The following is a 72,089-nucleotide window of genomic DNA, read 5'->3' as shown; positions in this document are numbered from 1 at the left end:
AGTACTGAGCCTATTCTAATGGTCTCTGAGGAGGACTATGTATCATTTAACTACTACATTCGAGTTCCTGGAGAGCGGAGACTGTCTTGTTCATTTTTGAACCCGCAGTGCCCATTAACATTGTGCCTAATAAATATTAGCAGTATTTATTGACTAAATGTTTATGCACAGCACCATTAACTCTGAATAATTTGCTTCTAAGTTTAAAGTAAAACTCTCCATCTTTCAGTACTTAAAAGGGCCTTCCAGAACATTTTTTGAGTCAGTCACTGTTGTATTGTTTTGTAGTGCTCATATTCTAGGGATGAGACCTATTTTTAAAGATGCAAGTGATTCATCCTCCACTACAGATTAATTTCTTTTGGAAGATGATGATGGATGGGTGTTTGTTGTCAGAGAGAGGGGCGACACTGGGAGGAGTGTCAGAGGAGAATATATTTATTAAGATAAATAAACATCAAATTTTACAGGCACTCAAAACATGCTTTCTGAAAAGGACCTTGCTGGGATTGTTTCTCCATTCATTTTTCAGCTTCTGTACTTCAATTTATAGAAAATTTTGCTAGCCCAAATCTGCTTCTACCCACTGGAAAAACATTGGCTTTATAATGAAGTAAATTTATTGCTAACTGTGCCCTTTGAATTTTATGCATGCTGTTCATTTTGATGGCCAGCGTTGAATTGGTTTTTAGCTCTTATCTGAGTTTGTACTGTTGTATAATTTCTGTTTTTAAAAAAGTTATAATTTTTTTTCCCTGAGAAAGCCACTAGTGGGAGGGAAGCCACTTTGTAAGTATTTTGATGTGAGTGTAGGTTTTGTAAACAGCTTGTCTGAAGAAAAATGTATGTTATTAGTCCTTTTTCCTTCTTTGTTTAAACGATCATTTGTATTCTGTATTATCTGTATACTTTTTACCTAATGTTGAAAAGCAGTGGTTCACAAAAACCAGACTGTAACAAAGTTTCCATTGGCTGTCAGTAAAATTTAGCAATTACAGATAATATTGCTTCTTCCCCTTAAGGCTAAATTTTGTCAGTTTAAAGGACTATCCTTCATTCTATGATTCTGATTAAATATATTTTCTTTCACAAGATATAGTGACAGAATGGCAGCTATTTAAAAATTGTTCTTATTTAACAAAATGACAAGTTGGAAACCCTATAGAAGATACAGTTTTGTTTGTTTGTGGTCTAGGCCAGGAGAACTCATGGAAACTACTGTAAAGAGTGGCAAAGACTACTTCTGATTCCCAAATTAGCAGTTGCCGTGTACAAACTGATTGTTCTCTGAAAGAAATGTTTCAACTGATCGCATTACCTTTGGACAAGCTGAAAGAATGGGTGGCAGTTTACTTCTTCCTATATGCCAGAAATCTCCCCGAAGAGAATTAGACCCTTAAGGACATAAGCCTGGGCCCAGGCTGATGGAAAGCTCAGATCCAGCTGGAAACATGCACAGGATTACCTGGTGCTGGGAAAGCAGAAAAATGGGCTCATATGTGCCACACAGGATCCCCTACTGGGGAAAGATGAGAATCTCCTTGGGGGGTAAATCAAGTTATTGGCAGTAGAGTAACATCAGAGAGGACAAACTGCAACTTTGTGAGCTGGATCTAGTTTCATGTTGGCCCAGGACCTGGGCTGATGAATTCCTTCCATGTGACACTTCTAGGGGCAGCCCACTGGCCTCAACAGTAAACAGAACAGTGGTGGGCCCAATCAGCATTATCCATGGAGGACAATCTCCTGCAGCCAATTCATTTTCCACTGCAATTTAATTCCCCCCTGGGGGCTGATAGCCAAGTCGGTGAGTAAGAGCGTAGAAACATTCCATCAATAAGAAATCATGCAGGCTTTTAACATTTCTGGTAAGGACTTCGTTAGCATTATTAATTTTCTTGCTTCTTCCGGACTTGTGGCTAACTCTTAGCACAAAGCCTGCTCCCACAGAAGGAACAGGCGTCTTAGCAAGCACATGCCAAGACTATCACCCTCATCAGGCACTCACAGAAGCCCATTGTTGCTTGACAACAGTAGTGAGTAGTAGTCAAAGGGCAGCCCAGTTGGGGTTAATGTAGAGCATGAAATCAACCATAATACCTGGCTTGCTAAAATGTGACACAAAGGCCACTGAGGGGAGGGAAGGTTTCAGAGAAGGGCGTAGGCCCTTGGAATGCTGAGGCCTGCTTGACCACTTTACAGTTGGAAGGTGGGGGGAGCTCTTCCTGAAGCTTTTGAAGCCCAAACAGCCGCCCTGTGATCTGATCGTTGTGCGCATTGTCCCTTAGGCTGTGTTTAGTAGATAAGGATTTGTGATTATCCTGAAGGACCAATAAAACAGGGAGCAAAGAGCAAAGGGTCCTTGTCTCTGAGAGTTGACCCCTTTGCCTTCTCCTCTCTTTCACAGCAAAGTTTGGAGTCATCTTTCATCCATTGGTACAGGGATTGCTGGCCCTTCCTGGCACAGCGCCTGAGAAAAAGCCACCAGTTAACGTCTGGTTGATGTCATTCTGGGGTGGGGATGACAGGGGACAGGGAGGATGTTTGGTGCTTCTGTGGTTCCTCTTTTCACTTTTCAAATGTTCCCCTTGTAGACCTATTCATAAAATATCAGCTGTTCCAGTGGCCTAAGGTTGTCTAGGAAGCCTTTCGTATCATAAATACACTCCCCTTTGGGTCCACTTCTGATTTTCTCTTAGTCAATTACCCATTTATGATACAGACTAATGCACTGAAATAAACATGGTTTCTTCCCTCTCTTAAGAAGCTTTGTCAGTTGGCCAACCATTTGCTTATGCTAACTCTTGGTAAAATGAAATCCAGCTAATTATGTTGACAACAAAATCCTGGCCAGGAAGCCATGTTATTATTCTCTGTAAGGATCTGACTTTGAACTTTTCCATATTGTAGGAACCGGGCCTTCCCCACCAACACCCTTCCATGTCAGAACAGTTAACAGAGGAGTAGTCACGTAAACTCCATTGTCAAAAGGAACATTCTATAGCTTCCTCATCTGTTCCTTTCTGAGTCAGGGTGAGGGACTTAATCTGATTGGTGAGTCTAGGGGAAGAAGTGGAAATCACTTCCTTTAAACCTCCTGAGCCCTCTCAAAACTACTGAGCTGCATAGAGGGTATATTTGGGCTTTTCCCGTGAATATGGAAAGATTACTGGGCAGGCTTTGCCTTTAAAGGGGTGGTCTGTGGTTTCCAGTTCAATGTATGGTGGGGCAGGTAGGAATATTTCTGAAGTTGATTCAGGATGCCCACAAAAACCAGCAATTTAAATTTATTTATTTATTTGAGAGAGAGAGAGAGAGAGTCAGAGTTCACACAAGCAGTGTGAGGGGAAGACGGAGAAGCAGGCTTTCTGCTGAGCAGGGAGCCTGTTGTAGGGCTCGATTCCAGGACTCTGGGATCATAACCTGAGCTGAGGCAGATGCTTAACTGACTGAGCTACCCAGGAACCCCTAGTGGGTTTATAATTGTTCACAGTAGTCTCATCATCCTTTTTTCCCCTTGTGATAGCAGTTGTAATGTCTCCCCTTTCATTTCTGACCTTATTTATTTGAGTTTTCTCTCTTTTTTTCTTAGTCAATTTTGTTGATCTTTGCAAGAAACCAACTCCGAGGTTCATTGATTTGTTTCTATTTTTCTATTCTTTATTTAATTTGTTTCTGCTATAACTTTATTATTTTCTTCTGCTATCTGTGAGATTATATCTTTTCCCAGTTATTTGAGGTATGAAGTTATGTTGTTTATTTGTGGTCTTTCTTTTTTTTTAAATGCGGGCATATATCCCATGAACTTCCCTCTTAGTACTGGTTTTGTGCATTTCATTAATTTGGTATGCTCAGTTTTTGCTTTCATTTGTTTTGAGATATTTTCTATTTTACCTTTTTAGTTGTCCCAAAGTGTGTTGCTTAATTCCCACATATTCGTGAATTTTCCAGTTTTTTTTCTGCTATTGATTTCAAGTGTTGTTCCATTGTGGTTGGGTAAGAGTCTTGGTATGATGATGGTCTTCCCAAGTTTAGAACTTATTTTGTGACCTAATGTGATATATTCTGGTAAATGTTACACATACACTTGGGAAGAATATATATATCCTTCTGCTTTCAGGTGGAATGTTCTGGGTAAATCTGTTATGTCCATTTGTTCTATAGTGTTGCTCAAATTTGCTGTTTCTTTGTTGATTTTCTGTCTGGTTATTCTATCCATTATTGAAAGTGGGGTATTGAAGTCTCCTACTATTATTATACTGCTGTCTGTTTCTCCTTTCAGTTCTGTCAATGTTTGCTTCCTATATTTAGGTGCTCTGAACTTGGGTGCATAGGTATTTATAATTGTTATATTTTCCTGGTGAATTGACCCTTTTATCATATTGTTCTTCTTTGTCTTTTGTCACAGTTTTTGACTCCAAGTCTATATTTTGTCAGGTATAAGTGTACTCTCTCCTGCTGTCTTTTTGTTGCCATTTGCATGGAACATCTTTTTCCATCTTTCACTTTCAGCTGGCATGTGACCTTAAATCTAAAGTCAGTCTCTTATAGAAAACATATAATTGGACTTAAAAAAAAACCCATATAGCCACTTTATGTCTTTTCCTACCGTTTTAACTTTACTTCCAGTTAGTTAACATACAGTGTTACACTAGTTTCAGTTATACAAATTTAGTGATTCATCACTTCCATACATCACCCAGGGTTCATCCCAAGTGCACTCCTTCATCCCCATCATCTATTTCCCCCATCCCCCACCCGCTTCCCCTCTGGTAACCATCACTCTATGTCTTTTGATTGTGGAGTTTAATCCACTTACATTTAAACTAGTTATTTATATGGAAGGATTTATAGTGGCCATTTTGTTAATTGTTTTTCTGTATGTATTATAGTTCCTTTTCCCCCTTTTTTCTTTCTTACTACCTTCCTTTGTGTTTCACTGATTTTTGGTATTGATATGCTTTGATTCCTCTCTCTCTCTCTTTCTTTGTGTAACTGTACAAAGGTTTTCTTTGTGGTTACTATGGGCATAAAATATCTTGCAGTTACAAAAGTCTATTTTAAGCTGATAAAAATATAACTTCAATTGTATATAATAACTCTCCACTTTTACTTCTTCCACCTATACTTTACATCTATTTACATTTAAAAAATTATAGTTATTTTTAATTCTTTTACCTTTTAACTTTTAAAAAAATATTTTATTTATTTATTTGACAGAGAGAGAGAGATCACAAGTAGGCAGAGAGGCAGGCAGAGAGAGGGGGAAGCAGGCTCCCCGCTGAGCAGAGAGCCTGATTCGGGGCCTGATCCCAGGACCCTGGGATCATGACCTGAGCGGGAGGCAGAGGCTTAACCCACTGAACCACCCAGGTGCCCCTTGCCTTTTAACTTTTTAAAAAAGATTTATTTATTTATTTATTTGAGAGAGAGAGTGTGTGTGCACATGAGAAAGCATGAGTGGGGGAGGCAGAGGAAGAGAGAGACAAGCAGGCTTGTCTCCCAAGACACCCCACCCACACCATATCTTGACTTGAGCTGAAACCAAGAGCCAGAGGCTTAACCTACTGAGCCACCCAGGTGCCCTGCCTTTTAACTTTTAGACTAAATTTAACTTTTAGACTAAAATTCAGAGTAATTTACCCACCACTGTTATTACAATATGGTATTCTGTATTGTATACATATCTTTTACCAGCTTTATATTTTGCTATATGCTATTGGGTTGCTGCTCAGGGTCCCTTCATTTCAAGATGGAAAATCTCTCTTTAGCATTTTTTGTGGGTGGATATATTAGTGGTTAATTTCCCTAGCTTTTATTTATCAGAGAAAGCCTCTATCTTCCTTTTTTCTTTCTTTCTTTTTTTTTTTTAAGGGCAGTTTTGCCAGATATAATCTTGGTTAGCAGGGGTTTTGTTTTTTGTCTTTGTTTTTCAGCACTTTGAATATCATCTCACTCTCTTTTGAACTGAAAGCCTTCTGCTGAAAGTCCACTGAGGGTTTTATGTGGATTCCTTTGTATATGAGGAGTTGCTTTTCTTTTGGTGATTTTAAAACTCTCCATCTTCAACTTTCGATAATCTGATTATGGTGTGTCATAGTACAAAGCACCATCTTTGTTCTTCGTTGCCCCTAAGAATCTAGAGTATGACTGATTCCAGAAGTACTCTGAGATATGCAAGAAAGAAGTCAATCTTTTGGGCACCCCCTAGAACATTGGGCATGTTATGTGTGGTCCAACTCATTCCCCCTGCATGGTGATGTTGGAAGCTGTTTTTTCCTTTCCCCACTTGTGCTGCACTGAGCAGATGGGGAGAAGCTGTGGTGAGTGCTCACATCCTAGTTCAAACTGTTGCTTCTGTATGTACAGTTGCCAGGGTCTGGCATATGCTAGGTCCTATGAGGGTCCTAGGTGCTCTGAGATAGGTGAAATAGAAGCCAGTCCCTTGGACAGTACTCAGAAAAGTTGGAATGTTGGATGTGTGGTCTAAACTTTTCGCTCCTCAGTGGGAAACTGGGAACTGAAGTTCTTCTCCTGATCATGTGCTGTGCTGGGAAGGGGGATTATGGAAAGAGGGCATCTCCCCTTTTTCTACCAGTTTCAGTGTGGCTGATTTTGTACTTGTACAGGATGTAGTGACCTCCTAATTAGTTCCTGGCTTTCTCACAAAGGAAATGAATCCATTTTTGATGTTGAACTTGTGTGCCCATTGGGTAAAGAAGAGTCCAGTGCTTCCTATTCCACCATCTTGCTGACATCTCTCTGCCTCATGTTTTATTTTTTGAGTGTCCTTGAAGACATTGATGATTTCCCCCCAGATATTCTAGAATATTCTAGTATTTCTGTAACTGTTTTGTATTTGTTGTACTTGTTGTTTGTTTTCTTTTATGGGATGTCTTCCTCTCTTTCCCTGCATTGTCTGCTTTTAATTGACAATTTTATATGATTCCTTTTTCTCCTCTTTTAACATATTAATTATACTCCTTTAAAACTATTCTTTTAGTGGTTGCTCTAGAGCTTGCACTATACATTTTTCAGTAATTCTAAGTTGACTTTCAAATAACTCTTATTCCTCATGGGTAGGAAATGTACCTTAAAACAAAAGATTCCCAATTTCTTCATCATATATATATATATATATATGTATATATATATATATATATAACATCGCTGCATTCATCTCATTATATAATGGTTGTTATTACTTTGAAAAAATATTTATTAGATCAGGAAGGAAGAAGAAAAATAAAAATTTATTTTACTTTCACTTACATCTTTGGTACTCTTCCTTTATTTATGTAGATCTGATTTTTAAAACTATGCCATTTTTCTTTTCTCTGAAGAACTACTTTTAAGGTTTTTTTTCAAGACAGGTCAACTTTGTACAGAATTTTGTTTTTTTTTTTTCTTTTTCTATTAACACTTTGAATATTTCACTTTAGTCTTTTCTTACTTGCATGCATTTTGACAAGAAGTCCTGTGTAATTTCTATCCTTATTTCTATAAAGTTAAGGTGTTTTTCTCCTATGGCTTCTTTTAAGATTTTCTCTTTACCTTTGATTTTCTGCATTTTGAATACTGTATGTCTAAGTGTAGATTTTATGGATATCAATCCTGTGTAGTGTTCTCTGTGCTTCCTCTGGGATCTGTGATTTGGTATCTGCCTTTATTATGGAAAATTCTCAGCCATAATTACTTCAATGTTTCTTCTGCTTCCTTCTCTGCTTCTACTGCTTCTGGTAGTGCCATTATACTACGTTATACTTCCTTGTAGTTGTCCCACAGTTTTGGATATTTAGTTCTCTCCTTTTCCATCCCTTTTCTCTTTGCATTTCAGTTTGGGAGGTTTCTATTGTCGTAGCGTCAAGATCACTGATTCTTTCCTTGTTTATGTCCAATTTACTGATGAGCCAACAAAAGTATTTTTTCATTTCTGTTACAATGGATTTCTAGCATTTCTTTTTGATTTGTTCTTAGAGTTTCTAGCTCTGCCCATCTGTTCTTGTGTTTTACCATTAGATCTCTTGGCATATTAATCATGGTTATTTTAAATTAATGGTTTGATAATTCCAAAATCACTAACATATCTGAGTCTGGTTTTGATGTTTGTCCCTTCAGATTATGTTTTTTCTTTGTATTATTAAACATGTCTTGGATTTTTGTTTTTGTTTTTGTTTTGCATTTTACCATGGCTTGCCTTTTTTTTTTTTTCTTTCACTGAAAACTGGACATGATGTAGTGTGTGATAGGAGCTGAGATAGGACTTTAGTGCAATGTTTTATGTCTATTTGGCTAGGAGGCTATGTTTATGGTTTGCTTTAGCTGTTAAGTTAGTCTCCTCTGGTGTCCTAATTTTTGTCTCTTCTCTTCTTTTTGGTTTTCCCTAGAGACTCCTTAGGAAGAATCCTGATTGATATGCTGGCAAGATATAGGAGGAAGGGGAAACATTCTATATTTGTGATTAAGTCACAGGTTTTTAGTGGGCCTGTACCTCTGGGATGGGACTTTCACAATATTTTTCAGCTTTTACTACCTCCTCCTGCCTTAGATGAGACAGAAAGCCTCGAGGGGGCTAGAGTTGGGTAATTTCCCTTATCCAAGTCTGATAAAGCTCTGATGAAATATATTCCCTGCCAAGTAGGCCTTTGTTGTGGAGAATGCTCACGGTTTATTTCAAAATGGTTACTTTTCCATTCCCAGGTAAATATGGGATTTTTCTCTGCTCTTCACCATAGGAACCTGGTGAAGCTCCTGGAGGTAAAACCCATGTAAGTGTGGCTCCTAGTAATTTAAAACTCTCAAACCAGTCTATTCTTAGCTCCCAGCATTCACTGAAGTTACCATTTAAGTGTTTGAATGGCTTCTGGTACTGGTGGCTCCTGCCTTAGGTAAACCAGTCTATATTCTCTGTAATCACTTCTCTCTCCAGTTTTGGGGGTGGTGGTTTGTCCTATGATTTCGATTTTCTGAATGATCTAAGAAAAGTAATTGATTTTCAAATTTTCCTTGTTGTAAGGGTGGGAGTGATGACTGCTAAGCTTTTTACATGTCCTATTATAGAATGTCTTGTACTACTATTTTCTATGTGTTCAAATACATCTAGTAATCCATCAATAATAATAATAGTGATTATTATTATTAATTAATTTATTTATTTTTTCCCTGGAGACCTCCTTCTTGGAATCCTCCATTATCTAGACTGAAACAGTCTAAGGTCTACCTCAGTGTTGTTGTCTATTGTCTTTACCATAGTCAAAGGAGATTTCCTTTGCCCCTCCTTCATTAGATGTTTTTCTTTCGGTTCCTATGTCTTATTTTTTCTTGATTTACTCTCTCAATTTTTGTAAAGTAGATTCTTCAAAATCTTCCTGGGAAATGGTACATAGGAGATAAAATTTCTGGTTCACTGCAAGTTTTAAAATGTCTTTTATTTTATTCTTCTTTCATACTTGATTTGTGATTAGGTACAAGATTATGAATTAAAAATATTTTTTCCTTAACTTTTAGGATACATTGTTATATATTAAAAATTAAAAAAAAATAATACCAGTATGATTCCTCATCTTTTTCCTCTCTAATTTGGAATCTGTTGGGATTTTTCTTTATCTCTAATACTGTGAAAATTCACGATGATATGCCCTGGTGTAGGTCTTTATTCATTTATTGTACTGGGCCTTTGGAGGTCCTTTCAGTTTAGAAATTCATGTACATCAGTTTTGAGAAATAAGTTTTGTAATTCTTTTGATAATTTACTTCCTTTTGTTTTTTTTCCCCCCAGAAACAGCTATTCCTCAGATATTGGATCTCTTAGATTGATCCTCTGATTCTTATTTTTTTCCATTTTCCCTTAAAAAAATCTTTTTTGGAGATTTTTGACTTTTATCATTCAATATCAATTCTTTTGAATTTTAGCTGGAGCATCATCATTTTAATTTCTAAGAGGTCTTTCTCATTTGTTGATCTGTTTTTATATTAATAGTCTATTTTTGTTTAAAAATGCAATATTTTCACTTTTCAATTTATCTGAGAATAGTATTTGTAGATATTTACATTTTTTTTCTTTTTCTTGTATTGTCTCTCTCTCTCTCTTTTTTTTTTTTTTTTTGGTCATTTTTGTCCGTGTAGTCACATTGTCTCTGTTTTCCATGTTGGAAGATTTTCCTGGACATTGTTTTAAAAGGTACCCATGATTTTGTTTTTATTCAGATATGGTGAGTTCTAACAGAGCAGAAGATAATTACCAGTGATAAGATAGTTGGTTATTCATAATTTCCAAGAGGAGGGGGCATGCCATAGCATGTAGGGCCACATGAAGAATCACCAGTATCAGCCAGGAGGCAGAATTAATGAGAGGGAAGTGTGGGCAAAAGCCTTTATTGTGGTCCTTGGATGTTGTGTCATAGAGAATCTATGATTAGACACAATATAGAGAAAAACAAGTTGGCATGTTTCAGAAAGTGATGAGTGAGAAATACACTTTAAAGTATTTATTAATTATGGCAGCAAGGTTTACCCTTTCCTGATTAACATAGACCCAATATCTCCAGCAAATAATTGTCTAGTTCCCTAAGATGAATATGCCTGGTTGCTAGCATTTGATAACAAGAGCGTGGGGGAATAGGTAAGAGATCTTCTCTTGCTGCAAAGGTGACAAAGGGGGTTTAGAGGTGTGTAATTATGTAGTGTAAAGATGCACATCACCTCTTTTATTCAGTCTCATGCTTCATATTACCCCCAGTATTTGGCCTTCTCTGTGTTCTGCTGGGTTTGCTTCTCTTTGTCATCTCTCTGTATAAGCACTTAGATTTCAACTTCTACTCTTCCACCAGTTACCACTTTTCTCTTCTCTTTCCATTTTCCTATTTGGGTATTGCTCACTTACATTTGTATTCTCTTTGCCTTTATGGATTACACTTTTTCCCCCTTTTACTGACTTTTGGGTACAAGTACAGAAGACAGAGACCATAAAAATGCATGCTGAATTAATCATATTTATCTGGAAGTTTGCTTTCATTTTCAATACCCGGGTTACCATTTTTGGTTTCAGATGGGACTTCTTGCTCTATATATCGTATTTCTGGTGATCTTTGTGGCTATTACTGACCCTCATGATAACTTTCAGGTCTTCGACAAATTCCGACGCTTGAACGTATGTATCTCTTGCCAATCAGATGTGTCTGTGGGAAAGGCTATCCTGTTGAGTGTGATGGCCTAACCTATGAGATTTGTATCGCCCAACATCCCAACATATGCCTATTGGTCCAGCATCTATCTGAACTCTCTCTAACTTTTCTAGTCCATGAGCCCCTTCTGGTCCATGTTCCAGTAAATCTGACACAAAATACTTTCCAAAACTTCTGTGGGCATGAAATACCCTCTGCCTGGCATGTCTTGCCCTATTTTATATACCTGGCGAGCTTTTACTCAGCTATCAAGACTAACGCAAGTGTTCACCCTTGTTCTGTTTTGCTGATGGCTTTCCTGCTCTTACCCTTAGGTAGAGGCAGAATTTATTTTCTATGCCCCAAATCACCTTGCACTTATTTCCAGTATGTAGCACTGACTGACTGATTAATTTTTACTGGTCTGTTTTGACTTTAAGGGCAGTGAGTTATTTATCTTTGCATCCCAGTGGTTAGAATTGTCCTTGCCACACAATAAGCACTCAGAACATCTTTGCTGAAAATACTCAGGACACATTTTTCCCCCATTCTTCTGCTGCTTTAGAAAGTCTGAAACATCCAGAACCCAGGTCTCTTGGCATTTCTCTTGGAGAGTTCTGGGAGAGGAGAAATTGTGATTCTCATTAGAAGCCATTTATTCTCAACCCGCAAATTTTCCCTAATTAACTAAATTCTCTCAAGCTGAAAGGAATATATATTCCAACCCTAAAATATTCTCCTGAAGCACATTTCCCCTTCTCCATGCTTCTTCCTCCTCTTCCTTTTTTCCTTTCTTTTCTTTATTTTCCGAACCCTATAAAATAGCACTGTTCAGGTGAGTTTAAAAAAATAAAAAAAAGCAAACCTGATCCTCTCTCTTGTTGGAGAAATGGCTGTGTCTAACACTGGGTTCAATCCTCTGAGCTTTATGCAGGATAAGGGGATTACCCAGTCTCTCGACTAGCATAGAGAATAGTGGATGGCACTTTTTCCCAGAGTAAATACTCCAAATGAGTGCAGAGGGGACGTTGTCTCAGCAGGATGCTAACGGCTTCAGCATACCTGCTATGTCTTCTTCTTTGCTTTGGGAGAACAATGTCTGATAGTTCAAGCCAGAGAGATTTAATATTGCAGAGGTAAACTCAGCTACTTTAAACCTGAGTCAAGGTGAAATCAGGATCTTGGGCCTGTCAGCTTGCTTTTGGTGTTTAAGTGAATGTCAGTGAATACATTAGAGAGGGCCACTCTTTAAAAAACAAAACAAAACAAAACAAATCAAAACAAAGCAAAAAACAAAACAAAAAACCCTCCTTGAATGCTAAATGTATTGCAAAAAGAGAAGATTCTATTTTATCTATTCTACTTAATCTTTTTTATCCCTAATTTTTAATAACATAAAGTATAAAACAAACACTTTAACCCTACTAAGAGCATATGATTATAAATTTATTATAACCATATACACAAAATGCACTTGAAACTTGAATGGATAACTTTCAGTTTATACTTTTAAATAACATGAGAAAGTAAATCAGAATAATATACTTTGTGTTGATAATAATACCTAAAAATGGGCCTTAAAATAATATACAAACCTTTTTAAGGGCTTTTTAAATTTATTTTTTAAACTGAAGTATAGTTGACACTCAATGTCACATTATTTTCAGGTGTACAGTATAGTGACTGGACAATTGTATATATTGTGCTGTGCTCACCACAAGTGTAGCTGCTGTCTGTCACTGTACAACCCTATTACAATGCCATTAACTGTATTCCTATGCTGTTCCTTTCATCCCCATGACTTATTTATTCCATAACCAGAAGTCTATAACTCCCACTCCATTTCACCTATTTTGCCCACCATCCTCCTTCTGGCAACCACCAGTTTGTTCTCTGTATTTATGGGTCTTTTTCTGTTTATTTGTTTTGTGTTTTTGATTCTATATATAAGTGAAATCATATGGTATCTGTCTTTGTCTGACTTACTTTGCTTAGCATAATACCCTCAGGCCCATCCATATTGTTGCAAATGACAAAAATATCGTTCCTTTTTATGGCTGAGTAATATTCCTCTGTGTGTGTGTGTGTGTGTGTGTGTGTGTGTGTGTGTGTACATGTGTATCTCACATCTTCTTTTTTTTTTTTTAAGATTTTATTTATTTATTTGACAGAGATCACGAGTAGGCAGAGAAACCCACAGAGAGAGAGGAAGGGAAGCAGGCTCCCTGCTGAGCAGACAGCCCAATGTGGGGATTGATCCCAGGACCCTGAGATCATGACCTGAGCTGAAGGCAGAGGCTTTAACCCACTGAACCACCCAGGCACCCCTATCTCACATCTTCTTTATTCATTCATCTATTGATGGACACAGGTTGCTTCCATATCTTCACTATTGTAAATAATGCTGCAGTAAACACAGGGGTGCATATATCATTTTGAATTAGTAGTTTTGGTTTTTTGACTAAATACTCACTAGTGGAATTACTGGATTATGAGATATTTCTATTTTTAATTTTTTGAGGAACTTTCATACTGTTTTCCATAGAGGTTGCACCAATTTACATTTCCACCAACAGTGCATGAAAGTTCCCTTTTCTCCACATCCTCACCAACACTCGTTATTTCTCATCTTTTCGATGATCGCTGTTCTAACAGGTGCGAGGCAATATCTCATTGTGGTTTTGATTTGCATTTCCCTGATGATTTTATTCTACTTATTTTTTTTTTTTAATATTTATTTGACAGCACAAGCAGGCAGAGAGGCAGGCAGAGAGAGAGAGGGGGAAGCAGGCTCCCTGCTGATCCCAGGACTCTGGGATCATGACCTGAGGCGAAGGCAGAGGCTTTAACCCACTGAGCCACCCAGGTGCCCCTATTCTACTTATTCTTAATGAATTAAAGTTTTATGTGAAAGAGGAGACATGAATGAAGATAGAAACTAAAGCAGAATTTACAAACTCAGATGTCTTCAGATGACAGACATGACAGACAAGCGACTTAAAGGCGTGAAGTCACAAGGTATGATACTAGCAAGGGGTGGACTCTGAGGGAATTGGTGAGTGTTTCACTGAAAGACATACAATTCAAACTTTTGAAAAGCACTTAGCAGGCTATAGCCCATAGTCTCTGAGGGTGGGATTTCTGAACTAAGATGATACTATCAAATCAGGCATGTGATAAGTATTAGTGAGGTCTGGTTAAAAGCAAGAATCCCAGGGATAGCCCCAGAACTTCTAAGCCAGAATCATCAGAAAAACGTTCTGTGAATATCTATCTATCTACCTACATACCTATTTTTCTACTATCTATAATCTGTCATCTATTTATCTCTATCTACTATTTAATTATCTATTACCCAAGTGATACTTTTGACTGGGAAATCTTGGGAGCTTTGAATTACAATGCATAGTGTGATGCTCTGTAGCTAAATGCAGAGCTATCAGATTGGGGAAGATTAAAGGCCAAATGATAGGCTGATATAGGATGAGTGTTAAGAGATGGAAGTGAGGTCAGGGAGGATATCCTGAGGGAGAGATGTGAATGCTGTGAATATCTTGAATGCAGTCAAGGAGATGGATAGGGCTATGGTTACATTATGCATGTGAGCCAGTGGGTTTGCTAATATTTCCCTGGTCCTAGGGACTGGTTTGAGATGTTAGAACACGATGAGTAGAACTGCGTTTGAATGTGTTTTGTCCCTACTGAAGACTTGCTTGGGATAGGGAAATGGAGTCTTCTGCTGATAGACCAACTTGTTTTTCGAATGCCTCAGTTGTCATAAGGTCTGTTTGCCATATTTCTGGATAAAAAGATTCCAAAGTTGTTCTAATTTATATTTTTCATTTATAAAGGTCATTGACAATAGATCACTTAATCTGCCAACTTTTGAAGGGAAAATAAAATTCCATCATGAAAAATCGATGGCTTTCTCTGCACCTTAGTGAAATGTCATGTAGGTGTTAAGACTAAGATTAAAAAAATGACCCTACTACAACTTGGCATATCAAAGGTAGAACAGTTGTCAAGCTATAATCACCTGTTACTTTGCTGCACAAAAATAAAGTAAGCTTATGATAAATGTAAGGGAAAATTAAACAAACATAGTATGGTAAATAAAAATATTAAAAATACTTGCTTTATAGATTCCATAGATAAAGTGCATAAACACAGATACTGTCTGATCAGGCTTGAAAAGTTCAACATTTTGCTTTGGTAACAATGGAAGTATTGGATAGTGGGAATAGAATTAAAAAGATTCAAGCTGTGGTTTGTTATTGGTAATGACTAATGATAGTGCTGCTCAGAACAATATGGTTATTAATAACGCTATGCAGGCTTTTGTCCATTACTAAAGCTACTGCTGTTAAGCACTAAAAAATGTCAGCTACTATTCTAGTAAATACCACTTTGGTATTTCTCTCTCTCTCTCTCTTTTTTTTTTTACAACAACCATCTGAGTAGTCTTATTACTTTTATGTTGAGGAGAACTGTGACTCATACGGGTGGAGCTAAGGTTTGCAAAAATCAGTCTGACCCCAAAACTCCTATTTTTCACCAACTGACTGCCAAAATCAGCAAGTAGTTGATTAATTGCCTACCATGAGCAGGTTACTATGCAAGGTATCAAGATATAAAGTAAGGATCTGGGAATATGAATGGAAATGATGATGAATAAAAATGTAAAATGGGATACAAAAGCTATGCAAGCAGTAAAGACATTACATGTCAGGAAAAGTCAGTGGAAGGAGTTATCATTGAGGAGGAAGGACACACTTCATTGATCCATCCTGGAGGGAAACACGGGATTTGGGCAAGTAAAATGACAAGAGGGGTGAGTGGGGTGTGATGTGGTTTTCGAGGATTAACCTGACTTCAGTGAGAGAGTGAATTTTTCCTGGAGCAGGTGAGCGGAGAGATGCCTGAAGGAGTTTATTGCTACCGCCTCCTTCCTATGTCCACATATTGTGGTGATGATAATCTAGAAAAGTGAAAATGAAAAGAGAGGTTGTGGAAACATTAAATTATCAGCCTTGCATACTTAACCTCAGCTTAATCAAAAACATAAAGAGCAGATATTACTATCCCTGGCTAATGGCTATAAATTAAGAACCTTGGAAAAAGGGGGACTATAGACATAGGTGCATTGGGGGGACAAGCATGCAGCTAGCCATTATTTATTGTTAGATAAGAACAATACCAGTATTTGAATACCTGTCACTAAAAAATTTATTTGATAAGTATTTATTTGTATCCTATCACTGTGAAGTTATAATTCTAAGACTCTTTACTAATCAGGGGAAAGACTTTTCTTACAACAAAGAAAAAATTTAAATAGTTCTCCAAACTGTACACACATAACCTTTAGACTAGAATGTATATTGTAAGAAGTGACATTTACAAGAACATTGCTATATAAAATTGTGTTCACTTAAGGTTATAAGCTATATCGGTATACCAACTTGGCATTTATTGATTTACTATAGAATTAGCTGCTTTACTATGGTTTAGCTTTGGTAACTCAACCTGGATAAAAGCTCTGTGGATATTTTCTTAATAGACAGATAGCTAAAGGCATATATTTCCCTTGAAAACAAATTCACAAATAGAATGCAGCTTCTTACAGACCGGTTTTTAGCCACAACTCAGAATTTGTTGTTGGAGTGGAATAGATTCTGAAGACCTAGGAAGGATGAATGAATGTGTGATTCACTGAATTTAAGCCAAATGTGCCCTGAGTTTCCTTCACATGGTGACCCATTCCCAAGATCTCTGTCCATGCACTAGAGGCAAAATGACCTGTATAGGGGCTCAAGGTCTTATGCTGACTGCTCAACTCATCAATGTGGATAAGTTTTTGGAGAAACCTTTGAATAAATGTTGTGATATCTTGAAAAGTTTTCTGAGGTCTGATGAAGTTCTAAAATGACATAATTCTTTGATTCTTTCATCTTCTTGGGACCACAGAATATATTCAAAGGGTAGTTGTTTGGGGTTCGAGAGCAGCCCAATGGCACAAAATTGAGTAGAACTAACTCAGTCACTTACAGAGAAGGAGACCATGGTTCTGTCACTGTGCTTAACTGATGGCTTCCAACTATATCTGACAGTTCAAAAAAAGACATTACTGGATTCTCAAGACTCTTAGCAAAATCTCTGATTGCTCAGGCGATAATATTATTAGTTCCTAGTTTAAATCAGAGTAGATTAAAAAAATGCCTTTGGAGAAGGTAGTATCGTCATTTTATCAAACTTAAAAGAATCTTTTTTGGTATTATATTTACCAAATTGAGCATTTCACGCTCAACTCCAAACACATTTAGACTTGGTTTCAATAGTTTCAGGGCCCACATGTGTCTCAGAGGTAATTTAATACCATATTTCATTTAATGTTCACTTACATGGTCTGTTTTTTGGCCACACTTTGTTCTAAATTGATTCAGAAGAGTTAATCTTCAAACACTCTTACCTCCTTCTGCCAGCTGGTCTCTTTGTAGGTTCTTTAGACGATATTGGGCTGGTAAAAATAAAGGTCTTATTTTGTTAAGTGGCTACTCTATCATCAGAAGATCAAAACAGACTCCAGTCAATTTTCAGGCCTATTGGTTAAATCTTCTTGTGTAGCTATCTGAGAGTTCTAAAACTCAGGAATAATTTATTTGGTTAAAGTTTCTTTACCTGTAAAAAGTAAAATATTTATAAATACATTTACAGCATTTCATTTGTAGTATTCATTTGTAAATTACTAAACTATAAGGAATAAGTGGAGAAACATGGGCAATGAAGGTAATGATAGTCTCTATTAGTCGGGATTCAGTCAGGAAAATAGAAAGGACTAGGTATTTCAAGCAGAGAGGGATCAATGCAGGGAGCTGATTGATAATTTGTTGGAAGGATGGAGGAGCAAATCAGAAAAGAATATGTTACCCAGACATCAGCTGCCACCCCTGGTGCTGCTACGGCCGCTGCTGCTGTTGGAGCCCTGCTCTTGCTTCCAGAAGTTCTTATTATACCAGGAGGTAAGAAGAGGTGAGATGTTTTCATTGAGTAGCCAGGAATCCAGAGATGAGAAAGCTGTGCAGAGAGAGATAGAAGAAGACTCTGAAGATGGACTGGGAAATGATGGCTCTGTAATTTCTTGTAAATGAGAAATATTGAAGGAAGTAGACTCAATGATGACTGGGACATAATAAATTTTTTACAGAAATTTGTTGAATCAAGGACATTGTAGCCCACCTCAAGAACTTGGGAAATTAATTTCTTTTGATACTATAATCAGGATGGATGTTCTATTTCACCAGTTAGATGTACTTCAGTTATAAAATGCAAGCCCTCTCACATGCCCAAAGTCTAAACTTTTCTTGGAGTTTCTCTTTGTAATTCAAAGCATCATTACTGGGTTATGAATTAGTCCTTGTTATTTATCTGCTGCAAGTGTTTAGGAAAGAAGGAACTCTGGCGTCCTTGGAGACCATCATGTCCTTGAAGTCCACACACCTGAAGGGCAGTTCTTTCTGCTGGGCCCTTCTGTCTCTTGCCCTTGTTTTCTGGAAATCCTTCCTTCTTGGACTATCCTTTTTCTGTTTTATCCTATGTATCGGTCCTGAAAAATGGGCAGAATGCCACACATAGGCCATCTCATGGTAGAACTGAACATTCATGGTAGAACTGAACCTAATATATTGACATAGAAACAAAGGCTATGAAATTGAATCCTTGTTTTCTTATTTTCGGGGAGGCGGGTGACTGGGAGCTGGATCTGTGTAGAATGCAGGAATCAACCGTTGAAACTGGCTTGATTAAGTAGTTAAGCCGCATAGCTATTTGTCTATTTTCCCCTTCACTAAATTGGCCAGCTGTTTGACAGAACGGAGTGATTAATTAAATAAAAATGTCTATTTGAGCACTTCATTCTACTTCTCTTTGTTATTTGAAATGTATTTTTATTACAACCAGTGAATTACTGAATACTAGTTTAGACATAGTTTGCTTTGTATGACAAGATAACCACTAGAGCTTAATATTTTTCCAAAGATTATCCAAGATATAAGGCTTAAAATGCAGTCATTGACATTTATGATTTTCTTTATACCCTTCTGTTAATCAGTCACTTCTTACCAACTCTTCTAAGTCTAATCTTTTCCCAGTATTTGTCCCCCATAATGTCTCAGTCTTCTCTTTACTTTTGCTTGGCTCTACTTTGGTTCTATAGGGTGATTACAATGCCTACCTGTGAACACCTAGATCTGTTCTGCATCCTTTCAATGGTGGAGGAACAGGACTTAAGGTTTATCATTAGGGAAAATAGGAAATGTCTTAGTTTCATGACTCCCAATTAAGAGCTCTTTCTTTTGTACAGTTAGTGGGGTTGGATGTAAACTTGAAGGTCTATTGCAATTGAAGGAAAAATAGAAAAATGTTGAGTGTGTTTAATTCTGTTCGCTAAGCATACCACCTTCCAGTAAATGACCACAATATCCCCCCCCACCCCACCCCACTAAGTCTCTCAGGAATTGTCTGAGTGGCTGAATGATCTGAGGAAAAATTCCAGCTACACTGGGGCCAATGTACAAGATGAAGTTTACTGTAGTTGATGCATCTCACAGGTTAGTCTGTGAAGTCTGTAATTTACCATGAGACTCCAAATTAAATGCATGGCCATGATGCATGAGAATTTATTGTTGAGAAATGGTGTGATATGAACAAAGAAGATAATCAAGAAGGTGGTTGCGGGGTTTGGCAGAAATCTCTTTACTAGGGACGGACAGGCAGAGGTAGAGTGGGGAGCACAGTTGGCTAACATCAGAGACTCAGTCAGGCAAGTCCGGGATGGTGATCTAGGAGCTTAGATTCCCAGCTGTGCTTTAGGCAACATTTGGCACCTTGTGTCTAAGACAAAAAGGCAAGATGAACATGGCAATGGAGAATATATGTGCATGCCCTTGTTTTATCTGTGAGAGTTTTACATGAATAATTCACACTATAGGTAGTCCATTTCTAGATAACTGGGACTTGGTTGTTGAGAGAAGTTGAGAAGGCATGCTGTATATGTGGTATTTTATGTTTCCTGAGTCTGTGTTTTGACCTGGGCTCAATTGTTGTCATCAGAAATAAATTACCATTGACATTTCATTCTTAGTCACAATTCAGAAATCTTATTCTGTGTTCTTGAAAAATCTTTGGTTTGGCAAATAAGAATTGGCAGCTACTATCTATAGAAATCCATTCCTTTAAAGTGAAGTTGACAGCACCATTTAATTAAGTCCAATTTTTTCTACACGGGAGAGTTGTGAAGATGAATGAAGTAATTTAAAAACATTTCTTTGGGGGCGCCTGGGTGGCTCAGTGCGTTAAAGCCTCTGCCTTGGGCTCAGGTCATGATCTCAGGGTCCTGGGATCGGCCCCCCGCATCAGGCTCTCTGCTCAGTGGGGAGCCTGCTTTCCTCCTGCCTCTCTGCCTACTTGTGGTCTCTGTCTCTGTCAAATAAATAAATAAATAATCTTTAAAAAAAAAAACACCAAAAAAAATGTCTTTGGTAGCATATGGTAGAAAAAACTTTTAAAAATATTATCATGTCCTGATTTTGGTGATAGGGACATTATATTTTTCTTAAACAAATGGGAATCTATCATTTATTGATCTCTATCTATTCTCTAATCTATAAAAGAATGTCTTTCAAATATACTTGATTTTGACCTAGAATAAGAAATACAATTTATACTACTGCATGTATGTGGACACACAACATACACACATATATGCAAACTCTATATGTTCTGTTAAGTCAGGGGAGAGGAAAAACAGCTGGTTGAGAGCCACCACTAACTTGGTCTCATGGCTCTCTGGTTGTGACCTGTGCCTTGAAAAACACTATTAGTAATATTTTATATAAACAGATAAGCAATAAAAAAGCCATATGCTAAAACCCTTTATAGTAATAATTTAAAACAGAGCACGAGTCTCAAAAAAGTGTTTGACTAGAGTAGAATTCTTTTCTTTAGGGATCTAGAGGTAGTGATAGGAGTCTATAACATGTTACCTTTGAGTTCATCCTAATTGAGCCCTGTCTTCCCCATGGGTTTCTAACTGAACTTTCTTTATTGCTGTGAGTGATGTATAAATTAGCAGGCTAATTCCCATATCTAGTCCACGTGCTATTTTTGATGAATAATAAGATTATTTTAAAAAATAAGTATTTATAGGGGCACCTGGGTGGCTCAGTGGGTTAAAGCCTCTGCCTTCCGCTCAGGTCATGATCTCAGAGTCCTGGGATCGAGCCCCACGTCGGGCTCTCTGCTCTGCGGGGAGCCTGCTTCCTCCTCTCTCTCTGCCTGCCTCTCTGCCTACTTGTGATCTCTGTCTGTCAAATAAATAAATAAAATCTTAAAAAAAAATAAGTATTTATAGATATTGAAGTTATCTCACATGTGTTTTTGCATCCGTATGCATATTTTTTTCCCTAGAAAACAACCACACACTCAGTTCTACACCCCCTCCCATTGTTACAAGAATCTAGATGGCAGGTTGGAAATCCCCGGAGACATTTGCCAATGTTGACATTGGGACATTTCTCCAAGTCAAAACCGACAATATCTCTGCTCATTTGCTTAGCTTTGTCAAAATGATTGGCCAGTTTTGTGGAAATAGGCTGACTTTATACTCTAATGATTGTCCACATGGAAACTAACTACCATCTCTGTTTCCCCAAATTAGGAGAATTACTATGTACTTTTTAAAACGTAAATGCTGCCTTCATTTTTAGGGAGCACTGTGTATTCAAAATCTCACACTGTTTCAGCAAGAAATCTGTACAAAGCAGTGACATGCTGTTTTGATTATGTCTCAAGCTCATCCTTTTAAGAAGGCTGAAAAGTTGTTTCAGCAGATTTCCTGCAGGTGTGCCTGATTACCTGGGCTCCCCTGTTTCAGAAAGATAAATGGAAAACTTAGATCTTCATGAAATAAGGGCTGGAGGGAGAAATTCTGCAGTGAACTGTCTTAAAAAGCAAAGAGCTTCTTATCCCTAGAAATCTTTAATCATTGATTTGGTGACTGCTGTTGGAGATATTTTGGAGAGGATGGTGATGTAGGATTTTAAGGCTTGTGGGCTTAAATAGTCATATCCAATTGGGAGCTTATATGAGTTGAAATTATGTGAAAAGATTGACATACTAGGCCTTAGGATCTATTGAATTTTCAATGACATACACATGGGTTGGTACCCATGTAAGCCTGGCACCCAGTGTTCTAAGTTATCAGTGGTTAAGTTTGGGTTCAGCATGACAGCATCTTCAGAAAAGCTTGTGCTAGATTTATTCTTTAACTTAAAAACACCAATCACTATTCTTCAGCCATTTCTTCTTTGTGGGATGCCAAACTCTGGATTTGAAGAAAAGTTTTTAAAGTTTAAAGACTAGGGAATCCAGATAGTGTCAAATGTGAAAAATCCTTGAAGAACATCTCATGATTCTTAACAATTTTGGAAATCATAGGTCTTTTCAGACTCTATCCAGAAAAGTGCACATTGAACTTGATAGGCTCAGAGGACTCGCCCCAGATTAAGAATACTTGTAAGGAAAAATATAAACTTTCTAAAGTCTCATATTTTCACTTCTTAGGGATTGCCAGAACACACCAATTACTCAAGTTATTCTCATGGGGCCCTGAATCCTTTTCTGAAAATTAAATACCTTGACAGAAGTAATAAATACCCTCTTCCACCCAACAATTACTATGAGTTATGTTTACACTAAAAGTCATCTCAGAATTGAAGAGGGGTTCATAAAGCCCTAAAAGCAGTAGAAGAAATCAAAGTAAAAAGGCGAATGGATGACTATATAAAATGAAAGACTGTTCATCAAAGAAAACTATAAACAAGAGTAAAAGCAAAATGAGAAATTGTGGGAAAATAATTGCAATAAATATCTAGAATATAAGTTGCTTTTAGAATCAAAAAGAAAAATGCTAAATACCAATGTAACAAATGGTCAGAGTATGTGAAAATATGATTCTTTTAACAGTAGTTATTGAGTCATTACAGTGTGGGAGAAAAACACCCTTGTCCTCAAGGGGCTTAATTCACAGTAAATGAAATACAAATGACCAATTAACATGTGAAAAATGCCCAACTTCACTTCATAATGGAAGAAATGTGCAAAACTATTGAGAAACTGTAAGAATGGGTTAGCATCAGAACGGCCATCTCAAAGGCTGGGAAGCCATTTTACTGAGTTGAGGGAAGAGGGACTAGGGGAAGCTTGAAAAACAAGTTTTGGAAAACAAGCTTGAAAAATAAGTTTCGAACAACAAGTTTTGAAAAACAAGTCAATCATAAGCACCAGAATGTGGGCAGCTGCGACACAGACCAGATGCATTGGTAAAGAGCTTATCTCACTAAACTACCAGGGAGTGACGCAAAAGTAAACCGTCAGAGTGTGGCGCCAGATATGAATGTAGCTATGGAAAATTACTGTGTGTTAAGTGCTTTGAAAATACTATATAAACCCTTGGCTTTGAGTACTCGGGGTCCTTGTTGAAACCCGCTGCGCCGGGCAGATACTTGGACCCCAGCTAGTTGGAAATAAACCTTGATGTGTGACTTGCATTATCGTGAGTGTCCTCTGTCCATTTGAGGGTTGGTCGACTCCGTACCCTAACAAAACAACATTGGCCTGTCATAATAGCAGAGACAAAAAAATAATACTGAATATTATTGAAGAGATGGGAAATAGATGCTCTTATCTATTGCAAGTAGGCATAGTGACAACTTTTTGGACAGTATCTTGTCAACATGTATTCAGTTTTAAAAACTGGGTACTCCTTGATCTATTTATTTCTCTTCTATATATCTGTTCTCAAAAAGTAGTTAAAAACTCAAATACCGGGGCACCTGGGTGGCTCAGTGGGTTAAGGCCTCTGCCTTCGGCTCGGGTCATGATCCCAGGGTCCTGGGATCGAGCCCCATATCGGGCTCTCTGCTCAGCGGGGAGCCTGCTTCTCCCTCTCTCTGCCTGCTACTCTGCCTACTGGTGATTTCTCTCTGTCAAATAAATAAATAAAAATCTTTAAAAAAAATAATTGCTTAAAAAAAAACTCAAATACCTACACACAAATTCCACTGTAGTATTAGTTATAACTAAAAAATACAAAACCAAACCAAACCCTAGGAGTAACCTAAATTCTATTTAAAAATATACACCATGGTCCAATATGTGTTAAAATAACATATACTTAGGGAAAACTAATTTAGAAAACACTGTGATTTTCATTCTGTTTTTTGATTTTATATTTCTAAGTTTTCTATCTATATTCTTTTTTTTTTTTTAAGATTTATTTACTTTAGAGAGAAAGTGCAGGGAGGTAGGGGGAGGTGATGAGGGAACAGAAGGCTGGCTGAGGACAAATCAAAAGCTGACACCCTGCAACCTTCCCCTACCCCCACTCCTGCATGGGACATTTGTGACATTCTTTAGGCATCTCCCACCTATCTTAATGTTAATACCTTGCTAGAGGGAAAATGGCCTCCAGTGTCTTGGTATCTTGTAGGTCCTCTTTAGCATATGAAAGTTCTATTGAAACCTCCCTTTTCCTTACCTCCCCAACCCCATGTACAGAACCTGCCACCCCTCACAACCCAGGGGCAGCAGCTCTTTCTGCCCACAGTCCTGTCCCTGTGCTTTAATAAACCAGCATTTTGCCCCAAGATGTCTCAAGAATTCTTTCGTAGTCATCGGCTCCGGACCTCACCCCACTGAACCTCACTTATATTCTAAAACCTCATGGTGGGGGGGTGGGGAGGGTGGAGGTGTGGGGGTGGGGGTTGGGCCGGGGAGAGAAAATCTCAAGCAGATGCCGGATTAAGCGCAGAGCCTTGCACAGGGCTCAATCTCACAACACTGAGATCATGACCTGAGCAGAAATCAAGAGTTGGATGCTTAACCAACTGAGTCCCTAGGTGCCCCTCTATATTATTTTTCTAATGAAATATTATTATAATAAAATATTAGCAATAATTATCTTGGGCTGCTGAATTTAAAATGATTTTTATTTTCTTTTGAAGAAAATTACTTATTTGCTTCTCAAATTCTCTATATTGAGCAGTTTTATATTTTTTCTAAATTCAGAGAAGAAACAAGCATTATTTAAAAGCAGATCTCGACAGCAAGAATATATTCAAATGCCTGTCAAGTTATAATAATTCTATGGAGGCAAGAAAGAATATTCATGTAGAGAAGACACTTGGTAGAACCAGCCATCTTTAGAACATGTAGTTATTTGCTTGATAACATTTATGGGATTTTGATTCATTGGAAAAGAAGACAGAATTGAGTATTTTCTGCTTGATATCTGATGTTACTATATAATTTTGAAAAGGTTATACTTTGAACTTTCAAATGTTCTTAAATGTACTAGGCAGTTTTGAAGTTTAGAAATTGGTTTACAGAGGTCTAAGCTTTAAGTTAAGCACTTGCAACATTTATCAAATATTGTTCTCATAGCTTCACAGTAAGGCATTTGAAACCACATTAAATCCTTTTATCTCATTTACTTACATTTTTTCACAATAAATCTTAAGAAGTGCAAATCAGATGCCTTTTAGAAAATCCTAGCTGAAACCTAACTAAGGCAAAATGTCTGCAAGCATTTTAATACACAAGTGCTATACCAGTGCTTTATTGCTACATTCAAAATAAAAAATGAAAAGAAGTTTAAAGAGATTAGTAACATATTTCAATCACACGTCTTTTCATAGTTTATATGAGAAATCTTCCTATATGTTAACATTTAGATATATATCTTTCCATGCCCACATATGACTATGGATACACAAACACACACACCAAACAGACACCCCAGCATCTCTTCAAGTATTCTTTGTCTCCTTTTCTTATTTATTTATTTATTTATTCCATCAATTGATTGCTTCCCGGACATTTGTTATGTGATAGATACTTAAGTATAACCAATACCAAGATGGGTTAGATAGTTTTGATTTGAGGAGCTTGCAAATGTAGTGGAAAGGACAAGTACCTAATGCTGTTATAACAGAGGACGCCACAGAGTAGTATGTACCAACAAGGAAATGATTAATTTGTCTTGCTTTGGGGGTGAGAGTGTGAAGAAATAACAATTACACTGGGGTGAAGGGCAGGAGCTTCTTAGGTGGAGAAGAAAAGAGTATTCTAGGTAGCAGGAATGGCACATAAAAAAACTCCGGTTTGTGAATGTGTATTCCTTGTATAGGACTGACCAAATTGTAGGGTGAGCAAAGGGGAATGGCCCTTGGGGTTCAATTGTGAAGGGCTTTCTAGACCAGGCTTTATTTAAGCCTCAATCACAGTGACCTGGGACCTGACCATTATCAAGCTTCAAGGCCAAGGGTCATCTTCTCCTCTGCCTGATCTAATATCCCAGAGGGTTCTATTTGGAAATGCAAATAAGGCCTCCTCGGGGCAGAAAACAATCCTCCATTCCTGCTGAGGAAGTGCTTTGCCTAAGCCCATTTTTCTTTCCAGGTATACCTTCTTCAGAATCAAATAGTAAACAATGCCCAGAGTGCTTTCACAAGACCTTCTCATTTGCGATGACCCAAGAAACCCAGCTTTGTTAATAAGCACTGAACACCTACTCAGTCTGGCAACTGGGTCAAAATGTTAATTACTATCCAATAGCCACATTTTTTTTTCTCTCTTCATTTGCTTTTTCACCTCCTCAGAGACTTTAATCAAGTTTGAATTTTCCTCACTGCTGAGACTAGTGTAGTGTTAAAAATAAGTTAGCCCTTTGCCTGTCTCCTGGGCACCTATAATCTCAGGCGTCATTAGCTTCTCTCCCTTTCCAAGTTAATTATATTCAGTGTGAGCTTGAATTTTCAAATCCATCTGCTTTCTCCATCTCTGGAGATAGCTTATTTATATCTACTATTTTAAATAGAAAAGAGATGGAACAACAGTTTCCTCATACTTTAAACGTTTTGGGTTTGATGAAATAGCCATTTCTTTTAAAATAAAATCAATGGGAGAGAATTTATTTCACAGCATCTCTATGTCTAAACACTGAAAAAAACTGTCCAGTACAACTAAGGTATGTCTCTGGTAGTCTCTTATCTAGGCACTTACCACAATTTATAATTATATATGTATTTCCACGTTCACATTTGTAATGCTAACTGGACTGTAAACTCTGTAAGGGCAGGAAAATGTTTTGTTCATCAATTTATACATTATGGGTATATATATATTATATATATGTTAGTATATAATCTGGAGTATGCTAGGTGCTCAATAAATCTTTATAGAATGAAGGAAGAAAGGAAGGAATCAAGGTTTATAATAACTGTAATACTTCAGAAGACCACAATTTTTTTTTTAATCACCAAGGGCCATTTTATTAATTTACTTTTATGAATGCTATTTCAGTTACCTATTGCTGTGGAACAAGTTTGTAAGGGCCTATTCAGCCAGAGCAGCCCCATCCCGGTTGAACTGCCATTTATGTAAAACATAAATTGACTCTGCTCCCCGCCCCCCAGGGGAACTTACTTAAAAACAAGTCCCGGAAACCAGTCCTAGGTAACAAAGTCCAAATACAAGGGTGGGTCAGGCCAGGTGGAGGTATTCAATCAGTGGGGGCGAATACTGTCTCCCTAGCTACCAAGCAGTATGGGCCCCACCCTTTGGGCACCTTTTGGGTGCCAATTCTCACTAAGGTGATAAGCTGGTTCAAATGTCTACTAGGGTAAATTGTAATTCAGTTGGTCACCTAGCATGACTGTGCAGCTTTCTCTGTGTGTTACAATTTCATTGGCTACCTGTGTGCGGCCAGGCCCAACCACATGGCCTTTGATCTATAAAAGTTAGTCTGTGAAACAGAGAGGGGTCATCCTCTCTGTAAGGGGCGTCCCCGACCAGTCTGTTTGACGGTCGGTTTGATTCTTTTTTTTTTTTTTTTTAAAGATTTTGTCTATTCATTTGACAGAGATCACAAGTAGGCAGAGAGGCAGGCAGAGAGAGAGGGGGAAGCAGACTCCCTGCGGAGCAGAGAGCCTGATGTGGGGCTCGATCCCAGGACCCCAGGATCATGACCTGAGATGAAGGCAGAGGTTTTAACCCACTGAGCCACCCAGGTGCCCCGGTCGGTTTGATTCTTGATGCTTGGTGCGAAATAAAGCTTTGCTTGACTCTTGCTTTGTATCAGTCTCCCTCCTTTAATCATGGATCCATTATTGGGGGACCCAATATTGGGGACCCAACAAGTTGCCCCAAAGCTATGACTAAAACAACAATAATTTATTATTTTTCACAATTCTGTGGATTGGTTGGGTGGTTCCTCTGTGGCTTTCATTTGGGTCACTCGTATGACTATAAATGCTGGACAGTCAGCTGAACTCTCAGGTCCAAGATGGTCTCACTCAAATCTGGGAGTTGGTGTTGGGTGCTTCAGTTCTCCTCCTCATGGCCTCTCACCCTCCAGTAGGCTACATTGGCTTTTTACATGGTGTCTGAGTGCAGGATTCTAAGAGGGCACAGATAGAAGCTACAAGCTCTCTTGAGGCCTATACTTTGGAATTGACACAGCCTCACTTCTGCCATAATCCATTGGTCAAAGGAAGTCACAAGGTCAGCACAGCTTCAAGGGGTGGGGGAAAAGACTCTACTTCTCAATAAGAGGGATTATAAAATGTCATTCATACATTTTTCAATTTGTTGAGTATTTTAAAGCGATGATAAAGAAGATGATGAGGGTGATGATGATACTAAAATAACAAGTATTTACAATAAGCAGTGTTCAAAGTGATTTAAGTATTTACAACTCACAAAAGAAGTATGAATTGGGTGATATCACCATCCTCAATTTATAGACAGGGAACAGGGTTAGAACAGTTAAAGAACTTGCTCAAAGTATTACACAAATTTAGATATGGAAACATAGGTTGACTAACTTTAGCCTATAGTTTTCCCCTCCTTCCCTTTCTCTGTACTCTTTATGAAGTAACTAATCCCTGCTATCTGGGTTATGCCTCTCCATGTCACCATCAATCCTGATTTAAGTAAGCATAGATTATTATTTTGGCTGGGTTGCTAATAAACAATAGAGTTGAGTAAATAAGTTGATGTGCAGGCACTGTTAACTACTACTGGTAGCCTGATTTTGATAATCTGTTAGAGAGTAGGGTCAGTCCTTTTTATTTATTTTTATCTTTATTATTATTATGAATGTCATTTAACCCTTTAGAAAATTGATTTAATGGGCACCTGGGTGGCTCTGTCAGTTAAACATCTAACTCTTGATTTTGGTTCAGGTCATGATCTCAGGGTTGTAAGACTGAGCCCCATGTCCGGCTCCATGCTCAGTGGGGAGTCTGCTGGAGATTCTTTCTACCTGCTCCTACCCTGCTCATGTGCTCCCTCTCATTCTCTCTCTCAGATAAATACATAAATCTTTAAAAAATAATAAAATTGTTTTAAGAACAGATAGACAGCAATTATTTAGTTAATACAGATTGCAACTGGTTCTCCTTTTGGGTTACTATTTCAACTGGTAACTTTCTCATAGGCTAGACATCTCAAAACAATTTTCTTTCTCTAGTCTTCTCCAGTCTGCATAACCAGCTTTATTTTTTTGGAAGGTTTCTCCTGTCTGTCTCCTCCTTCGCACTTCCATTGGGCATAACTTGTTGCAGTCAAAGTTTGGTCTATGGACCAGCAATATTGGCATCAACTGGGAACTTGTTAGATATGCAGAATCTCAGATTGCACCTAGAACTGCTAAATCAGAATCTGCATTTAAAAAGAGAGAAGACAAATAAAATTAGAAATGAAAGAGGAGACATTACAACTGATACCACAAAAATACAAAGAACCACAAGAACAATGAAGATGAACAATCATATGTGAAAAAATTATATAATCTAAAAGAAAGAGGTAAATTCCTAGAAACATACAACCTTTCAAGATTGAATCAAGAAGAAATAGAAAGCCTGAATAGGCCAATAATGAGGAAAGAGACTGAGTCAATTAAACAACAATAACATCAATAAACTCTTAACAAAGAAAAGCCCAGAACCAAGTGGCCTTACTGGTGAGTTGCACCAGTCAAAGAAGAATTAATATCAATCTTTCTTAAACGTTTCCGAAATTATAAGTGGAAAGAACACTTCCAAACTATCTTATGAGGCTAGTATCCCCAGATATCAAAGATACAACAAAAAAGCTACAGGCTGGGATGCCTAGGTGGCTCAGTTGTTAGCCATCTGCCTTCAGCTTAGGTCATCATCCCAGAGTGGTGAGATGGAGTGCCACATTAAGCTCCATGCTCAGTGGGGAACCTGCTTCTCCCTGTGCCTGGCACTCCCCCTGCTTATTCTCTCTTTGTCAAATAAATAAATAAATAAATAAAATCTTAAAAAAAGAAAACTATGGGCCAATATTTCTAATAAATTTAGATGCTAAAGTCTTCAATAAAATGCTAATAAACTGAATTCAACAGTACATTAAAAAGGTCGTACACCATAATTCAGTGGAATTTATCCCTGGGATGCAAGGATGGTTCAACATACATAAACTGATTGATGTGATATATTACATTAACAGAATGAAAGATAAAAACCACATGAACGTCTTAATGCAGAAAAAACATTTGACGATATTCAACATCCATTCAAGATAAAAATTTTCAACAAGATAGGTTTAGAAGGGTCTTACCACAACACAATGAAGTCCATATATAAAAGGTTGGCAGCTAGCATCATATTTAATGGTGAATAATTAAAAGCTTTTCCTTTAAGACTTATCAAGAACCACGGATACCCACTCTTGCTGCTTCTGTTCAACACAGTACTTAAAGTCCTAGCCAGAGCAATTAGGCAAGAAAAAGAAATAAAAAACACCAAATTGGAAAGAAGTCAAATTATCACTATTTGCAGATGACATGATCATATATGTGGAAAATCCTGAAGACTCAGCAAAAAACTGTTAGAACTAATAAATAAATTTAATAAAGTTGCAGGATACAAAATCAATATACAAAAATCAGTGGCATTTCTATACAGGAATGACAAACTATCTGAAAAGAAAATTAAGAAAATGATCTCATTCACAATACTAACTAAAAGAATAAGATAGGAATAAACTTAACCAAAGAGCTGAAGAGCTTATCCACTTAAAATATAAAATATTGATGAAGGATATTAAAGAAAACACAGATAAATAGAAATACATCCTTTGTACATGGATTATAAATAATATTGTCAAAATGTCCATTCAGTGAAATCACTGTCAAAATCCCAATGGCATTCTTTTCAGAAATAGAAAAAACAATTCTAGAATTCATATGGAAATACAAAAGACTCCGAATAGCCATGGCAATGTTGAGCAAGAGGAACAACCTGGAGGGCATCATACTTCCTGATTTCAAAATATATTTTAAAAACCACAGTACTTAAAATAGTATGGTACTTGCATAAAGATGGACATGTAGACCAATGAAACAGGATAGAAAGCCCAGACACAAATACAAATACATGCATTTATGGCCAACTGATCTTTGACAAGTGTGCCATAAACACAATGGAGAATGAATAATCTCTTTAATATACTGTTGGAAAAATTGGATATCCACATGGAGAAGGAAATTGGACTCTTCTCATACCATGTAGAAATAAGAGATAATTGATACAAAATCGACTCAAAATGGATTAAAGTCTTGGGGCGCCTGGGTGGCTCAGTGGGTTGAGCCTCTGCCTTCGGCTCAGGTCATGATCTCAGGATCCTGGGATTGAGCCCCGAGTCGGGCTCTCTGCTCAGCAGGGAGCCTGCTTCCTCCTCACTCTGTCTCTCTCTCTGCCTGCCTCTCTGCCTACTTGTGATCTCTGTCTGTCAAATAAATAAATAAAATCTTAAAAAAAATGGATTAAAGTCTTAAATGTAAGACCTGAAATACAAAACTACAAGAGGAAAACATAGGAAAAAATCTTTTGACATTGGTCTTGGCATTGATTTCATGGAGATGACACTCTAAGTGCACAGGTAACCAAAGCAAAAATAGACAAATGGTATTGTATCAAAGTAAAATGTTCCTGCTCACTGAAGGAAACAATAAACAAAATGAAGAAACAACTTACAGAACGGGAGAAATATTTTCAAACCATAAATCTTATGAGGTTAATATCCAAAAAATATAAGGAATTCAGCTTAATAGGAAGAAAATAACCTGATTAAAAAGTGGGTGAAGGACCTAAAGAGGTATTTCTCCAAAGAAGATACACAAATGGCCAACAGGCAGAGGAGAAGTTGCTCAACTTCACTAGTCATCAGGGAAATGCACATTGAAACCACAATGAGATATTGCCTCACACCTGTTAGAATAGCTATTACCACAAAGACAAAGGATGAATGTTGTCAAGGATGTGGAGAAAAGGGCAATCTTTGTACACCATTAGTGAGATGTAAATTGGTATAGCCATTATGAAAAATGATATGGTGATTCTTCAAAAAATTAAAAATAGAGCAGCCATACGTCTTAGCAATCACACTTCTGAGTATATATCCAAAATAAATGAAATCTGGAAGAGGTATCTGCACTTCCATGTTTTTGCAGCATTATTCCCAATAGACAAGATATGGAAACAACCTAAATGTCCATCAGAAGATGTATGGATAAAGAAAATGTAATACACACAGATGACACACAGATACAGGCTATGCATACATACACACAAGAATATTATTCAGCTTTTAAAAGAAGGAAATCCTGCCATTTGTGACTACATGGATGAACATGGAGGACATTATGGCAACTGAAATATGCCAGACACAGAAGGATAAATACTGCATGATCTCACTTAGGTGGAATCTAAAATAGTCAAATTTATAGAAGCAAGGAGTGACATTGTGGTTGCCAAGGGCTAGGAGGTGGGGTGAATGGGGGAGATGTTGGTCAGAGTACAAAGTTTCAGCTCTACAACAGGAGTAAATTCTGGAGATCTACTGTCCAGTATGCTTGGTTATAGTTAACAATATTGTATTGTATCCTTGAAGTTTGCTAAGTGGGTAGATCTTAAGTGTTCTCATAACGAAATAAATAAACAAACAAGTGATGGGTATGGTATGTTAATTAACTTAATTGTGGTAACCATTTCACAATTGATACATATATCAAAACTTCAAGTTGTATACCTTAAAAAATAGTATCCCTATTTGTCAATTACACTTTAATGTATCTGGAAAAAATCCTTTGTTAAAACTTGGGAGGGGCACCTGGGTGGCTCAGTGGGTTAAAGCCTCTGCCTTCAACTCAGGTCATGATCCCAGGGTCCTGGGATCGAGCCCCACATCGGGCTCTCTGCTCTGCAGGGAGCCTGCTTCCTCCTCTCGCTCTCTCTCTGCCTGCCTCTCTGCCTACTTGTGATCTCTCTCTGTCAAATAAATAAATAAAATCTTTAAAAAAAAAAAAAAAACTTGGGAAAGAAAGGGATCTGTATTTTAACTAGTATCCCCAAGCGATATGCCTGTGTTATAAATTTTGAGAGGCAGTGGCATAGTGAATAGATGAGAGCATCAGATCTGGGTTTGAGTTCTGAGTGCCCCTTGCCGGCTATGTAATCTGAGGCTGACTACCTCAAGCTCTGAGTTCCTCATCTATAAAATGGTGACAATAATGACAATAATAGTATGTAGCTTTGAGGGTTGGTGTGAGGATTAGATAAGATTATGCTCAATATCTGGCACATTTGGTGTACTCAACAAATGTTAGTTAAGCATACACTACTATTGTCATTATCTGGTTGACAGCAACTTTTCCTCCCATGGGACCATTGTGATGATTTCCTGCCTGCTTTTCTAGTTTTAGGCTCTCCCCATGCATCCCATCCTCTACTCCAGTGACAGTTATTTCCACCAGCAAATACCTGATTCTGATACTGCTCTCCTCAAAAAACTTCAGGGCCTCTCACTGCATTCATTAGCATTTTACTGCATTTCTGAGCCAAACTTCTTTGCAGGAAATTTACGGCCTCCTACCGTCTGAGTACAGCCCAGAGAGAAACGTGGAAAGGCCTGAGGTGGGAGCTTCAGAATTGTGCCCTTGTTTTAACAAGAAAAAGCTATTTGACTTTGTCTACCCTTCTTTGGGCTCCCATTTTTCCGATTCCTACAATTAAGCAGTTTGGTTAATAGTTTTACCAAGGTCTTTTGCATCCAGTGATTGAGGAGGCTGGAGCTGAAACCAGCTCTACTGCACACTAGGAATTCCAGAGTTTTGCACAATATTGAAAACTGAGGACAGGACCTCATTGCTTATGTCTTATTCCTGGAAATAAGTTTAGTCAGTCAGGAATTTTTTGATCACTGCCAACAAGTCTGCTGCATGGGCCCTCTCCATCTCCCAAAGGGAAATGAGATCATCTTCATGGGCAGACCTCCTGCCTTGACCTCTAAGGGAAAGTGGTCTTGCCTGGGAGAATCCTTTTCTTTTGTTAGTAGCTTTCTTGCCCCATCTCCTCTGTAAGGACCTTCCATTTTGTACAACTCCTCTGAGAGCCCTACTGTTTGCTAGATGGGACACTACCTGATTCATGACTCCTTTAATGAAGTCAATTAGATTTTTAAAATTTACTCAGTTGAATTTTTATTACTTAACAGGAATAAATCTACATATGATATTTTAGAGAGCTTCCCCCCCCCCCAAGATTTTATTCATCTATTTATCAGAAAGAGAGAGAGAGAGGGAGAGCACAAGTAGGGGAAGCTGCAGGCAGAAGGAGAAGCAGGCCTCCTGCTGAGCAGGGAGCCCAGTGCAGGGCTCAATCCCAGGATCTTGGCATCATGACTGGAGCTGAAGTCAGAAGCTTAACCAACTGAGCCACCCAAGCATCCCTAGGGAGCTGTTATTGAAAAGTGTCTACTATTACTTAAATCTTTTAGTGAAAGAGATACTTGCCTTGGATGTTTTTTTTCCCCACAGAAATAACAAGTGTGTTGTGTTAAATTAAGAAGAAGAACACATTTTATTATATGTGTTAGAAAAACAATTGTATTCTCAGTAAAAATCATGCATTTTAGAAATTTTTTTTGCTTTTGATTTGGACGTGACTTTACACGTTTGAATAGGCTTCTGATATACCTTTGAAGCAATCTCCAAAAGCAGTCTACCAGAATTATATTCCCAGTGAGGAGTAATGGAGCCCAAGATAAGTTTTATTCTCAAGAAACTCCAAGTTTTATTTTAAGGATGCTGTTAAGTTTTTCAGTTGTTAAGGTAGCAAGTATTTGTGACTTTGTTGTTATAGAAATAAAATTTATTTCAAAATTATTTACATTTTTTCCTCAATCCTGTGCCTGAAAAAAAGTAAAACATTTTTTGAGGTATTTAATCTGGATTCTTTTATATGATTCTTACTATTAATGTGAATATTTAATGTTGTATTTTTATTTCCAAAGGCAGTTATTAAATTAATGGTGCATTTTAAATATGAATTGTATTTTAGAATTGAGAACTCACTGGAGATTGTTTTTTTCATCACCCAAGTAGGTAGAATTGATCTATAGGAAACAGGAGACACTGGATTTTCAGTTCTTGAGATGGGGTAATGTTTTAGGCGTTAATTTTTTTCCCCTCAGTGGAGTCCAGGATAGTGTCCTAGGGGTAAATTCTTATGTAGATATCTGTTAAATAATGAATATACAAACACCAAAAATCAAGATACCAATTTAGCATAGTTTTTTGGATGGACATTGCTGTATTTGAGCTAATTGCTGAAAGGGCAAATGAAATAATTTAATACTCTCCTTCCTGGGATGAAGTCATAAAGGAGTCATAGCTCTGGGCTATTCCTAGGCAATAGGCAAGGAGGAGGCTACCTGTAGAACGAACTAAATTTTTGGTATTGAAAAGTGTCAACGAAAAAACTGGGGATGGTAAAAGAAAATATTGTTACTTTCTATATTTTGCTTTGGGCTCATTGTATAGACTCTGTGAAATAAATGGAAAATTAATATCTGCCATCCTGAATAGAAGCCCAAGCAAATTATGATGAATCAGGTTTTTCCCCCCCCAATTCTATAGCTTTTAATACATACTTACACAATCTTGATTTACTCACTGAACTCTCAGGAATTTGTTATAGTCATTAAGTATTATCTTTAATTTTCTTATTAATTGTTCTCACTGTCCCAAAAGAGAGGAAAGTTTGGTGGAAAGAACTCAGGACTGATTTTTAGCTGCCCATTAAGGGTGGCTCTCTCGACACACACTAGACTGTGTTAAAAATAACTCTATCTTAAAACTATACTTTCAGGGATCATTTCTGTAGTTTGTTACTAAAGAAGAGTCTCTGAATGTGTAAAAATAATGATCTTTCTGGGTGTTATTTTTCTCATCTGTAGCATCTGATAATCTCTAAACTATCTTTCAAGTCCAAGAGTCCATGACTTCTATGATACCATAACCCATGAAAAGCAGTAATTTCTAAGACTTCAGGTATAATACAAGTGCCTCAATTTCTGAAAATCCAATGTGATAGTGTTGTTCGACTATTAGCCATATTTAGAACACATTTTACTAATTCTGAACTCTTTATGCTTTGCTCGGGAGAAACTATATTAAGGAAATGTGAAATCCTTTATATAAGAAAGCCTTACAAATACAAGCTACAAGCCAGAAGTAAATAATTATACAAGCATTATTCATTGATTTATATTAACTGGTCAAAATTTAAATGAGCTACCTTAAATTGAATAAGCATATAGTTCTGATTGTAAGTAATGACAAATACCCAAGTATTAATTAGATATGGGAAACTGATCATTAACTTGTCTTGAAAGTAAACATGTACACGTATCATGGGCAAAAATACAAAACAGAGGATCTTTATCAAACCACCTCAGCAAATTTGCATCTGTGCATGCATGTGTGTGTGTGTGTGTGTGTGCGTGTGTATACATTTATGTATAGAAAAACTGTATAGAGGCAGAGAAATGAGTTTAATAGTCACCCTTTTTATTTTGTACTTTAATTAAATGTTAAAGTTCTTTACAAGTCTTAATACATATAAATTAAATCACTAACCAGTTTATATGCTGGAATTATTTGAGGCCTGTTGGAAATGCTATTAGAAAAATGTCTGTTGGTTTAAAATCATTTAAATCTTTAAATTCATAATATTGTCTGTATTGAAAAAGACAATGGAGGTAAAGTCTTCAGCTATTTATGAATTACCAAATGACAACATCTGTGTATGACCCATGGTGGTGGGTCTTCAGATATCAGGGTTACTCACTGAACCCTGACTATGCACCTTAGGGAAGTGAAAAGGAAGGGCTTTACTGTAGCTGTGACCCAGCTTCTTCTGACCTTGTAAAGGAGCACCTAGGCTCTGGGTGTAGCTCTGTAGAGCTCAGTTAGAGAACTGAAATATCTCAGATGTGACCTACATCAGTCTCATGTTATTTACATGACCTTTAACCCAGATATGTGTTTACATATTACCTTGTTTCAAAATGGTCTTTAGAAGATCTAGAACCCAATACTTTGGGTTAAAAGTCATGTGTCTTTACAATTAAGATGTAAAACTGGACATTAGGTTGTTAAAAAAGGTGGTCTCTGTGACTCTTTTCTATAAAGGGTAGATTAAAAATCAGTGTAAGACATCCACAGAGCAAGTGATTTTATGAATTAGATGAAGGAGGTGGGTTTATAGATTTCATCCACAAACAAAATAACAGTGTTTAACCTTTGTTGAGAATACAGGCTATAAAAGTCTTTTTTTTTCTTTCTATACAAAGCACATGTTTTATATAAGCCCAAAGAGGAAGAGATAGATATAGTGAATATCTACAAATTTAGGGGTATTACTTTTGTACCCTTGAACAAACATGTACTGTACCTAAAGAGAATGTATCGAGTATGTGCTTAACATCCTGAAGAGTACTATCATTAATATGCAGATGCTGGTTTCTATAACTCATAAGCATGAGAACAAAGCTAAATGCAAAATATACTTAAACCATCGACTAACTTCTTACAGACATTAGTTATTTCCTTATGCGGCTATAGAAGAAAGCAAAACCCCCCACATTATTGACTCTCCAGAATGATAGTTATAGGTTGTCAGGATGGTGCTTTCAAAGGACAGAAACAGGAAGACCTGGATTTTAGCCCAGCTCTTTGTACTGCGTAGCATCAAGCTATCACTTAACCTTTCTGAGGCTCAGTAAATTGAGGTAATACATACCTTATGGGTTTGTTACATGTGATCTTACATATTGCACACTTTCAATACATGGTGACTGTTATGCTAACAAGTGGAGTTGATCTTCAAAGGCATTAGATGGGACCATATGAAATTTTGTAGATAAAAAATGGCCAAATTTCAGACCTCATTGTACAATGTTCCCCTCCTAGGAACCTCAAGAGCACTGTTGCAGTGAGAAAGTATGGATGGCAAGGTCAGATTCCTTTGTGAGTTTTCAGTTAATAGGCATGGATGACCTTTTTTATCAGTGACTAGTTTATAATACACTGAATAACATCCACAATCATGGAGTTCAGGTATCTTAGACTATCCCATTCCTTACTTCCAATGCAGACAAATATTTACATTTTAGTAAAGTTAGCATATTAAACTCATTGCATTTGAATGGTTACTTGTCCATTCCATGCTCCTAAGAGTCACAAGTGCACAGGAAGGATGGACACAAGCACACTGTTTCACCTGTCCTTTCTAATAATACCAATAACATAGGCAAGTCTATCTAGACTTTTGGTGATCCATGTACTTTCCTAAAAGCTTGATTTCAAGGTATTTTCTATATTGTTGATTTCCCTCTCAGTCACTCTTCTTTGCACTTGAGGCAGGCGTTTCCGGAAATTTCCACTCAGCATGATGTAGAGAAAAGGATTAATGCTGCTGCTGGCATAGCTGAAACAGATGGAGAGATAATAGCCTACATGGAAGGCCAGTGTGGGCTGCTCCATCTGTAAATTCACCAGTTGTATCACGTGGTAGGGGGCAGCACTCAGGATAAAGACTGCCACCAACACGAGCACCATCTTTGTCAGCTTCATCACTCTCTCTTTTGGAACACTGGGGTTGTAACTACAAAGGAAACATTAGGATAGACAGAATATAAACAACCATAGAAATTGTGGGCAATGATTTCTTAGAACTTTCATCAACAGAGATGTAATGCAGTTATCATGTGCTCCCGGATATGTTGTGATGAGAAGAACAGATTTTGCCCCAAAACACAGATCTACAGTCTAACTGTGATACAATATCAGACAAATCCAGATTGGGAACATTCTACAGGATACTTGACCAGTACTCCTTAATACCCTTGAGGTCATGAAAAACAAGGAAAAATTAGGAAACTGTCATAGACCAGAGGAGACTGGGGAGATATGACAACCAAATGCAATATGGTATTCTGCATTGACTCCTAGACCAGAAAAAGGACTTTAATGGAAAAACTGGAGAAATCCAATAAGGGATAGAGTTTAGTTAGTAGTAATGTCCTAATGCAATATTCTTTGCTCTGACAAATGCATCATAGTAAGGTAGAATATTAATGGAGAAACGAAGTGAGGCATACATAGAAACTCTTGCTACTGCTTATGCCACTTTTCTATTAATTCAAAATGATTCCAAAATAAAAAATATTTCAAAATTCCCAAGTTTTATCATGTTATATTTAGGCATTTTATAGAAATGTTCCAGGGACATAGTTGAAGCAGATGAATAAGCCTGGTGAATGATATAAAAAAAGCACAGCAACTGAAAGTTGTTGTAAGGTAATGATTCCTCTGTAGTTTATCACAGTAGGCACCATCATTCCTCCAACTTCTTCCATTTTGAGGGATAACTGGACAGTATGAGTTATGCTCTTTGCATTTCTGAGAAAAGTGCTGTGCACTGACCATCAATGAAAGCTTCTCGGGGGACAACTCAGGGAGAGTGTTTTACAGTTCAGTGTGACTGCAACTCTGGCAGATGCCTGGTTTGACTCAACTTAAGCCCAAGACAGCCCCATACTGATCCATTAACAACACAGGAATAAAACCTTGCCCACAACAGGCAGAGAGAGCCATTACTGATGACTGGACTAAAGGGAAATGCAGTTCAGCCATAATAGTAAGGGGCATGCAACACATATGGGAGAGACCCTTGAAGTGTCAGGTTCTGGTGAACAGGGAACATTGCACTGCAGGGCACTAAAGGACCTCTTCTTCATAAGGCCACTACTTTCAAGAACAGAAGATGTAGTTGATATTCCTAACACATAGAAACAGACACAGAGTTAGATAAGATGAGAATCAGAGGAATGGGCCCCAAAGGAAAGAACAGGACAAAGTCACAGAAAGAGAGCCAAATGAAATAGAGATAAGCAAAATGCCTGTTAGGGAATTTAAAGTAATGGTCATAAAGATACTCAGTGGACTGGAGAAATTACTGAGAGTAAAAATACACTAGAGAAAATTAATAGTAGGTTAGAGGTATGTGTGCTGGCAAAGTGAGCACCATATAGTAAAATAGAGGAAGCAGAAGAATGGATCAGTGACCTAGAAGACAGAATAATGGAAAGCAATCAAGCTGAACAAGAGAGAAAAGAAAAAATTAAAAAATGAGGATAGATTAAAGGAACTCAGCAACACAATCAAGCATAATATTATTTGCATCACAAGGGTTCCAGAAAGAGAAGAGAGAGAAAAGGGGGCAGAAAATTTATTTGAAGAAATAATAGCTGAAAACTTTCCTAATTGGAGGAAGGAAAAAGACCTCTAGATCCAGGATGCACAGAGAAAACCAACCTAAGGAGATCCATAGCAAGACACATAATAATTAGAGTGATAAGAAACAGTGATAAAGAGAGAATTTTAAAAGCAGCAAGAGAAAAGAAAGCATTTATAAACAAGGGAAACTCCATAAGGCTTTCAATTGATTTTGCAGGCAAGAAGGGAGTGGCATGATATTTTTGAAGTGCTGAAAGAAAAAAACCCCTGCAACCAAGAATGCTCTATTCAGCAAGGCTATCATTCAGAATAGAAGGAGAGAGAAAGAGTTCCCCAGACAAGTAAAAGTTAAAGAAATTCATCACTCTAAACCAACCTCAGAAGAAATATTAAAGGGAATTCTTTAAGTGGAAAGGAAAGACCATAAGCAGGAGTAAGAAAAGCAGAAAGCACAAAAGCAGCAAAAATAGGTATATCTATAAAAATCAGCCTAGGGATTCACAAGATAAAAGGATGTAAAGTATAACACCATATACCTAAGATATTGAGAGGAGGGAAGTAAAAATTTAGTGCTTTTAGATCTAGGGTTCAAACTTAAGAGACCACAGACTACTATATGCATAAAATGTCATATGTAACCTAACTATAACCACAAATCAAAAACCAGTAATAGATCTGCACAATATAAAGAGAAAGGAATCCAGGTATATCACCAAAGAAAGCCATCAAACCATGAGAGAAGAGGGTAAGAGAAAAAAAGAAACAACAAAAAAACAAAGAAGAACTACAAAAACAACCATAAAATAATTTTAAAAATGACAATAAGTATATACCTATCAATAATTAATTTTAATGTAAATTGACTAAATGCTCCAATCAAAGATAGGGTGACTGAATGGATAAACAAGTAAGACCCATCTATATGTTGCATACCAGAGACTCATTTCATTCCTAAAGACACATGTAGTTTGAAAGTGAAGGGATAGAAAACATTCATCATGCAAATGGAGGTTAAAAAAAAAAAGCTGAGGTAGCATTACTTATATTGGACGACATAGACTTAAAAAAAGAGACTGTACAAGAGAAAAGTGATAGATACTACATAGTCATAAAGGGAACAATCCAACAAGAACATATAACAATTGTAAATATTTATGGAAAAAATATGGGAACACCCAAATACATAAAGCAGCTATAAACAAAAATGAAGGAAGTAATTGATACTAATACACTAATAGTAGGAGGTTTTTATACTCCACTTGTATCAATGGATAGGTCAGATAGAAAATCAACAGGGAAACAGTGGCTTTGAATGACACATTGAGCCAGATAGATCCAAGAGATATATTTACAACATTCCATTTGAAGAGTGGAATACACTTTCTTTCAAGTGCACATGGAACATTCTCCAATATAGATCACATGTTGGGCCACAAAACAAGTCTTAACAAATTAAAGAAGATCGAAGTCGTATCATATATGTTTTTCTGACCATATGCTATGAAACTAGACATCAATCACAAGAAAAAAATCTGGAAAGAACACACATACATGGACGTTTAATAACATGCTACTAAATAATGAATGGATCAATCAAGAAATCAAAGAGGAAATTTAAAAAATGGACACAAATGTAAATGATAACAAAATGGTCCCAAATCCTTGGGATGCACCAAAAGCTGTTCTATGAGGGAAGTTTATAGCAATACAGGCGTACCTCAAAAAGCAAGAAAAATCTCAAATAAACATACTACTCTTATATATAAAAGAACTAGAACAAGAACAAACAAAACCCAAAATCAATAGAAGGAAATAAATAGTAAATAATATAGCAGAATAAATGAAACAGAAACAAACAAACAAACAAACCCGTAATAGAACAGATCAATGAAACCAAGAAATGGTTCTGTGAGGAGATAAACAAAATTGATAAAACATTAGCTAAACTCATTTAAAAAAAAAAAGAAAGGGCTCAAATAAAATCAGAAAGAGAAAAAAATAACAACCAACACTACAGAAATGGAAAAGATAATAAGAAAATATGAAAAATTATATACCAACAAATTAGACAACCTGAAAGAAATGAATAAATTCCAAGGAAGATATAATTTCCCAAAACTTAATCAGGAAGAAATAGAAAATTTGAAATGGACTGATTACCAGCAATGAAAGTGAATTAGTATCAAGAAACTCCCAACAAACAAAAGTCCAGATCGGAGGGCTTCACAGGTGAATTGTGCCAAACACTTAAGGAAGAGTTAATACTTGTTTTCAACCTGTTTCAAAAAATAGAAGAGGAAGGAAAGCTTCTAGATTCATTGAGGTCAGCACGACCCTGATACCAAAACCAGATAAAGACACTACAAAAAAAGAACTATAGGCCAATATCTATGATGAACACAGATGCAAAGATCCTCAACAAAATATTAGCAAACTGAATCCAACAATACGTTAAAATCATTCACCACAATTAAGCGGGATTATCCCTGGGATGTCCAAAAATAAACCCACAATTATATATATAGTCAATTATTCTCTGGCAAAAGAGGCAAGAATGTGCTATGGGAAAAAGACATTCTCTTCAACAAATGGTGTTGGGAAACTGGACAACTACATGCAAAAGAATGAAACTGGACCACTTTATTACACCATGAATAAAAATAAACTCAAAATGGATTAAGGACCTAAATGTAAGATCTGAAACCACAAAAATCCCAGAAGAGAGCACAGGCAGTAATTTCTCTAACACCAGCCATGGCAAGATTTTTCTATCTAGGTCTTCTGAGGCAAGGGAAACAAAAGCAAAAATAATCTATTGGGACTATATCAAAATAAAAAGCTTCTTCACATCAAAAGAAACTATCAACAAAACAAAAGGACCACCTACTAAACGAGAGAAGGTATTTGCAATGACATACCGTAATAGAATTACCATATGATCCAGTAATGTACCACTGGGTAATTACCCCCAAATTACAAAAACACTAATTTGAAAAAGATAGATGTAACTCTGTGTTTATTGCAGCATTATTTATAATAGCCAAGATATGGAAGCAACTGCAGTGTCCATCGATAAACATAGATAAAGCATGTGTGATATATACATATAATGGAATATTACTCAGCCATAAAAAAGAATAAAATTTTGTCATTTGCAGCAACATGGGTTGAGCTAGAGAGTATAATGCTGAAGGAACTAAGTTAGCCAGAGAAAGACAAATACCATATGATTTCACTCATACATAGAAGAAACTAAACAAATGAAGAAAGCAAAGAAAAAAAAAAGACAAACAAAAAATAGACTAAAACTTGGGGCTCCTGGGTGGCTCAGTGGGTTGAGCCTCTGCCTTCGGCTGGGGTCATGGTCCCGGGGTCCTGGGATCAAGCCCCGCATCGGGCTCTCTGCCCCCTTTCTCTCTGCCTGCCTCTCCGCCTACTTGTGATCTCTGTGTGTCAAATAAAAAAAAATAAAATAAAAAAAAATAGACTAAAACTAGAGAAGAAACTGGTTGGCAGAGGGATGTGGGTGGGGAGAAGGTTAAAATATGTGAAGGGGATTAAGAGGGGATTAATTAAGAGGAGGTTATGTGTGGGAAATCTGTGATTTTGTCTGTCCAAAATAAATACAGTAGTCTAGTCTAAGGACAAATTTTAATAATATTTTTAAAACCCAACATGTTATATATTCACTGACTTACTCACTTGAACAACTTGGTATAGACAATTTCAAGTAGAAAATAATTTTTTAAAAAGATTTATTTGTTGGGGCACCTGGGTGGCTCAGTGGGTTAAAGCCTCTGCCTTCGGCTCAGGTCATGATCCCAGGGTCCTGGGATTGAGCTCCACATCGGGCTCTCTGCTCGGTAGGGAGCCTGCTTCCCCCTCTCTCTCTGTCTGCCTCTCTGCCTACTTGTGATCTCTGTCTGTCAAATAAATAAATTTTAAAAAAAGATTTATTTGTTTATTTTTAGAGAAAGAGAGAGCACGTGTGCATGGGAGGGCGGGGCAGAGGGAGAGGGATGGAGAGAGAATCCTTAGCAGACCCTCCCCAACCCCCTACCCCTCAGTGAGCATGGAGCCCAGGCAGAGCTCTATCTCAGGACCCTGAGACCATGAGCTGAGCCAAAGTCAAGAGTCAGATGCTTAACGGACTGAGCCACCCAGGGCCCCCTAGAAAATAATTTAGATTTATTCATAGAGTTTTATAGACAAATATCTTTAATATTTCTTCCCAAGTCTATTGTCTTAGTAAGTCTTTGGCTTTATTTAGTCCTAATTAATTTTATCCTAAGTATTTGTGTGTTAATGAGACTCCTATCTCCAAATTTAAAATTTAAAACATAGAAGTTAGAAAGTTATGCATGGCATCTAAGATATTCACATGTACACAACTCTGCAAAGTGTACAAATAAAACATTTAAATAACATTGTTGATGACAAACATAAAGATATTCTTTAAATAGTAACTTGAGTTATGTTTACATTTTTATGAAACCATTACATCAGTGATTGGGACATTTATCACTGAGAGATCCTCAAATAGCCGATTCAGGACTTGTCCTGTTTTCAGAAATCGCTCACGCAGATATTAATGCCCATACGTCTAAGTGTATGTTTCTTTTTTTTTTTTTTTTTTTTAAAGATTTTATTTATTTATTTGAGAGAGAATGAGTGAGAGAGAGCTTGAGAGAGGAGAAGGTCAGAGGGAGAAGCAGACTCCCCAAGGAGCTGGGGGCCCGATGCGGGACTCGATCCCGGAAGTCCGGGATCATGACCTGAGCCGAAGGCAGTCGCTCAACCAACTGAGCCACCCAGGCGCCCTAAGTGTATGTTTCAAGTGATTGTTGTTTAAATTTCTGTTGTAGATGTCTTAGGATCTCTGAATTGTTCTTTCAACAAGTAAAGCAAAATAGGGTAAACACTTACCATCTGGCATCCTTATTCTGTTGATACATCTCCCAAGTATAGCATAAAATTAAAATATAGCACACCAAAATCAAAGGCAAAGGAAAAAAAAAAGTTGTTATTGTCAAATAAAGTGTATACCTGTAAAATGAGAGAGAGAGAGAGAAGACATGACTGTCATATTCCCAATGCCAGGAACTTTTACAGTTTATGAGGCATGATTCTCTAATTTTGGGGGGCTTAAGATAAAAGTCCTTGGGGAAAAGTTAAGGATTTTTGTTGCTTTTACATAGAAAAAAATAAAATAAGATAAAAACAGAGAGGGGGGTAAACCATAAGAGACTCTTAACTATAGAGAACAAACTGAGGTTCTCTGGAGGGGAGGTGGGAGGGGAGATGGAGTAACTGGGGGATGGGCATTAAGGAGGGCACTTGATGGAATGAGCACTGGGTGTTATTATGCAAAGGATGAATCATTAAATTCTAGTCCTGAAACTAATACTACATTATGTGTTAATTAACTTGAATTTTAAATCTTGAAAGAAAAAAAAAAGCTCTTGCTTTTCATTGTCTGCTAGCAACAGTGCTTATCTCTCCTCTAGCCAAGCCCGAAGCTATTGATACAAACAGGAGAGAATCTGTATTACCATTATCTTTTACTGTTATTAACAACCATAATGAACAGCACGTAGCATATACCATATAGTAGGCATGGATATGAGTACTTTATATACTTTAAATCATTGAATCTCTACAACCCCATGAATGCAATTGCCATTTAGTATTCTGTTACAGAGGAACAAACTAAGGCACAGTGGTGTTAAGTGGCTTGCCCAAGGTTATCTAGCTAGTTAGTAATGAGCATATGGGTAGGATGAACCCAGACAGACAGTTGAGCTGCACAACCCACACTTGTAATCAAGGCTCCAGATGGCCTCTCAAAGGGCCTGTTGTGAAATAGACCAGTCTTTTTCTCCATGCTCCCTCAGGGGAAATTTTCAGGTAGGCCAACCCCATTTCTGTACAGATGCCAGGTGTCCTCCTTTCTGGGAAGAAGCATGGCATTGGTGGAAACAGGCAGCCCATGTTGGGTGAGTGTGGACAGGGTGACAGAGAGAGAGAGAGCACCCGGGACCCAAGGGACTCTGAAAGCTGTACAGTGGTTCCAGTCTCAGTTCCCCATAAGAACTTAACTCTAGGAGGATCAACAGAGGCTAGAACTTCAGAATATCCTTTATGATAACCAACCAAAAATAACAGAAGCAGGTTCTGGTGCAAAACTGTGAATCATTGTTATTTCTTTGGCAAAGGCTGAAGTCATACAGTCATCTCAGGTTGGGCTCCTCTTTTAGATATGTTGGGGTCCATATTAATGTATCAGCCACTGGTGATTAAATATCATTTCCCTTTAGATTGGTAGATGGCTTTTACCTGTAAGCGCAGCCAGTGCTGGTGGGGGAAATAACGAATAAACAATAAATCCTACATATGTTGCAGTCCTCTGGAGATTTTCATTACTGGATTTGCAGCCTTGCAAGGGCCTCTACCACCATCTCTCTCAGGCTAAGACTACATGATGCAGAAATCACTCACCTATTCAACAAGTGGTGTATGGGAAAACGGAATCCTCCAGAATGACTTGAGATAATACATGCAAAAAGCACCTAACACAATACGTGGCACTTAGTAGGCCATCAAAAAATTTTAGTTATAGACTCCAAAGCTGTGTTCAAAATTTCAAATAAAATTTTTCATTTAATTTTTCTTTTCAAATTAAAATATGAGAAAGTCCTGTGTTGGCTGCTGTATTAGCTGCTGAGAGCTGCTGTAACAAATTTCCATAAGCCGGATTGCTTGAAACAACAGAAATTTATCGTGTCCATTATGATGACCAAAGTCTGAAACTAAGGTGTTGGCAGGGCTGGCTACTTTTGGAAGCTCTGAGGGAGAATCGGTTCCATGCCTTTCCCCTCGCCTTTGCTAGTTTTTGGGCAGTCCTTTGTGTTATTTCACCTGTAGATGCATCACCCCAGTTTCTGCTCAGTATCCACAAGCTTTCTCCTCTGTGACTCCCTTCAAATCTCACTCTTCTCAGGAGGACACAAATCCCTGGATTTGGGCCTGGCTCTAATCCAGCATGACTTCATCTAATTTAATGATATCTGCAAAGACCCTATTTCTAAATAAGATCACATTCACAGGTACTGAGAATTAGGACTTGACTATATCTTTTTGGGAGGAACACCATCCAACCAAACTCCAGTGGCATACCGATAAGGTCTGAGTCTCGGTAACTCCTAGACCCTTTTGGAAATTTTGCCTCTGCCGTGATTTCTGTGTTTCTGTTGTACCTGGTTGCCAGGGACCTTTAAAATCCATATTTAAATACATTTTTGTCCACTGAAGCTACATAATTAAACTCCAAATCTTTTTCTAAAGGGTACCCTCCCCTTAAAAATCAAACTACCAACTTGATTGTGGAAAGCAGAAAAGTAAGCGGGGAGACTGCCCCTTGGAGGGTCCCCAAGGACACTCTGCACGGCTGCTCACACATTGACAAGGAGGATGAAGCACTCCACAACTTAATTCAACTCTATTTTTCTTAAGTTTTAACAACCTACCGGAGTACATCGTCAGGGGATGTTAAATCAAAAGCACAACTCTCCACGCCGTCTTTAAATTTGATGACCTTCGAGTAGACCCAGACAGGCAATGCCAGAATGAAGGAAGCTGCCCAAAGGCCCAAATTGATGCGGATGGTCTTGTACCTCGTTCTCCAACTTGTAAGTCGAAATGGTTGGACGAGAGCCAAGTACCTGCAAAGCCCGTTAAGAAGGGTTTAGGAACAATCAATAAAAGCACTGAGCTCCAAGGATGAAAGGTTCATGACAAGAGTAAATTATTAGTATTATTATCCTCCCTGAAGCACACCTCTATCAGGGTAGAAGAAAGTTATATTTTTTAAGAGCTGGCTGGTACCTGTAGAGAAAACAACTCTTGACCCCACAAGTCTGAATAAACCACTCACTGGAATAGCTGTCATTTCCACGAACACACTGATAATGGTGAAATTTAGCCCTGTGCAAACTCTCTCTCTACAAAGGTGCTTCCCATGCAGGCTAGGCTCTGGAAAACTTTGTCTCTGAGTGGGGGTTTCCTCCAGGAGGGAGAGGCCCTCTTTACTGACGGGGAGGCAGGAAGGAGGCAAGTGCTCTGGCTGGTAGGAGAGTCCGTTGGCGGGATGAGGCTCTGGCGCACTGGGACAGACATTTTGCCCAGATGGCTTTCCAGTGGGGGCCCCAGGCTCCTGGAGGTTCAGTTCACAGAACTCACAGTGAGGATACACAAATGTGACTAGTACAGACAATGCAAATTCCTCAAGAAACTTAGGCTGGAGCCCAGAGAGGGGATGAGGGCTAATTTCATAGGGAAAGGGGTTTTCTTTCTTCTCTCTCTTTTTTTTTTCCCATTTCTGATTCAGAAAAAAAGGATAACCATGAATTAAACATGAAGTCCTGACATACCATATATATTTGGTTCTCTAGGAAATCCAAGAAGAATTTTTCAGACCCAATTGAAAACTAAAGAGGCTAGACCCAGAAGGAAGAGTGTTTGTGAACGTGCACTTCTGCTGGAGGTGCCGGTGTTGGAAGGCAGTATTTGTAGACATTACATTAATGTAAAATACGTTTTGATGGTCATTTAATGTTTGTAGAGCTACTTAAGGAAGATTTATAAAAATTAAAAAAAAAAATCTTTTCCCCTGTTCTTTCAATTTTGCATAAGAGGCAGGACTTTCTAAAGGATACTTAGTTAAGGGACCATTTGGCATGCAGGGAGGCTCTTGTGGCCCAGGGTACCTTAGCTGCTCCTCCTTCTGCATATGGCACCTTCATTACCTGTGGCTAAGGAAAGAAGGACTCCTCCCCCCACCCCCTTGCTGGGGAAGGGAATGAGGCAGTGATTGTACAGATGCCCAGCCATCATTCTGTCTGGGATTAAAGGGTGAGGGAGTCATGGCATCAATAGATTAGGGCATCTTCTCTGATTGTATTCTCACCCCAACACCTTCCTTCCTCCAGCTGAAAACCCCTCCCTGGTTTTCCATTGCCTTTCAGATAAAATTCGGAATTCTTACCATTGCTTGCAAAGACTTTCTTCACCTGGTACTGCCTGTCCCTCAGGCTGTAGCTTGTGTCAGTCTCTCTCTGGCCATCCTTCAAGCTCTTTTCCCTTTCAGGGCCAGGTGCAAGCTGTCCTCCCTGCCTGGCTCCCTCTGATTCCTCTCACTCTTCCTTTGAGTCTCTATGTAACAGTCTGTGTCTCAGAGAAGCCTGACCACTCACTCTATACAAGGGCCCATGACTATATATGCAGATTGTAGGGGAGCTCTCCTTTCCCTTCCTAGTACCTATCATTGTGTGGAAATACAGATTCACATGTGTGACTCTTCCCTTAATGTCTGTCTACATCTCAGGAGTGGAAGCCCCACGAAGGAAGGAACCTTGACTGTTAGTTTAATGATGCTGCATCTCCTATATCCAGCATAGTTCCTGGCCTATGGTCATACTCCAATATTTGCTGAGTGAGTGAATAAATGAAGAGGGGATTTGGCTTCTGCTTACTGACTTTTGATGTTCTAGAGAATTTATTTACAGAAGTAGTCTAGGCAGCTTTCGTTTGGAGGTATATGTTTTTAATATTTTGGATGTTTATAGAACTTTTTTGGTATTGATTTGGAGGTAGGCACCCACTTTTGAAACACTACGCATACATGTAGATATTACTTATTAGAGAAAGAGGGATGAAAATGATCAGAAACACTTGAAACTTAGGCTCTATTGAATTTGCAATTAAAACGACTTAATGTATAAGCAATAAGGCTTGCTGATGGCACTGACATGGTCAATGCCATGGTTATGGCCTTGCAAAGAGAAGTACATTTCTTTTTACAAAATTGCAGATATTGTTGAAGTTTTATGCATGTAGTACAGTTGGAACTCGAAGAAATGCTGAAGAGGAAAAGGTTCAGTTTTATAGAAACTTCATTTTTCTCTGGTCATGTAATCCAGTGAGGGCAGAGAGAAGGATAAGAGTCCTAATGTGTTAATTCTAAAGTAAAATTTTAGCATAGCATGCCCACTAGATTTAAAAAAAAATGAAATTCAGGTGTATAAGACACACATGCACATGCACACATTCACTCAGAGTAAAAGAACCTGTGAGCCTTAAGAAATGTGTACAGCTGGTCTGTTCCAATGCGGACAATGTCTTTTCTCTTTATTTGCAGTAAGAGGTTTACAGAAGAGGTACCATTTCCCTTCTTTAAAGAAAAAGCCAATACTCTCCTGCTTTCAGGGTTCAGGCTTTCAAGAAATTTTATTTTCTCTGAGAATGGGATTACACTTGGTAAGACTTGTACTTAAGTTGCTTTCTTGCAGTGGGCCTGCCCTGTGCAGAGCCCTCTCCCTGTGTTGGGATGGTGGCAGGCTCACCAGCCTTTACTCAAGACACTTTCGGCCTTGGCTGGCATCAGCTGAACTAACCAGACCCACACAGTACATTGATTTTTAAAATGCGGTGTTACTTACAAATTGAGAAGCACACTCTATATTTTGAGAATTCTTTTACAGGAAAGCAACAGGTTACAAAAAGTGCATTGAACATCACCATCATTATTCATGTCTGAATAATAATGATTCAGTGAATGGCTTCTTTAAACCCTGCTATTCCTTTGTTAATTCATTTGAAAAAACTGCTCATCACTTCTCCACCCCAAAGGCACATGTGGAAAGGTAAAAGAGGCAGAGTTGAGGAAGGAGTCACAGATGGACCCAGGGAAATTTAACATAGCCCTCAAGACTGAGAGTCATTCATTCATCAATATTTTCTGAGCACCACTGTGCCAGGCACTGTCACACAGATACTTGGGGTATATTAATGATCAAAGACCCTGGCTTTGTGGAATTTACCTTTGAGGGGCAGGGGAAGCTGAACAATAAACAGTACACACATACATGCACACACAAAATAAATTAAATCATGTGATATATTGGCAACAAGGGAGAAAGATAAAGTAGATCGGGGTGGGGAGGTTAAGTGTGCTGGCTTGGGGTAGGGATGGGAAGAAGGAAGGAGATTTTATGTGGGTTGTTCTCTGAGACAATTCCCGTTATGCATATTACTGTGTCTTTAGGGCTTGTTTCTATTTGGAGAATGCTGCTAAGACCTAGTCTGGAGGTCCTAGCTTCTGAATGATGCAGGGACATCCTAGTTTGCCTGCTTCCTACAGAGGCCATATAAGGAGGTAATTACTAGCAACCTGCCCTCTCTAGAGACAGCTTGGTCCTGGACTGGGCTCCACCACTCACTGGCTTCACAAGTACTCACCATCACTATCGTCTCCTTTAATAACATTAGTTTACATTGTTGGTGAATATGGTTGTGGCACATTCCAGGTCACAGTCAAATGCACTTCTAATGATGTAAAATGGTAGCATTTGCATTAACCAGTCATAACAAGGGGCATAAAAATTGTAAAGTATGGTCTTCCTGGTACTGGAACATCTCTTTATAGCTATTCAAGAGCCCAGATCTATTCCTCAGATTCCTTCAAGGTGCTAGGTGATCACAGGAGTCTGCGAGATATTGAACATATCAGTGAGATATTGAACATACCAGAAAGAGCCCTGAACAGAGTGAGGGGACCTACTTTAGTTCTCAGCTCTGCCACTGACTTGTCAAGTGCCTTCAGAAAAGCCCCTCACTTCTTGGGACCTCAAGCTTCCTTATTGCAAGAACGATGCACTCATTCTGGTTTCCAACCTTTCATGATTTCCAGATTTTTTTTTTTATCTTGCAGTGAATTATAAATAAAACTGAAGTTAAAAAGAATGATTTGCAAAAAGGAGATTTTAGTGTCTTAAATTTTCCATTAAAAATATATTTCTATGAAAGTTGGAAAGATTTTTAAGTCCTCCAGTGAAACTAGCAAAGGAAGAGGAACTTGGCTGTTACAAACCAGCACCAATGTTGCTTAAGTTGGGATGACAGTGGGAAATAACAGGCACTTCTCAATTACGTTAAGCTATTTCAAAGTTTCTTTACTTACCTGTCCACACTCATCACAGTCATGATGGCGCTACAGGCAAACTGGTTGCAGGTATCCAGGGATGTGATAATGGTGCAGAGGGGCCCCCCAAACACCCACTCTCCTCCCCGGGCCCACTGATGAATAAGAAAAGGCATCCCAATGATGTGAACAAGATCAGCTACAGCCAGGTTGCAGATATAAATGTCAGGAATGGTTTTTTTCCTGGACCTGAAAGAAAAGCATGGAAACTGAGGATTGATATTGACAGTATGCACCTTCTTCAATTTATGCCACCTGTTGCAAATTGTTAATTGTCCAAGTGAATTTTAAAAAGAAGTTAAAGGAATACCTACCCAAATGCACATACAAATGCTTACTCTTGTGCATATTCAAACATTCTGAACTGTATATCTAATAACTAACTTTGGTAGCTTAAAAATATGGCCACAAAGTCTCTGATACTGCTTTGAAAGGTGGAACCTAGTTCCATCACTTTGAGGCTGGTTGGGCTTAGTAACCCACTTTTCACACATGGAATTTGGTGGAAATGATGATGTGTGACATAGAACAGAAAGGCATTATAGGGTTCCTCCTTGCTCTCTCTTGGATCACTTTCCTGGGGTAGCCAGCTGCCATCTTGGGAAGATACTCAAGCAACTCTTTGGGGATGTCCACATGGAGAGGTCCACATGCTGTCAACAGCCAGCACCAGTCTTCCAGGTGTGTGAGTGAGCTACTTTGGAAGTAGATGCTCCTGTTGCCTTAGAGGGGAGCGTAATTGAAGTTTGGTGAGAGACTTCAAGCAGGAACCACCCAGCTAAGTTGTTCCTGGATTCTCACCCCTTGAAATGGTGTGAGATAATAAATGTTTATTGTTTTAAGCCACTAAGTTTTGGAGGTAGTTTCTACATAGCAACAAATTATACCAACTTGAAGCTTACTCCAGAGAAAGGCTAAGTCCTTGCTTATGCCTATCACCAAAGATAGCAGAACAGGGAAAACAAATGGTTTCCATTGTATAATGCATTTTTTTTTTCCCCATGGAAGTGGAGGTCAATCCTAACAGGTCATTGCTAAAGAAGTTTCAACCTTCTTGGGAAGGAAATATCCCAAGAAACTTTAACCCACTAGCAAAGACTATAAATTAAGATGTCAAAATCCAGACAGTGTAGAGAAGAAATCTGAAAAGGGTAAACTGGTAGAGGCAGGGAGGATGATCTCATGGCTTCTGCTGAGAGGAGTGATTTCAGTGCTACCTAGATATGGCGCTCTTCTTCACAGGCAAAAGAATTTCCTAAGAGCAGAAATTTAAATTAAAAATTTAGTTGGTCCCTATGTTCAAGGAGTTGGGACATACAATAATAAACAGGGAACATCTTTATCTGGGAGATGATATTCATTATTTCAACAGATATTTTATTGAATACCAATTATAGGTCAAGCATAATATTGTGCTCTGGGGCTGCAAAGCCAAATAATCTATAAACCAGAACATCAAAGAGTTTGTACTGTAGATACATCTAAATACACGATCCCCGTAGGGCAATGAGAGAAAGAGCAAGCACAAGGAGCACACAAAACAGGCCTCTGTCCCTTCCTTGGGGACAGTCAAAGCAGTTTTCTTGGCAGAAGTGGCATCTGAACTGAGGACAAATAAGACTTTTAAGAGCACATAAAAAAATTAGCCCTAAGTTTATGTCACAGTTGCTAGTTCAGGGCTTTGCTCCTCGCTTGGAGGCTAGTGTGTGTCTTTATTACTCATTGGCTGAAAATTCTACAGCCTGTGAATTTTATTTCTAAGCCTGCGAATCCTCCTGTGAGACTAGTCCGCGAGGGTATTTTACCCAGGCCCTGGCAAGTCCACATTGTGTGGGAAGTTACTGCCGTTGAGTACTTGATGCAGCAACCACACTCTGGGCGTTGTCGATGCCACTATAAATCATGTTGGTTCCTTGTCCCCAACAGGTGGTGACTCATATCAGAAAGACCCAAAATGAGAAGAGATTTGAGGAAAAGATCTTGTTGACCAGAAGAGCAGCCAAGGACTGTCCTTGGTCTCTCATCGTCTGTCTTCTCCAGGCCTGTGGCAGTGGGAGATGGGCAGGGATGAAGGAGGATAGACCCTAGAGGTCAGGTAGAAAAATTTCCACATTAAAAAACAAAAAACAAAAAACAAAGCAAAAACACCACAAAAATTCCCATAAATCTTAGCCTATAAGCAGATGTTATTTCCATTTTTTTCCCCAAGATTTTATTTATTTATTTGACAGACAGAGATCACAAGTAGGTAGAGAGGCAGGCAGAGAGAGAGGGGAAGGGAAGCAGGCTCCCTGCTGAGCAGAGAGCCCGATGCGGGGGCTTGATGTGGGGCTCGATGTGGGGGTCTATCCCAGGACCCTGGGATCATGACCTGAGCCGAAGACACTTTAACCCACTGAGCCACCCAGGCGCCCTGTTATTTCCATTTGAATTGGGATATAAACTTTAAGTGCTTGCTTAGGGTCTAATTGCAGCAATTAGATTCACGCCCCTTGCTCTTCTCCTGACAGGAACCATCATTTACTGATAATGAATTATGGTAATTCCATTGTTGAGGACAGTACAGGCCATTAACTGGCAATTAAAAAAATTAAGTGTTTCTAAATGATATTCTGTATAGAAAAAGAGAATTCTGAAGCAAAAGATGATCTGGGCATAAGATAATAGGGCAATAAAAATAACACATTATGTCTATTACTGCTTTCTTTACTCAAAGTGACAGCATAGAAATTAAAACACAAATAAGAGAAATTGTAAAATCTCTACCTATATAACTTGCATTCTTTTTTTAGGTCTAATTTATCTCCAGATTTTCCATTGCCAGGCTTCATTAGATTTCTGTCTCTCATGACTCAAACATTTAAAATAAAAAATGTAGACTAGTGTGATCATTTTAGCTAACATGTTTTCCATATGGTTAACATGGCCATATCTAATGTTCACTAATTTGGAGAATGATAAAACAAATTACAGTTTTCCTCATTATCCTACAATAAATTATATAGTTGTTATAAATCATAGTTTTCAAGGATATTTAATCAAAAGGGAAACATACTGATTCAGTAAAAAATTCCTAATTATGTATATAGCATACATTTATGTAACATCTAAATAATGTATGTCAACATGTGTTTTAAAATATGCTGCAATCATATATCAATTGATTACAGTGATTACCTATTGGGTAATAGTAATAGGACTGATTTTGACTTTAAAATTTTTCTATTAAAAATGTGTTTACATTTTGCAGTCAGAAATGAGAATATATGCTATGGATTAAAGAAAACTGCTGAAACATATAACACCACACATGCAGGAGGCCGTTTCGCTGGTCAGTTTGCTCTCAAATCCATTCCCCACCTTCTCCAGCTGTGTTCCTAGGTGTCCTTGCCAACTGGTTTTTGGTTGGTTTTGGCCAATAGGAAGCACTATTGGGGGGAAACTGGAAGATGGAGGAGAGGAGAGGCCAGGGCAATTCCTTGTTCTTTCTACTGTTGGCATCTCTGGGCAGTGGCCGCATTCCATCCATGGTTCCACCATCATCCCATAGTCCCTGTTCCATGGCCCCAGACCCCATTCTGGCTGTAGCTCCCACTAGGCAGCCCAGACTCCTGAGGTCCGTAAAACCACCTGCCTGTTTTTCTCCATCCAGCTCAGGGCCAGGACAAGGGAAGTGGTGTTGGGGTGGGAGATGGTGGTAGGACAGGGTAGAAGCTTTCTGCTTTTGTGTATCTCTGGGTTTCCTTACCAGCCCCTGTTAGGTTTTTAACTCTAATTGAATTAAATTCCTATTGTGAACCAACCCCAATGGATTAGTAGTGATTTTGTGGAGCACACTGTGCTGGAAAGAATTCTTTGTCTTCACCCAGGCACTACTTACAGGACAAACCTGTGCTCAGATTGGAGATGACGGGCATGGATGGGAGAGTTTAGGGTCAAGGGACATATTTGTCAGCCTTGCTCTAGATACATAGTGTAATACAGTTGAAAGAGAACCTGCTTGGGAATTCCATTTTCATTTCTATGCCCTCACATTGTCCTTGGGCAAGGCATTCAACCCCTTTAGATTCCAGAGTTGTCTTGGTGCACTTGGTGCACCATCGCAAGGAGGCTCTCTCAACAACTTTCCATTTCAGGTGAATAGATGTGGCTGAAAAGTTCTGCAGTATCTAAAACATAGGGTATGTGTGCAGCAAGGGTATGGTCCACCCCAGCAAGAGCTTACGTATGATTGATACTCTGAGAATGACTGAGGGTTGGGTCAGAGGGAGCCAGGAGTTATGATTTAAGCTGGCTTGGAGAAAAGAAGAAGCCTTGTTCTAAGTATTTCCCCTCCCCATCTGTTTTAGCAACTGGTCTCCCGCCATCAGATCATTAGTGTTCTTCAGGTTAATGCATTGACCCTCTTGTAATCTCTGTATAAAATGTAGACATCATTGGGAGGGTTTAAAGTAAGGTGTTTTAGTAATTCATGATTTAGTGTGAATATGTTGACTTTATAGGGAGTTGAGGTTAGGGAATGACAGAACAAGGACTTTTTATTTATCAGGAAGAAGGGCATCCCTTAGAGTCTTTGCCCACATGAAGCTGTCTGTCAGTAGACAGGTGAATGATGTGTTCAGGAGGTAGGGGTGAGGGACTGATGGAGAAGAACATCCTCCCCTTTGTGGAAGTAGCTTCCCAGGGCCCACTGAGACTGTGGAACATAGTTATGTAATGGGGTTAAGTTCACTAGTCTCTCTCTGAAGAATAAAAGGGAGAAATGATTATGTTATAATTGGCCCAATTTCCCTCCTACATTTTCTAATCTAGCTTCCTTTTGACTAGCTGTGAATTTAACATGTGACAGACTAGTAATGATCTGGCCTCACTACTTTATAGTCACCTTCCTAATGCACAAATTGCTTCTTACACTTAAAAATAGCCACACAGAACCTCTTATTCTGGAAACTCCGTCTTCCTCAAATCTGTTTTTTTCATACATGTTTCTAGTTTTTCTGTGCAAAGTTAGGAGTTAGTTCATTGCTTTCTTCCCAGCATCACTAATGATCTTACTGATTTTAGTTCTATTCATCTTCTGAGATAAATATTCATCATAAATAGGAAAGTCCCTAAATCTTTAAATGTATCTATTTCTCCTTATTTTTAGTGTAGTTTTAGTATTCTAATTAGGCCACCCATCTGTTAAGAAGGCAACAAGTAAAAGATCATGGCAAGACATGATGAAAATATTAATAACAAATTGCCTTAAAATTTTTGGAGAGCAATTTAAAAAAAAAGTGTTAGATTAATTCCAAGCCAAAAAAGAAATTAAAATTAATTTGCTTCCACATGACTTTTAAAAGATGAATACATTTTTGGAGAGCAATTTGCAAAGAAAAATATTAAAGTCCTAGTAATGAAAGTTAAAATTAAGTTGCTTCCAAATGTTTTTTGTGAGACTAAAAGATTCATCTTATATGCTCCATTAACATATATCTTCTCACATATTATCTATAAAATGGTAATGATACAAAGACAGGACAGATTTTTCACAGTCATTGCGAATAAATTGGTCAGTATGATGGTGCAGGTTTTCTTTTTTCTAGTTAAATGGTTATTTGCTTTATGCTGAGAATCTGTTTCCAGGAATTATAGCTCAGTATCGACTTTTGGAAGAGTTCATACTCCACATTTCTTCTTTTTTTCCAGCTTTGTCTCCAGATGGGTAGATAGGGTCAGACCATTATCTATTGGTGTAATTTGAGGGGAACCAAGAATTTTTTCTGTCCCCATATACCTCTTCAACAGCTTTTGGCAGTGTCTGAAATTTAACATTGAAGAGTCTTTGCATGTAAATGTTGCCTGTAAAAAATGCAACCTGTTCTGCAGAGAACTCGATTCTTCCCAGTGAGGCCGAGGCTAGATCTATGGGTGTGAGGTACGCTACATGTATCTCTAGGAGAGGACAGCAAAAACACCAAGGGATATGAGGGAAAGATGGAAGGAGAAGTGGGCAGGAGAAGCAGGCAAACGAGAGAGCTGGAAACATTCTCATGTTTCTGACTATTAACCCTCTACTTGGTGTTATTTCCTCCTTGAGCCTTCCTGAGAATATCTGATTACTTCTATTTTCCTTCCTGGAACTCATTATTTGAGCCATCCTTTTTTTTTTTTTTTTCACTTGATTGTTCCTAATGTCTTATATTATTTTTCAATCTTATGTGTTTAAATCTTTTTTTAAAAAGATTTTTATTTATTTATTTGACACAGAGAGAGAGAGAGACAGCAAGAGAGGGAACACAAGCAGGGAGAGTGAGAGATGAGAAGCAGGCTTCCTGCTGAGCAGGGAGCCCGATGTGGGGCTGGATCCCAGGACCCCGGGATCATGACCTGAGCCAAAGGCAGACGCTTAACAACTGAGCCACCCAGGCACCCTGATTATGTGTTTAAATCTTATCTTTTCCACTAAATGGGAACTTTTTAGAGTCAGATGCTGCCACATTTCTTTGGTATTTTCATAACTCTTGGTGCTGGGTTTGTAATAGGTATTAGTAATACATACTGCGTTGAACTACTTCTAGCACTTAAAAAAATTAATGTAAAATGCTTGATATTCCAGAAACCAATATTGTACCATATGTTAACTACCTAAAATTTATTTATTTATTTTATTTTATTTTATTTTTAAAAAATATTTTATTTATTTATTTGACAGACAGAGATCACAAGTAGGCAGAGAGGCAGGCAGAGAGAGAGGAGGAAGCAGGATCCCCGCCGAGCAGAGAGCCCGATGTGGGGCTCGATCCCAGGACCCTGAGATCATGACCTGAGCCGAAAGCAGAGGCTTTAACCCACTGAGCCACCCAGGTGCCCCACTACCTAAAATTTAAATAAAAAAACAATAAAATGCTTGATATTCACAAATGGCTTTACAGGATACAATACAAAATGCCTTGAATTCATCAACAGTAAAATTCTAATACGTTAAATAAATCTTCAGTAATGGATGGTGTAAAAAAATGCCATTCATAATGCTACACTTAACTGCAGAGATAATGACAATAAAAATTTGAAAGTGGGCATGCTGATGAGAAGCCACCTGGGGAAAGTGACCAATTATGAGCTTTCTCCATCACCATCATGATGGCTGCTCTTGTTCTTAATTGCTTCTGTGAGGATTCTTTTATCCACATGGTAGATACAGCCATTTTTTTAGTTTTGATGATTTTTTAAAAACGATTTTTATTTATTTATTTGAGAAAGCGGGCAGGGAGGAGCAGTGGAAGAAGCAGGCTCCCAATGAGCTGGGAGCCCAGTATGGGGCTCTATTCCTGGACCCTGGGATCATGACCCGAGTGGTAGGCAGATGCTTAACCGACCAAGCTACCCGAGTGCCCCAATTTGTTTGTTTTTATTAATGTGGAGAAAATAGCTTGGGATTTGCAATCATGGGATCTGAGTTCAATTCCAGGACTATCACTTTCTAGCTGTGTGATGCTGGACAAGTTATTCTCTCTCTTAAGTCTCTTTCCCTAGATGGGTATAATAATAGTACTGCTCTTTTGAGGATTAAATGAGATTGCAACAGTGCTTTGTAAGAATAATATGCTACACAAAAGATTGTTGTAGTTTTGTGTTAATATTTACCTACTAGGAGGTACTCTCAAATGTGTTTTCTTATATATAAGCATGGATGAAATTTTCTTTAATGATGGTTATAAGCATGATTAGAGATTAGGGCATTAACATTTAAGATCTTATGTTGATTAAAACAAGTAAAACTTAAATGTAAAAATTACCAGGATAGCAAAGATATCAAGCAGTGATGGGGCACACTGACTCTGCACACTAACTCTGAACCCATGGGAAGCAAGTAAATCTATTATTATTTTCCAGGTTGAGCTTTATGCCCTGGAGTTGAGAGGACGGAGGGAATTACCTGAGTGAGGTAGGAGATGTGAAGCAAAGGCAGGAGGTGTTGGGAGTAGATGGCTCTCAGTTTGGCCTACATGGGGCTGGTCTACACCGAGGGGAACAGCTCACCCTCGGTGACTGCCCGAATCTTTGGGTGATCTGGCAGAGTCTCTCTCTTGACCAAAGGAGTGCAAAATAATCTCTTTAACCACCTGGGGGGGGGGTAGGGTTTTTGTTTTTGTTTTTTAAAATAAATACAGAAACTCCATCTTTATTGGCTGTATAAACGTCTCTGAGTTGTACACAAGATAACTCCTATTGTCAAAAGTTGGAAATAGAATGGTGGTGTCATAGTTTTACTCCATGCCTGGGCTCCAGCTCTAGAGATTCTGAATTAATTAGTCTAGGATGAAACTATGTATTAGGATTTTTGAAAATTCCCCAGGTAATCCCATATGGGGCTGAGATTGAGAATCATGGCTCTAAAAATTCACCAGCCCAGCAGGAAGCAGTTTAGGTCTTTTCTTTTTGAGTTTTGCAACTCAGATGTTACTTAATACATGATGCAAATATCTGTAGAACCTTCTTTAATGCTCTTAACCAAATCTTTCCAAAACCGATTTCATTAAGAAAAATCCTACAGAGGGAAAAGGATTCATTTAGTGAGTATGGAATGTGCCTAAATTATGGAAAACAATAGAAGCTCTTACCTTATTATAGTGAATACAATGAGGACATTGCCAACCAGCCCCATTGAACAGATAATCCCAATCATAGAAGGGAGGATGATTGTATCCACAATTCTGAGGGTTTGATAAGCAGACTCTTTATTGCAGGATTTGTTCAAAAGTTCAGCAGAGGTGTTCCAACAGGATGCGTGAAGTGAATTCATTGTTTATGAAATTCCAGTGGTTAAAGCTGTGAAAGGATAAGAAGTGATTTATTTAATGAGTTTTTTAAGCAGTTCCACGAACATAACATTTCTTTAACTTAATTGAAAAAAGTATTTATTGGGGCCTTCTTTGTACCAATAACCCATGCAACATAAGATTCCAGGTGAATATGACTGTTCCCTGTCCATAATGGCCTCACAGATTATCAAAGGGGATATGTAAACAGCAGATTACAGAACAGTGTACTGTGATAATATGCATATGTTATCACACCTTATTGTACATTCTTTGAACACTGCTGATACTTACTCAGTACACACTGGTACTGGTCATTTATAGCTGGCATCTGTTCTTATTTGTCTGTGTGTCTACTAGTATTGACTAGAACCCCAGCAATACTTACACTGTTAAACATCTCTTCTCTGTCTGCGGTAAAGTGCATGGGGACACCAACTCTGATTATTTGGGAATGGAATGCAGTAAGACTTCCTGAGATGATTCCTGGGCTATCTTAAAAGATGAATAAGAGTCAGCTCATTAGGGGTAACTGGGTGGCTCAGTTGGCGGATTGTCTGACTCTTGATCTTGGCTCAGGTCATGAGATCAAGCCCTGTGTTGGGCTCTGTGCTAGGTATGGAGCCTCTTTAAGATTTTCTCTCTTCCTCTCCCTCTGCACCCACCCCACCCCCAGCTCTCTCTCTCTCTCTCTAAAAAAAAAAAAAAAGAAAAAAGAAAAAAAAAAAAAAGAAATGGATACATTAAAAAAAGAGCTCAGTAAAGGACAATGTGGGAAGGAAAAAGTATTATAGCCAGGGGAGTACCACATACAAAGTATAATTATGGCACAGGAAAAGTGTGCTAAAAAACAAGTAAAGAAACAAAATTAAATAGATCTGGAAAATTATTGCTTGACAAAGACACTTAGAAATGTCATCTAAGTCTTCTGGTAATGGTCAATTGGGTAACTCAGATTAACCCTCCCAATTGAAAACAATAAAATACGCTGGACAAAAGTTTATATGTATATGTATGAATATGTGTATGTGTGTGTATACAGCAGTTTAAAAATGTTCAAGATCTGAGAAGCTCCTGGGCCCTCCCTGACCAGTGTTTGGATGAGATCCTGTAATTGGGAGGTAAGCAGAATATTAAAGCTCCAAGGCTGTCTTTATCCAGAAGGCATGTATTGTTGCCAAAGCCATTTGAGCTCTGGTTCCATGTCTGTAATCGTGTCCAGAGAGAGGTCAAGGCCCACAGCTTACAAAGGTGGAAGATTTTGCAGGAGAATGCTTCTTCTGAGCTGGAGCCCCAGATGTTACATCCTCAGGTATGCATGAACTGGATTTAGATTTTTCTTTCCTACCTCTGCCACCACTGGGGACTGCTCAGATGGTTGCCTTGCTATCTTTGGAATGGAGGAGAAAATGGATCTCTGTGGTTGTGGCTTCCAGAGACCCTTCGTTAGCAGGGTCCAGGAGAGTCCTCTCTCAGATTTGTACTCTGAGTACTCTAATTAGCCCAGGGACTCTCAGGACTTGAACTTAGCCTGATATGGTCCAGGAGTATGAGGCCCCTAGTACTGGGCAGATGCAAATGCAAATTCTTTTTGAAGGGGAAAGCAGTTATGCCAAGGCCCCAGGGAACTCTCAAAATATTTTTTGAGGTTAATGGCCAGTAAGCAGTCAAAGATATAAGCACTACTTATATACTGCTTGAAATGGATTAGAATTAAAAGTAAGACCCTAAATTGTAAAACTACAAGAAGAAAATGTAGGGAAAAAGCACCTCAACAGTGGTCTTAACAACAAGTTTTTTAGAAATGATACCAGAAGTGCAAGGAACAAGAGCAAAAATAAGTAAATGAGACTACATCAAACTAACAAGCTTCTGAGCAGCAAAAGAAACTATCAGCAAAATGAAAAGGCAACATATGGAATGGCAGAAAATATTTGCAAACATTTCATCTGATAAGCATTTTTTATCAAAAAAATAAGGAACTCATACAGCCCAGTAGTAAGATACAGATACAATTAAAAAATGGACAAAGGATTTGAATAGACACCTTTCCAAGGAAGACATCTGAATGGCCAATAAGCACATGAAAAGATGCTCAACATCACTAATCATCAGGGAAATGCAAATTAAAACAACAATGAGATCACCTCACACTTGTTAAAATGGGTAAAATAAAAAAGACAAGAAATAACAAGTGAGGATGTGGAGGAAAGGGAATTTTTTTTTGTACTATTGAAAGAAATCTAAATTAGTACAGCCACTATGGGAAACAATATGGAGTTTCCTTACTAAATTAGAAAAAGAATTACCATAAGATCCAGCAATCACAATCCTGGGTATATATCTGAAGGAAAGGAAATCAGTATCTCAAAGAGATATCTGTGTTCCCATGTTTATGGTATGATTATTTGCAATTGCCAAGATATGGAAACAACCTAATGGATGAATGAATAAAGAAAACACCAGACACACACACACACACACACACACACACACACACACACACACACACAGGAATATTATTCAGCCATGAAAAAGAAGGAAATCCTGCTTTTTGTGACAACATGGATGGAATTTGAGAGTATTAAGCTAAGCGAAATAAGTCAGACAGAGAAAGGCAAATACGATATATTCTCATTTATATATGGAACTTAAAAAAGCTGAACTCATAGAAACAGAATGATGGCCAACGGTAGTAGAAAGAGGCAATGGGGAGTTGCTGTTTAATGGGTATAAAGTTTTAGTTGTGCAAGATGAAAAAGTGCTAGAGGTCTGCTGTATTACATTGTGCTTATTCAATATTCAACACTACCATTCATTTAAAAACTTGTTAAGAGGATTGGTACCTCAATAATAAAAAATGTATGTGAAAGGACAAAATGGATATTTGAAAAATGGGGCAGAGTGACTATTTCATTTTCTAGATGGAATAATTCAGTCAGTGGCCTATTGGTAAAATATGTTAACAAAAAATAAACAGTAACATGGAAATTGGGAAAAAAGATATTATTAAGATAGCCAAAAAGGCAAGTCTCACAGTATATTTCTAAGACATACAACCAACAAAAGGCTCTTGTTCTGAATATATAAAATAGGTATATAAACCAATTAGAAAAATATAGACAACTCAGCAGAAAAATGGCCATAGACTTCAACAGGCAATTACAAAACAGGTATCCAATGGTCAATAAACATTTTGTAAGGTATTCAGTATCATTGGTGATAAAGAAAAGGCAAATTGAAACCACAATGGGATATCTGCACATAACTATCAGATTGGTAAAAACTTTCAAGTCTGAGAGTTCCAAGTGCTGGTGAGGATACAGAGCCACAGAAACAACCCCCAGTGTAGGAGTATAAATTGATATACCACTGTGGAAAACAAGGAGGCATTTTTTATCATAGTTGAATATATACATATTATTCCATGACCCAGAAACTTGCCTCAAGATGGGACATACCTAGAGATAGGTTTATATGTATCAGGATGAGTGCTCTTGTGTGCTCATAGAAATATTTGTTTTAAATGTCCTAGACTGAAAATAGTTAAAATGCCCATTAACAACGGAATGGAGAAATCAAGTGTGATAGACTCACACAATGAAACACTTACAGTACTAGAGGGGACAGACTACCAGTACACACAATAGCATGGATGAATCTAATGACTTAAAGTTAGGCAAAGGCAACAATTCATACAGTATGATTCCATTTACACAGAATTTAGAAATACAGGCAAAACAAATCTACATGATTAGCGGTAGATATAATAGTGAAAATATAAAGAAAAGCAAAGGAGTGATAACTGGAAAAGTCAGATTGATGGGAGGGTTCTGTGTATGTCTCTGCAGGTTATATTAACAGTAAAAAGAGCTTTTAAAATGCAGTGTAATACCTAATCATACAGTAATCTGAATCTTTGTTTTTCTTCTTTATTAATACTTATCTTATGCTTAATTTTCCTTCTTTGCCTCTGTGCTGTTCTGTATTTCTTTCCTGTTATTTCAAAAATTAAAAATCAGCTAATATAAATGTTAACTTTGATTGAGTTTCTGTTATGCTGAAATTACATGTCAAAATATATGCAAAAATTTTGCAAAAAAACCATTTTCAAACAAAACAGTTATATATGACCGACTGGCTGAACTCATTAAATAATCTCATACAGAGAAACATATTCACAGTCAGGTACCTCATGTTGTTTTAAAAGCAACAAATGTGGCTATTTGAAAAAGCCAAGATGACTAATTTATTTCAGTCTTCATTCTGTTATTTAGATCATGAAAAACCAATCCTTAAGAAAGATTCTGTGGGATACACAAAAATCTAGTGTTTAATAGGTGAAAATGAACTTTAACGGCAATTGTTTTTAAGCATTTCCACAAGTTCAGTAAAGAAAATATGGATTATATATTCAAAATAATAGATTTGGGGAACATAAATGCATTTTTTAGAAATGATTTAAATTTAAGATGTAGGTAAACATTTTCCTACATAATGAATTATGTATAGCATTATCTATTATCTCCCAAATCATTTATGTATTTATTTATCTCTTCTCCAAATATAATTTACAGGAATATGACTCCCCAAGTTTTAGCCAACAGTCATGCTAATAAATGTTTCTAAGACTAATGATCTCATGTCTAAGATTTGGGAGTATAATTGATATGGGTATGTGGTTTTTTTTTTTTTTTTAGCATTTAATAAAAAAATTGCAAAGTCAGAAGGCTCACCTGTGATCAACAGCTCTTGAGCTATTAAAATCTCAGCCCAGATCTCTTCAGCCTCACCCTTCCATCTCTCTGTACCTCTTCCTTTATTTGTCCCAGTTCTCAAGTTCTCTGAGGAAGAAAGGAACGTCAGAGAGTGGGGAAAAAGTTATCTGTGAAAGAACACCATAGGTAGAAAGGACCCTGAAAGTAAACCATAACCTTTAATCTAAAATCTTTGCTCATGTCATTAAAAACCTGACAAGGTGAAGGGCCCTGTTACTTTGGAAGTTAGTGTTTTTCTCCTGATGTGAATTAAAACCATTGTATAGCATTTCCTGTAAATGTTGGAATTCAAATTGCTGAATCTGTTAAAGTTCTATGCAATTAAAATTTTATGAATCCTTCTGTCATATTTATAAAAAATTTCTTGCTTTACCAACTCACCTAATTTCAAATTTGAGGAATGCATCAATTGAATAATAACCCCATGTCAAGGAAAATAACCTTCTTGTCCTTTACCTTGTCTTGTTGCCTGTGACAGGCAGTGGCCTGCTTTCCCTCTAGTATATGAGCATGAGAAAAGCCAAACATGAAAAGCTACTGGTCAACCATATTTGGTGCTTCACCAGGCTCAGCAAGTACCATATGCTTATCTTTCTTATCCTTATACCGTATTCTTATCTAATCCTTATAGACACTGCTCACTAGTTAAATATACAGAAATGAAATATTAATTCACTGATTATTGTGGAATATTAGCTGTTGAAAAAGTTTTAAGCATTATTTATTTAAATTATGTTCATATTTTAAATATTGTTAATATGTACTCAGAAGGTTATTTTTAAAAAATCTTTTACACAAAGAATCTGTGTAAAATCTCTCAATTCTTAGGTAAGAATCTCTCAATTCTTAGGTAAGATTTCATTATATCTAAGGGCCATTTTCATCCAGGAAAATGCCCTCTAATTTTATCATGAAAACCAGTGCTTTCTCTGACTCACTTAGTTTGCTTAGCATTAAAATTCAAGCTCCATCCACATCATTGCAAATGACAAAATTTCATTCATTTTTATGGCTGAGTAATAGTTCTTTGTATGTGTATGTGTCTATATGTGTGTGTGTGTGTGTATGTATGTGTGTGTGTGTGTGTGTATACATACATACCACAATTTCTTTATCCATTCATCATTTGAGAGACATTTGAGCTCTTTCCATACTTTGGCTATTGTTAGTAATGCTGCTGTAAATATCAAGGTGCATTTCATTTATATGTGGAATTTAAGAAACAAAACAAATTATCATAGAGGGAAGAAAAGAGAGGCAGATCAAGAAACAGACCCTTAACTAGAGAGGACGAACTGATGGTTACCAGAGGGAAGGTGGGTGGGGGGATCAATAAAACAGGTGATGGGGTTGAAGGCGTGCACTTGTTGTGATGAGTAACAGATGTTGTACCTCAGTGTTGAATCACTAAAATGTACACCTGAACATAACATTACATTATATGTAACCAACTGGAATTTAAATACAAATTTAAAAAAGGAAAAAGGAAAACCAGTACTTAAATAAGATTAACTTTGGGGTGCCTGGGTGGCTTATTTGGTTAAATGTCTGACTCTTGATTTTGGCTCAGGTCATGATCTCAGGGTCATGAGATTGAGACTCTGCATTGGAATCTGAGCTAGCATGGAGCCTGCTTAAGAATTTCTCTCCATCTCTGTCAGTTCCTCCCCACCACCTTCACATGCTTGAATTCTCTCTCTCTCAAAAGAAATAATAATAAAATTTTAAAAAAAGATTAACTTATAAATACTCCTTTGCAGAAAACTATCTGTATTGCCGCTGTCTGTCCTCATGTGGTACCTCGAGGGTAAATCCATCCACCCAGGTATTAAATGAAAGTACTTTCCCCTTGAAACTTTTAGGTGTGAAACTCTTTCTCATTTATTAAATTGCAAGTTTTGACACTTATGTGAAATAAAACTCCAGAAATCTGGTCCTAACTAGTTGAAGACATCTTTTTGTAGGAAGATTTTCTTCTTAAAAAAATAAAAGGGGGAAATTTATGCTTGTGAGGTTGGTGTTGAGAGAAGACTGACAGTGTCAGTTTAATGTATTCTGATTCACATCGTTCATCTATGTACACTGACATCTTCATACATACACAATTTATTCATGATGACTAGGACAAGCAAAAGGAGGAATGGATATAAAGGAAATTAGATTTTTTTTTTAAGAAAAAGCGAGAGTGTTAAGTCTGAAAAGTGATAGAAAAATGTACATGGCAAAGAAGAGCATGATGCAGAGAATAAATCAACAGATGATGAATTTACTTACATTGCAGTGATATTTCACACAATTTCAACTATTTTAAAAAATGAATCCTAAAATAATAATCTTTGACTATTTTTCAATGAACATAATCATGTTGATGGGATTAAGTGAATCTGATGAACCAGCTTTATGGCTGTTTGTCTTGTCATTCCTTTCAGGTTAAATATCAGAAAAAAAAATTATATGGGAAAAAGTTCTGCTCCTACTAACTAGCTAAATCGGTAAGTGGTCATGAGGCACAAAATATAACACTTACATTTACTACTATAGCCCTGACCCTCCCCACACTACCTATAGGTCCAAGTTGTATAGAATTGTTTTCCAAGTTATGGCCCAACTCATCAGGGTTCTTTATTTTTCACCTAATTGACCTATCTCCCTCCATTCTATTAAAACCTCTCTTTGGAGAATCTTTATTTTATTTTTTTAAGGTTTATTTATTTATTTGAGAGAGAGAGAGAGAGTGCGAATGGAGCAGGGGGCAGAAGGGGAGGAGAGAGAATCTTCTAGCAGACTTCCTGCTAAGCAAGGAGGCTGTTGCAGAACTCAGTTCCATGATCTCAGACCCTGAGATCATGACCTGAACTGAAATCAAGAGTCAGACGCTTAATTGACTGAGCCCCCCAGGCATCCTGGGGCATCTCTATTTTAATTATCTCCAGGCATGCTCACTTATTTTTTCAAAAAATTTTATGATGTCTATAGCAAAGAACAAGATCAACAAAATTTCCACCTCCTGGAATTTTTCTAATATATAAGGGTTTAAGGTTTATTAAAATGTACTGAATCCTGCTACTTGCAACTGTAACTTTGGTTAAGTAATTTCTCTAAGTCTCAGTTCCCCCACTGGTAAAACAGTAATAATAATAGTACCTATCACAAAGTATGGTTGTGATGATTAATGTGATCATATGAAAAAGTGTTGACATAATGTGTTCTAGTAAGTGTTCTGTTAAACTAGTCATCATCATCATCATCAAATGCAGTAGAGCTTCCTTATGAGGGTGTAGAACCTGAGGACAGAATGGAGTGGTAAGAATTGTAGGATTAAGAGCTGTGAATCAAGGCAGGGCTGTGGTTAAGGCTCCACTTTTTTTTTTTTTTTTTGTGAAGAGAGGTTGAAAGAGAGAAGGAAATCAAGAGAATAAGGGTGGGGTGGGGAGAGGGAGAGAGAGAAACTTAGGCAGGCTCCACACCCAGTGCAGAGCCCAACCCCGGGCTTGGTTTCAGACTCTGAGATCATGACCTGAGCCAAAATCAAGAGTTGGACACTTACTGACTGAGCCACCCAGGTGTCCCCCCCTTTTTAAACTTTAATCTACAGTGAGTGGCTTTAGAAACTCTTTAAAGGTATAAACTGAGGCACATTTAAATTTTTTTCAAGAGTTTATTTGAGCAGACATCGATTGGAATCAAGGAACACCAAATGGAAAGTGGTTAGAAGTGCCCCACTGACAGGGGCAAGGGGAAAGGTTTTTCTAAAGAAGATGCAGAAGCAATGCAAAAAAATTATTTGATTGGCTGTAGCTTATGGTTGTTTTATTTGGGAAAGCCTCATTGGCTGTTTTTGATTGTTGGTTCTTCAGTGTTATTTTTGTGGATTCAAGTACATTGACTTTAGCTGAGGGCTAAAGCTTATTATATAAGCTACCAAGACATTAGTACCACCTCAGTCAAATGGCCTCCTTGTTTAATCACTTTAACAAGACATAACACCAGTTTTTAGCTCAAAACACTTCAAACAGTAAAGAGAACCAGAAGAAAAGGGTTCACTCCCTTGACCCTGTCGTTATTGATTGCCTAGACAGTAGCTACAATGACTTGATCTAAGCATGGGAAACCAGGCTTGGTGACCTCTCACAGCTAGAAAGAAAACTTTCTAGGGATTACTCTCACTTCTTAGCTTCCCATATATCTCTAAGTGACAAGGAGAAGCTGGAGAAAAGGGACTAACAGAGTTTAGCCTGATGATGACTATATCATGAGTTGGTGATGATGATGAGCAAATATGGCCAGATTGGCTGGGATTGTGTTTTCAACATACCCACTGCTTCATTTCTCCCTCTCACCTGTCTCCTTTGGGTAAGTAGTAGCTCAACCCTGTAATCAATGCAGCCTAACCAACCGAACTTTATGTTCACCCTTGATTGATACAAAGACATTTCACATTTTATTTCAAATATGCATACCATCCTTCATTTGGATTCTTTTCCCAACTAACCAGAGAGAAGGTTCTCTTCATTGGGATGATGAAGGAATTGGACCTCACATCTGGTGGTGGGTAGGTAGATGGTCAGGAACACATGCAGATTTGTGGGTGCTTTAGCTTATTCAATGGGGGGTGCTCTTTAAGTAAAAACAAAGTCACAATACACATTTCAGTGCAGATGTTTCTTTAGAATGAGAAAAGACATGACACTTAGCAAATTTTTTAAAAGGTGAAAATACCCTAAACACAAAATCCAGGAAAACAGCATATTATTTTCATTAATTGCTTAACAAATACCTGTATCCTACATGTTTTGGTTGCATAATCCTTAATTATCTCTACAAATGACAACAATTATAAAATATTGTCTCTGTTACAGTTCAGAATCTATAGCCTTAGAAAACTGTGATTTTGCACAAGTCTCAACCTTTTTCTTTTTTCTTTTTTTAAAGATTTTAATTATTTATTTGAGAGAGAGAGTGGGTGGAGAAGTAAAGGGAGAGGGATAAACAGAATCCACGGAGATCATGACCTGAGCTGTCCCCAGGACTCTGAGATCATAACCTGAGCCGAAATGAAGAGTTAGACACTTAACCAACTGAGTCACCTAGGCACTTTAGTGAACTATGTGATTTTGCACAAGTCTCAACGTTTTAATGTCTGAATTTTTTTAGCCTAAGTGAAAACCACTTATAGTCTGGTGGACACCAGTTCTGCATGGATTTGGGGCATCTGTGGTTGGCTTTATTGCTCGAGGGGATGAAGCCACTGGTGGTGAGGAGTGGTGTGAAGGAGCCTGGCTGCGGTAGGCACTGCTTGTGGAGCCCAGCTGCTCCACAGCTCAGTCCTTCAAACCACCGGCTGCCCATGCTGTTGTTCCAAAATGCTACCTTAGCTCTGGCTGCTGCAGGCTCGCCAAGGCTTTCATCTTTCATGAAGCATCACCTATAGCTGTTTGACCGCTCTCCCCAGCTACCTCATATTTATTGATGAACCTAGGGTCTTTGAGACCCTGAGTCCTACTTCAGCTCACTTTCTGAGCTTCTTTTGAACCAGCACCTTTCAGTCTCTGCATCTGGACTGCTCAGGCCTTGCTAAGGAAA

General features: G+C 37.9%; 1 protein-coding gene across 1 annotated transcript; it reads right to left on the bottom strand.

The window, feature by feature from the left end:
* Positions 1 to 38,937: 38,937 nt before the first annotated feature.
* Positions 38,938 to 61,712, bottom strand: MCHR2 (melanin concentrating hormone receptor 2; the record flags this gene model as incomplete). Its single annotated transcript, XM_080806173.1, has 5 exons — positions 38,938 to 39,253; positions 45,814 to 45,933; positions 48,414 to 48,608; positions 52,904 to 53,113; positions 61,531 to 61,712. The coding sequence occupies 5 exons, from the start codon at positions 61,710 to 61,712 to the stop codon at positions 38,938 to 38,940; spliced, it is 1,023 nt and encodes a 340-aa protein (XP_080662299.1).
* Positions 61,713 to 72,089: the final 10,377 nt, after the last annotated feature.

This window comes from Martes martes (genome assembly GCF_963455335.1).
Source record: "Martes martes genome assembly, chromosome: 6".
NCBI classification, from domain to species: Eukaryota; Metazoa; Chordata; class Mammalia; order Carnivora; family Mustelidae; genus Martes; species Martes martes.
This window is presented reverse-complemented; position numbering and strand designations above follow the sequence as displayed.